Source organism: Azolla caroliniana, unplaced genomic scaffold (genome assembly GCF_043228905.1).
Source record: "Azolla caroliniana isolate FFs.n. ecotype wild unplaced genomic scaffold, voAzoCaro1.0.p SCAF_20, whole genome shotgun sequence".
In the NCBI taxonomy this organism is placed as follows: Eukaryota; Viridiplantae; Streptophyta; class Polypodiopsida; order Salviniales; family Salviniaceae; genus Azolla; species Azolla caroliniana.
In genome coordinates, this window is record NW_028230455.1 from 4922212 (window position 1) to 4994300 (window position 72089).

The following is a 72089-nucleotide window of genomic DNA, read 5'->3' on the forward strand; positions in this document are numbered from 1 at the left end:
CGGCTTAGAAGCGGTCATGCCGGTCGAGTTTCAGGTACCAAGCTTACGGATCCAACTACGGGAACGGCTGAATGAAAAGAAGTCGGAGGAAATACGGCTAGCAGCACTATGCGAACTGGAGGAGCAACGGCTGGCCAGCATCCTACACATGGAACTGGAGCAACGACGATGGAAAGCGTTCGTTGACCGTCACCGGAAAGGTAATGAGAAGATGTTCGAAATCGGAAAGCCGGTGCTAGTATTCCAAACGAGGATGGGCAAGATGCCGGGTAAACTCCGGTTCAGATGGACAGGCCCGTATTGGCTGACACGGGAATACAACGGGTCCTATCAGATAGGGACACTTGCCGGGGAAGTACTAGGCAAGTGGGTGAATGGATTTCGACTAAAGCCCTATAAAGGACCGATGCCAAAGAACCCGTTTATGCAGCTCACCGGCACTATACCAGGAACCTGTCCGGGATCGGTACGGATCAATCCGGAAGAAAAAGACGACGGGGAACCCGTAGTAGAGACGAAGGAAGACACGGCAACCCGTAAGGAAAACGGTCAGGGTCAGAAGGGACCTACGGATGTGTAAGGTCACACACCGTCATTAAAAATTTTAAATAAAAAAAAAAATCATTAAAAATCGAGGTATGAACGGGTGTGAAAGCGAGGCGCGAAAAGGTACGTAGTGGGCATTTAAGAGACGCCACGCTACTTAATACTAAATTGGTACACGACGTGTGCATGCTCGAAAAAGGCGCCAAAACGCACCCTATTCGGGATCCGTCCGGATCTGGAACGGCATACCGTTTCCAGTCCGTCCGTCCACACTATGCTCATTTACAACCATATCTAATTAATTCCTTCACTCCGTATTTTGGACTCCTTGCCGGCCGGTAACAGTCTATTATACCAACACAGATGATTTCAATATCCGGTGTGTGAGAGATGAGTCTACGGAAGTTCGACGGATCGAACTTCAACTTCTGGAAGGAGTAGATGCAAGACTATCTAATAGTCAAAGGGAAAATTGACCCCATTGAGAATGAAGACCCTCCAGAAGGATACAAGTCGCTTGAATGGGAAAAGCTCGAAAGAATCGTCCGAGCCACCATTCAGATGTGCCTATCGGAGTCATGTACTTCACACTACAATCATGTTTGACTGCCTTCCAACTATGGAAGACACTTTCAAACACTTACGAAAAGAAGGTCAACGCTAACAAGATATACCTGATTCGGCACCTTTATAACTTTGGATGAAAGAGTCTGACTCGGTCCAGGCACACTTGAATGAGTACGAAAGCTTAAGCTCCCCAATCTCTGCCCAGGGTACAATTATCGAGGATGAACTAAAATCAATGCTGCTCATGAGTAGTCTCCCTCCCTCGTGGGAAATTTTCGTTACAACCGTGTGCAATGCGTCGACAGTTGCCGTTAAGTACTCCTCAATCACGAGTGCAATTCTGATTGAAGCAACTCGGAGAAAAATGTTTGCTAACGACTCAGCCGACAACGCTTATGTAGTACAAGGTTTGACTAACTAATCGAAAAGCCATGGAATAAGTTCTTCACGACAACCGAATAATTAGCGAAGTCGGAGCAAGTCCCGGAATAATCGAGTCTGCAACTACTACAAGAAACCCAGACACATCAAAGCTGATTGTCCTGCATTCAAGGACAAAAACGATAAGGCTCAGCGAGCCGAGCAGAAGAGTGGCCGACACGAGGAGATCAACTACATGAGCAGAAGTATTGACAAACGACCCAAATATACTATCAATTGAGAACCCAGTTGAATTAGAAGTTTTGCTTACGCCTAAAGAATCGAGCATGTGGCTCTTAGATTCGGGTGTGTCCTTTCATGTCACTCCTCATCAATCATAATTTCGGCAATACACGGCCTAACATTCCGACTCTATTCGAGTAGGAAATTCGCAACACTGCGACATAATTGGAATCGGCTTGGTAGAGCTCAACCTTGAGGGTGTCTCTACATTAGTATTACGCAATGTCCGACATGTACCTGAGCTCTCAAGTCCACTGATCTCAGTCAGACAATTGGATGAAGACGACATCCATGTTGGGTTCTCACCAGGAGGGTGGACGCTCCATAGAGGGAACCTCCTGCTTGCTCGAGGACCGAAGATACACTCATTGTATCCTTTGCATGTCACACTTAGAGAGGGTGACCTGTTTTTGGTTGACATTCCCGTGTCATCACTCTGGCACGGAAGACTCGGACACCTCAGCAAGGCCGGCATCACGCACTTATCTAGAGACGGATACATCCCCAAACTCTCCTTCTCAGATCATCAGTTCTGCGAGCATTGCCAATACGGCAAGAGATAGTCGTAACACACCCTTCATTTACCCTGAGAGAATCGAGTCCGCTTGATTTGGTCCACTCGGATGTACGTGGTCCTATGCCACATCAATCCCTTGGCGGTGCTCTGTACTTCGTCAACTTCATTGACGACTCGATTAAGAAGGTGTGGGCTTATCTGATCAAAACCAAAGATCGTGTTTTCTCGATCTTTTCTGATTGGCTCGCCATGGTTGAGAATCAGTCCGGCCGAAAATTGAAACGCTTTCGGTCCGATAACGGGGGAGAGTTCAAATAAGAGGAATTCGTCAAATCTTTCCGACAACGCAGCATACGACGTGAATTTATGGCACCTCAGAGTTGGGAGCAGAATGGAATTGCGGAGCGAATGAATTGGACAATTCAAGAACGGATAGTTTCCATGCTCCAACACTTCGGACTATCAGATGGATTCTGGGTAGAGGCCCCACTTACAGCAGTACACATAATCAATATGTCGCCGAGTAGGCCTCTAGAACTTCGGATACCTCAGGAATTATGGATTGGCAGTAAGCCGAATTACGACAAGCAGAGGATTTTCGAATGTGAGGCGTATGACCTCGCCCCGAAAGATGATCGCCGCAAACTTGCATCACGGTCTAGGAAATGTATTTTTCTTGGTTATGGAACAGATGGTGAAATGAGATACCGACTTTGGGACCCCGAACACAGACAGATTGTCCGAAGTTCGGACGTCTAGTTCAATGAGTCGGCCATGCATCAATCGGTCGAAAAGCCGATCGAAGTCCGAAGGGCAATCTTTTCCGATGTGCCAACCCTTCATGAAGTAGCACACAACACACGGTCAACCTCACGGGTAGTTGAACCTTCAAACACCGACTCGGAGAATTTCGACTCAGCATAGCCGAACAATTCGGCTTTGGACCATTCGACCACGACACCCAATGCGACTAGTCCAGTCATACCTCGAAGATCCGAGAGACTGTCGCAACCCCCGGAGAGATACTCTCCCAGCATCTTCTTTACGGACGTCGGAGAACCGACGTCATACGAAGAAGCATCGGCATCAGTCGATTCGGCCACCTAGCATCTGGCAATGGAGTCCAAAATGAACTCCATTCATGCAAACAAGACATGGGACCTGGTCGAATTACCAAAAAATCGACGTGCTCTTCCGTGTAAGTGGGTCTATCGAATTAAGGAGACGTCTGATTCAGCCAACCCAAAATTCAAAGCTAGATTAGTAGCAAAGGGTTTTCGACAGGAACACAGTGTCGATTTTGACGAAATATTTTCGCCAGAGGTGAAGATGACAACCCTTCGATTCATGCTCGACGTAGTAGGAGCCGAAAATTTGGAGCTGATTCAGCTAGATGTCAAAATGGCTTTCCTCCATGGTGATCTTGAGGAGGAAATTTATATGGAGTAGCCAAAAGGTTTCGTGGCGTCCGGCCAAGAACATCTAGTTTGCCAACTCAGGAAGAATCTTTACGGCCTGAAACAGGCGCCACGACAGTGGTACAAGAAGTTCGACGACTTCATCCAATAGATTGGCTTCTCAAAGAGCGATGAGGACCATTGTCTCTTCACGAAGACAACTCGAGATGGATCACCCATCTTCCTCATCATCTACGTGGACGACATGCTAAGCTCTGGATGCCATGCAGGAGAACTCGCCGAAATTGTTCGGCAACTACGATTGAAGTTTGCCATGAAGGATTTCCGTCCAGCATGACGCATTCTTGGTATGAAGATCAGTCGGAATCGTAATCAACGACAATTGTTTCTATCCCAATCCGACTACATTGGACGTGTCCTAGAATGCTTCAACATGCGCTCGACAAAATATGCCTCTACCCCGCTCCCTATTAGTACTCGACTATCTCGACGAGACTACCCAACATCCGGTTCGAAGGGGGAAATTATGAAGTCGGTATCGTATGCACCGGCAATTGGCTCCCTAATGTATGTGATGGTCGCGACACGGCCTGATATCGCTCACACCGTTGGAGTCATCAGCATATTTATGCATAATCCCGGCCGATCACACTGGAATGCAGTCAAGCATGTGTTTAGATATCTCGTGGGCACAAAAGACCTTGGTATTCTGTTCGGCCCGAACGACATCTCAAGCATAGTCGGATACACCGACTCGAACTTTGCAAGTTGCATAGACAATCATAAATCGACAACCGGATATTGTTTTAAACTTGGCAATGGAGTGATCTCGTGGAAGTCGAAACTTCAGGAGTGCACCGCCACATCAACGACCGAAGCTAAATACATAGTCGCGTCCGATGCGGCAAAAGAGGCCTTATGGCTCGGTCGGCTGGCCTGCTGTTATGTACACATAACGTTGGAGAGGGTAGGTCACCAATATTTACATTAGTGAAGGGTATGTTCACTAATGTTAAAAAGGGGACTAATGATTGGATAGAAGGAATGATTGGTGCATGCACTATCATGATTTGGACAACCAATGAATTGAGAGCCTTTTAGAAAGGCACATCTATTCAAGGGGCCTTGGAAAAGGTATAAATATGAGGCTTAGCTACCCTCATAATGACATTACGTCAGAAGGCTGCCGTCTTAGACACTAGTGGTGCGGGCTAGGCTTTCGTCTCGACGATCATGTTTATCTCTTCCAAGGTATTAGTCATCCTAATATCTAGCAATATGCGACGTCGGTGGTAGGTTGGCTATGTCTAGATCATAGCTCGGGGGTGGTCAGGTGGAACGGGTTCTTCTATCCATTCTATTTTCCTTCTTTTACTTTAGTTTGGTCTATTGATTAGTAATAGACTCTTAACACATGCACATTTCGACAAGCCGAAATCGGCTCGGTTCCAATTGTTTACTGTGACAGTCAGGGTGTTGTTGCTCTATCGAAAAATCCGGTTCATCACAACGCCTCCAAGCATATCGACGTTCGATATCATTTTGTTCGGGACTGCGTCATTACAGGGAAAACCGTTCTAGAGAAAATATCAACAACCGATAATGTCGCAGACGCATTAGCCAAGTGTCTTTCGGTGAATCGATTTCGATCCCTTAGGCAACACATGTGCGTAATGAAGAATCAGTTCGATTAAATCGGACATCAGACTTCGGCTGTTTGGAACTTTGTATCAATTTGTATTATATACTCATTTCGATTACCGATTTCAGATGTATACACCCATTACGGGGGAGTGTTGAATACGGGTTTCTAATGGACGTATTCACATTGTCTCCTTTTGAACACACTAGACTTAAGCTATTTACGTAAATAGTGAGAAGGGCAATTGCCCTAAGTTAGTCAGTATATAACCTGACTTTGTAACCCAGTTACGGGTTGGTTGGTCATTTTGTAAAAAGTTGTAGTAAACTTCATTGAACTCTGACTCTCTCTCTTGCAAATTAGTTCTCTTTTACTTTCTGTCTTTGCTGCCATCAAAGCTATGATCTTGCATCCATTTACGATTTTATCCTAGAAGAGTGTTGATCTTGTTCCGCATTAGAAGACGGCATTCCCAACACCTCGTATTCGGGGCCATCAACCAGTTGGACAGAAGGCGGTGGTGGTACGACACGATTAGGAATTAAAGAGGTGCAACAAGGTTCCAAAAGAAAGCTATGAAAGACTAGGTGAAGCCGCATTTGTGCAAGAAGGTTAAGACGAAATGTTGCATCATTAATCCGCACTATGATGACAAAAGGATCTAAGCGTTCATAATCAAGCTTAGCACACGGGCGGGTAGTCTTGATGTGACGACGAAACAACCATACTCGGTCACCAACCTTAAAAAGGAGACTTAAGAAGATGTTGATCGGCATTGGTCTCATGGTGTGCTTGCGCTTTTTGAAGATGTGAAGATAACTCAAACTGGATTTGTTGTAGTCGGTGGAGGTAATGTGCTGCACTAGGGTTTCGTGACACCTCAGGGAGATCCAGGATACACCATCGAGGGTGGTTGCCAGTGTAGGCAAAGAAAGGTGTAACTTTGGTAGAAGAGTGTACCGTGTTGTTGTATGCAAACTCAGCAAGATGTAAAATATTGCTCCAATCATCTTGTTGATAACTTATGAAGCATCGAAGATACTGCTCGAGTGTTTGATTTGTGCGCTCTGTTTGTCCGTTAGTTTGTGGATGATAAGTTGAAGAGAGTTTGCAAAAGATTTTGAGGCCTGTCCATAGATAAATTGAGGACCTCGATTGCTAATAATATCATTTGGGAGACCATGATGGCAAAATACCTCACGCATAATGAGATCTATAGTTTCTTCACTACTAATGGTCTTTACACACGGTACAAAATGTGCCATCTTTGTGAACCGATCCACTACTGTTAAAATACTATCAAAGCCTTTGGAAGGTGGAAGATCCGTAATGAAATCCATAGAAATAGACTACCATGGCTTGCTTTGGCACGACGGCAAGTGTCACATGTGCAAACGTAATCTTTGACAAATTTTTGCATGTGAGGCCACCAAAACGAACGTTTCACCAGCTCAATGGTCTTGGCAATAGCAAAATGTCCAGCCATGGGGGCATCATGACAATGTTCTAACACTTGAAGTTGGGGTGATCCGTTAGGGACGTAAAGGAGATTCTTGTAGAAGAGTAAGCCATCTTGCCACTTGAAGTCCTAATAATGTTGAGATGACCATTGCAATGTGGAGCAAGATGGACGGCTTGAACCAATGTGGGCTAAGACATCCTTGGCCAAATCATCAAAGTGAAGTTGTTGCTGAATAGTGTCAAGAAGGCTAGAATCAAGTGGCATGGCATAAATTGTTGTTGCATGTAGCTTTGATGGACCGAGGAGAATCTGCTTTTGATTGTCAAAGGCCAGATCTCCATGTCGAAGAGCTAGATACGAACGTCGAGACAAAGCATCTGCTTTCCCTTGTTTTCTGGGGCGAAAAATGATCTTGAAATCGAAATGCATTAGAAATTGGGCCCACCGAGCTTGTCGTCTATTTAATACTCGAGCTGCTTGAAAATATGTGAGATTTTGTGATCACTATAAATGATAATCTGATGAGGCGATCCTTCTAGAAAATGACACCATTGCTCGAATGAGTCAACCACAGCTAGTAACTCCTTGTCATGCACCTCAAAATTTATCTCCGAAACAGTAAATTTTCTTGAGTGAAACGCGATTGGATGAGTCTGCCCGTCCTTGCCTGGTTGTGATAGGATACTCCCCAATGCGAAGTTTGACGCATCCACTTCAATAGTAAATGGCTTTTCGAGATCAATATGCGCTAGGATAGGTGCTGATGTGAATGCCTCTTTCAGTTGAGTAAAAGCCTTGTCCGCTTTGATACTCCGAAAAAATGCTTGATTTTTCTTGGTGAGTTGGGTGAGGGGCAACACAATGCTTGAATAATTACATATGAATTTGCGATAGAAGTTCGCAAATCCAAGGAAACACTAGACGTCCCGAACTGAGCATGGGGGTTTCCATTCCAATATTGTTTGAACTTTTGCCGGATCCATGAAAATACCCTTGGATGAAATAGTGTATACCAAAAATTCGACTTGTTTGCAATCAAAACTGCATTTCTCAAGTTTGGCATAAAGACCATAGTTTCTTAGGCGTTCACGTACTTTCCGTACATGTATATCATGCGCCTCCTGTGTTTTAGAGTAAATCAACAAATCACCTAGGTAGATGATGAGAAAGATATCCAAGAAATTGACAGGAACTACACACTCCGATAAACAGCGCTCAGCCACAACCGAGCTTAGAATCAAAACACAGAAAACGGGAAATGAAAGCACGACGCAATGGAGAGAAGAGTACACAGGATGTTTATGTGGAAAACCCAAACTAGGGAAAAAACCATAGCAGCCCACAGGCTGCAAACTATCACTATGTTAGAATGTACAACGGTAAAGCACCGATGCAACGACCTCGAGCTGGTTATCTTCGCCACAGGCAGCGGTTACAACAGAGGCAACGACCTCTTTCTCTCTCTCTCTCTCTCTCTCTCTCTCTCTCTCTCTGTACACTGTTGCGCGCTCTAATCTCACACCAACAAGAATGACAACAACAACTATAAAGTTTGCCCTAAGTCATATTTATACTAATATGACTTTTTGGCTATTTACAAATATAGCCCCGATGGACTCTCAGAAACATATTTACGAATATGTCCCTTCATCCGGTGAGCACTTCTCACCGGGCCTTCACCATCCGGCTCTTGCCGGGTACTCCTCATCCGGTTCTCACTGGGTCTTTCGTAGCTGGGTATTCCTCGTCATCCGGCACTTGCCGGGTACACCACATCCGGTTCTCACCGGGTCTTCCGTAGCCCGATACTCGTCATCCGGCGCTTGCCGGGTACACCACATCCGGTTCTCACTTCCCCATCCGAAGGGACTTATTTCCTAACAAACTCCCCCTTCACTCCGGCATGGGATGTCTTACTAGTCCGACCCGCTTCCGGCATGCGTCCAGCTTGTCGGGTATTAGTACTTTGGTCAGCATATCTGACCCGTTCTTGGAAATGTGCATCTTCGTCAGCTCGAACTCCTGGTCATCTACTCTTTCCCGGATCCAGTGATACCTTCGTTGGATATGCTTCGTCCGGGAATGGTAGGCCGCATTCTTAGCAAGGTGGATGGCACTTTGACTGTCGCAATAGAGCCGGTATTCATCTTGCCGGATACCGAGCTCCCCGATGAAGTCCTTCATCCATAATATTTCCTTGCCGACTTCCACAGCCGCCATGTACTCCGCCTCCGTGGTTGACAATGCAACCGTCTTCTGCAGCCTCGACTGCCACGAAACAGCTCCCCCTGCATATGTCATTACATACCCGGATGTAGACCAGCTTGTATCCACATCAGTCGACATGTCTGAATCAGTAAAACCTTCAAGTTGAGGTTTTCCGGAGCCGAATCGGAGACACATGTTCGAAGTTCCCTTCAAGTACCGGAGTATCCAATTGACCGCGTTCCAGTGCTCTTTGCCGGGATTGCTCATAAACAGGCTCACCACTCTGACTGCGTATCCTATATCCGGTCGAGTACACACCATTGCGTACATTAAGCTCCCGACAGCAGAGGCATATGGAACCTTCATCATATCAGCCTTCTCTGCTTTCGTCTTCGGGCTTTGCTTACTGGATAATCTGCAGTTTGCTGGGAGTGTCGATCCGACTGGTTTCTCTTCCAACATGTTGAACCGCTGAAGCACCTTTGTCACGTACTTCTTCTGTGATAGCCACAATTGCTTCATTGGCCGGTTCCGGATGATATGCATCCCCAGCATCTGTCTTGCCGGACCCAAGTCTTTCATTGAGAAGGTCCGGTTGAGGGCCTTCTTCAGCATCCGTATTTTGGCTTGGTCTCGTCCGACGATCAACATGTCGTCCACGTACAGGAGGAGTATCAGGAAGTCGCCTCCTTCGAACTTCTTCACAAACACACAGTGATCGGCCTGCATCTTGTGGTACCCTTGATCGGTCATGAAGGAGTCGAACTTCCGGTACCATTGCCGGGGAGCCTGCTTCAGTCCGTACAGGCTCTTCATCAATCGGCAAACTAGGCACTCCTTCCCTTTCTCCACGAATCCTTCCGGTTGCTGCATGTAGATCTCCTCTTCGAGGTCACCGTGAAGGAATATCGTCTTCACATCCAGTTGCTCTACCTCGAGGTCCATGCTTGCCGCTATACTCAGCACCGTCCGGATGGAGGTCATCTTTACTACCGGGGCAAATATCTCGTCGAAGTCCACGCCCTTCTTCTGCTGGAACCCCTTCACCATAATCTTGGCTTTGTATCTCGGGGGGTTTCCAACATCTCCCAGTTTCAACTTGTACACCCACTTATTTCAGAGTGCTCGCTTTCCATTCAGCAACTCCACCAATTCGTACGTATGGTTCTCATGCAGGGAATCCATCTCATCCTGCATGGCACTTGACCATTTGCGGCTGTGGGTGTCACTTTTAGCTTCCTCGAAGCTTTCTGGCTCCCCCTCATCGGTCAACAGCACATGCTCTGCATCCGGAAATCTCCGGGGGGGCCTTCTCTCTCTCAGAGGATATCTCCGTCTTTGGGCTTCAGTAACCGGTTCCTCCATTTGCTCTTCATCCGAATCCGATTCGGGGTCTTGGCCAGTTCCGGTTTCAGCTTCCTCTACTTCTTCTTCTGCCGGTTCGGTATCCTCACCATAACCGGCTGGTTCCTCGAGTGCTAACCGGTCTCTTGCCAGTTGGGTCTGCGCATCGTAGAATCGATCCTTACCGGTCGACTCGGAGTTCGTTACCTTCTTCTCCAACTCCCAGTCGGCGAGCGTCTTGTCCTCCATGAATATAATATCTCGACTCCAGAATACCTTCTTGTCGACTGGGTCCCACACTCGGTAGCTGAACTCATCGTCGCCGTAACCGAGGAATATGCATGGCCGGGTCTTTGGATCTACCTCTCCTCTCCGGTCCTTGGCAACATGCAAGTATGCAAGACACCCGAATACCTTCAGATGCCGGTAAGATACTTCCTTACCGGTCCATACTCTCTGTGGCGTGTCTCCGTCCAAGGGTAATGAGGGTGATCTGTTTATCACATATGTCGCCGTCAACAGTGCCTCAACCCAAAACTTCTTGGGTAGTTTTGCATGCGCCAGCATACTCCGAACCCTCTCCATTATGGTCCGGTTCATCCTCTCGGCCAGCCCGTTTAGTTCCGGCGTCTTCGGCACGGTAAATTCGAGCCGGATTCCCTTCAAGCGACAGTACTCCTCGAACTGCCCCCGGTATTCACCTCCGTTATCTGCTCGAACCGCCTTCAGCTTCCGACCGGTTTCTCTTTCCACTCTCGCATGGAGCTCTTTGAAGACGGATAACACCTGATCCTTCGTCTTCAACGGTGTGGCCCACAGCTTCCGGTTGTGGTCATCTATGAACGTCACGAAGTACTGCGATCCGGCATGTGACTTCGTGTCCACTTGACACACATCAGTATGCACCAACTCCAATGGTGCATTTCGTCTCATCGGTGGCCTCAATCGGAAGGAGGTCCGGTTTTGTTTACCGGCCAGACAATCAGTGCACTTCTCCAAGTGCATGTTCTTCACTGGAATGAGGTTGTCGTCTACAAGCCTCTTCATCCCCTTCTCGATCATGTGACACAACCTCTTGTGCCACAGCTCACCGGTAGTGTCGGATGCCACGTTCACTTCTTCCGAACATAACCGGGCATTCATCAGGTACAACGTGTTTACCTTCTGGGCCCGAGCCACAATCAAGCTCCCTTTGCTGAACTTCATAACACCGTTCCGGATGCTACCCATGTAGCCTTCATCATCTACCCAACCGGCTGATATCAGGTTCAGACGAACCTCCACAACGTGTCAGACATCCTTTAGCAGCAGCTTGCATCCGGTTGGTGTTGCCAGCCACACGTCTCCTATGCCGACAATTCGGCATGTACCTTCATTCCCCATCCGGACACAACCGTGATCACCGGCTGAGTAGGATGACAAGCATTTCCGATCCGAGGTAAGGTGCAACGACGCTCCGGAGTCGACCACCCAGGTCATCTCGTCGCCGACAAGGTTTAACTCACTCTCCTCGGTGATGAGCATCAACTCTTCTTCACTTGCCATGATTGTCGCCGTTCCCTTCGGGTCCGTTCCCCTCCGATCTTTACCGTTCCGGTCCAGTGTCCGCTTCGAATCGGTACTGTTACCGGCCGGCAAAGGAGTCCAGAGTGTGAAATGGGGAGTTATTTAATTAGTAGGAATGGTTGTAAGTAAGCTATGAGTGTGGACGGACGGACCGGAATCGGTATGCCGTTCCGGATCCGGACCGATCCCGAATAGGTGCGGATGGCACTGTTTTGTAATACAGACCGAAAACCTATTTAAAGGCCCGGATACAATGTAATGAACAGCGGTTAATTAATAAAGCTTAGTGTTGTTATCTCTCTGTGTTAATTGTCGTTCTGCATTCATGGTTATATCTTACGCGTGTGATTATTAAAGACGATCATGCTAAGTAACCTAATTAAGTCGGATTAATCGTTGAGTTTAATCCTGTTGCCGTAACACCTCTTTGGTGAAGTGTCTTCCGTAGACACCCTGTGTTAGGCCATTGTCCGGCCCTAAGAGTTAACACAGTTTTTGGCGACCACAATTCCTGTTTTTGCATCGAACGACGGCACGGATGGATGACTAGATCAATGCACGACCTGGTTACAGATCGAACTCAACGCCTTGCCGAAAGGCAAAGGAGACGTGAGGCTTTCCAGCAAGCGGCGCAAGAAATTAGAGCAGATCGCTCGTTTTCCAATGTAATCCGGAGAGTAGCGGAGGACTCCCTCTGGTTACAGCAAACATCGCACCCGGACGACGGTAGCAGCCTAAGCAGCCTCCGGGAAACCGAATCCCTTCTCCAGGCGTTGGCAAACGGAGAAGGCGAAGCAGAAACCTTTTCAGCGTATGAATCGGACTCCGAAGGGGAATACAGCGTGCACACGAACTACCGTAGCAGCAACGAAACCCCAGGCGGACCGGAGGACGAAGGATCAGATACCTTACCGACACCAGAACCGGAAGTGCTAACGCTGGAACCCCCGGAACCAGCAGAGGAAGAGCGACCTCCGACACCGGAAGTCGAAGAGGAGAGGCCTCCATCACCAAATGAAGAGGAAAGACCACCGACGCCGAAGAAAATCCCGGAACGAGCACCAACACTGCCAGCCCGCGCACCGATACCGGACGACGACATGCCGTTCCAGTACTCCAAGTATAGAGATGATCCGGACGCGGAAGCTCATGTGCATGCCTTTGAACAGACATGGGAAGCCAACCATGTGTCCCATCGATTGACCCCGGATGAAGAGGAACACTCTAAGATAGCGGAATTTGGCGTCACATTGGAGGGACCGGCAGCAAGATGGCGCTGGACACAAGACCCATCTACCATCAACACCTTTGCAGATTTAAAAGCTAAATTCTTGCATTTTTTCCAAAAGGAGGTGGACCAGACCGTAATGGTAGGCTTATTTTATACCATCCGACAGGAGGCAGGGGAGAGCATTCCCTAGTTTGTCATCCGGTTTCAACGGATGCATAGTCAGCTTGCCCGCGCACCCCCGGAGGAGGAATTACGGACTATATTCCTAAACGCGCTCCGGGAACCCCTACGCACGGTTTGCACGGTAATTGACTTCCGCACCAGTACCATCGACCAGGTCATTGACCGGGTGAGAGAGATGGAAAAGACAAGCTCCTAGCTCACACTAGGAGCACTCCAACGGGCGTTACCGTCCGATGAAGACCTCCGGTTTCGGCAAGCAATACAGTGCACACCTGCTTGAATTCCGGACACTCGGCTCTAGAATGCACTATGAGGACGCAATGTGTAATCTGTCAATCCAAGGGCCATACGACGGATAGGTGCGAGTATAATCTATTGAACCGGCAAGCACCGCCCATCCGACAAATTGAGCCACACAGCAGCTAGGATGAAGAAGAGGAACGTTGGCGGCGAATGGACCGCGACCGACCGGAACAAGATGTCCGGTATGGCGATCAACGGGAGAATGATGTCCGGTATGGTGATCGGCGGGATAACTATGACTGGCATGATCGGTACTGGGATTACAATAGACGATACGAAAATTACGACCAGGAGCACTCCCCCGAGTATCGTCAGCAACGGGAGGAATACGGCAGATATAACGGGCAACCTCATCAAGAGTACCGCAATAAGAAGAGCTATAACAAAAAACGACATTTCAAAAAAGGCGGCTACCCACGAGATCCGGAACAAGGAGCTTCAAGCAACCAACCGGCCCAAAACCCCGCGCGTACCACAGGACCTGCCTCGGGTACAACAGACAATGCCGAATCTAGCAATACCCGGAAAGCCTACTGCTACTACTGCCGACAGGAAGGCCATTATAGTAATCAATGCCCGGTGAAGAGCTATGAAAAACGACCGGAGGTAAATATGGTAGTTCCTGAGGTGGCAGATCTGCAGCAGGTGACCACAAGGTCGAAGGGCATGGCCAAGGAATGGAAGACGCAGGAGACCATCTGGAAGCAAGCGACAGAATGGGTGAAGAAAGCAAACAAGCAGAATGTCACAGACTTACAGCGGCAAAAGGAGAACACTGTAGGGCTTGCCAGCGGTAGTCACTCCGAGAACGAGACATGGCAGGCGTTGCAAGAATGCTAGATTACGCTGCCACTAGGAAGACTCCTACAACTCGTGCCAAGATTCACGGAAGGACTGAAGACGGCCATGACGGCAGGAGAATCATCACCGGCACCGGTACTCTTCTCGAATCCGGAGGAGGGACCAACGGTGGTGGACACCAACAATCCGGTAATCACTGCCATTGTAAAAGGGAAAGAACTCCCCGGCACAGTTATAGATGGAGGCTCTAGGGTGAATGTAATAAGCCTCCGGACGTGTGATGCCCTAGGAATCCACGAGTGGGAGCCGTGTCCGTTCTGGTTGCGGATGGCCGATACAAGCTCAGTGCAGCCGACAGGATTAATACGGAAATTAGAAGTCACCGTGGGCGGTCATACATTTCACATCTCGGCAGTAGTGCTACAATTACAGGCACAAGGCGCATACCCGCTATTGTTGGGGCGGTCGTGGTTGAAAACGACACATATCAAACAGAATTGGAGGAAAAATATAATTACCTTCCGGCGAGGAAAAGCCAAGGTACGGGTACCAACATAGCCAAGGACGAGCACTGGCAAGGAATGTACACCGTTGTATGCAGAGTGCGTCAACATGCTAGAAGGGTTAGTTGACGAAGAAGAAGCTCACTACTTGCAGGAAAACCCGAAGATCATACCCCTCTTCGAAATTGACATTGCCGAAGCAGTAGCACCATACTTACCGCAACCGGAAGAGGCTGAAGCTGAACCGGATAAAGACGCAATCCGGGAGTTACGGCAAGCGCAGGAAGCGTTGGAACGGGAAATGGCCGTTTCACAGCGCGTAAAAGCGTCGCAACTGGAAGAGGTGAACCTAGGGACCACGGACGAAGCAAATCCGGTGCACATCGCCAAGGAGATGAAGTCCGAGGACAAAACGGCGATGATCACACTTCTCACGGAATTTCACTATGTGTTCACCTGGTCATACGAAGACATGCGAGGACTCGACCCTCAGTTATACCAGCATCAGGTTCACTTGAGCAAGGACGCAAAACCAGTGGCACAAAGACGGTACCGGATGAATCCCAATTATGCCGCCAAAGTCAAGGAGGAAATCGACAAACTGCTAAGAGTTGGCTTTATCCGTCCGGTAAAGAAAGCGACATGGCTAAGCCCGATCGTAGTCGTACCGAAGAAGAACGGAAAAATTCGAGTTTGTGTGGACTACCGGAAACTCAATGCAGCTACGGTAACGGATGCGTTTCCACTTCCGTTCACAGATGGAGTGTTGGATGCCGTCGCCGGCCATGAGTTCTATAGCTTCCTAGACGGATTCAACGGGTATAATCAGATCTGGTGCACCCCGATGACCAAGAGGAAACGGCTTTCGTCACCGAATGGGGGGTGTTTGTGGCCGTGGTGATGATGTTCGGACTCAAAACGGCACTGGCAACATTTCAACGAATCATCATGGAAATCTTTGGTGAATATATTCCGGCTTTTATGCAGGTTTTCCTTGACGATTTCGTCGTCTATAGCCGGGAGGAGGACCATTTTCATCACCTCCGTCTTTGTCTAGAAAAATGTAGAACGTACCGGCTAAGCTTGAATCCGGCAAAGTGTGTATTTGGCGTGTCCAGTGGAACTTTATTAGGACATATTGTGAGCCAGGAAGGTATTGCAGTCGACCCGGACAAAGTGAAAGCCATATTAGAAGCACCGGCGCCGGCAACGGCAAAGGCATTAAGCCGGTTCTTTGGCCAGATCCAGTGGCACAGCCGGATGCTCCGATACTTGGCCGACCTGGCTACACCGTTGCATGCCGCCGTACATCGGACACCATTTCAGTGGACCGACACCGAGGATAGGGCGTATAGGGCCCTCAAGGTACTATTGTCGCAAGCACCGGTAGTGCAGCCTCCGGATTGGAGTAAAGAATTTCATGTGTTCGTGGACGCCTTCAACATCGCAATCGGAAGCATACTGATGTAGCTTACGGAGCCGAAGTGGTACCGGCCAGTGTGTTGAGAGAAAAGCTCAACATCGGCCGGATCGGCTGAAGAAGCCGAGGACCGGATCGGTTGGGACCGATCGGTTAGGCTGAGTGCGTAAACCGGGAGGCCGTTAGGAAAGATATTCCGTGAGGAATATGTTTGGGAGTTAGTGTAGGAGCTCTTGATGAGCATTGAAGTACCGTCAGTACTTCGGTCAGTCCTTCGAGGACTTGTATAAAAGTGTTCATTGAACACACATATGTATAGAGTGGTGAATAGAGTGTTGAATATAGTTCTCGCGTTTTTTCTCTCTCTCACTCTCTCTGTCTTTCCCGCGTATACTGCGTAAGCTCAAGCTCTCCATTAAACCTGAGCGTTCTTCCTTCTGTTCGGTCTTCATACTTGCTTCCGCACGTTACTTTTTACATGGTATCAGAGCGCGAGGGTTGAGAACCTCTCTGCAGCCGACACAGCTTGACGAAGAAGAACAAGAAGAACGATGGATAGAGGCATTGCGAGCTCACTTCCAATAGAGAAGCTCGACAGAACCAACTACACGTCTTGGTCCTACAAGATGCACCAGTACATGCTCGGGCACGGCTACTGGAGTTATGTCGAAGGAGCTAATGACGCGGCACCCGAATCGACACACAGAGACTTCCCGTCGTGGGAGCAATCGGCAAGCAGGGTATTATACTGCTTCGCGTCGTGTGTGGGCGAACAGCTATTGAGCTATGTTCGGGATGCAAAGACGCCGAAGGGTGCGTGGGAAAATCTAAAGAAGATTTTCGCCGCGAGCACCACAGCCAGGAAGCTTCAGCTCCGACAGGAGTTGAGCAACCTACGACAACGCGACTTGTCGGTGGCCGACTATACCTCAAAGATCAAGGATATCTGCAACTCCCTCGTCTCCATAGAGGTGAACATCGAGGAGAGCGAGATAGTCCAGATCTGTCTCGAAGGTTTGGTGTTGAAGTTCGGAGCATTCCGAACGGCTGTGTGTACCCGGGAGAATACGTCGTCCTTTTTCGACCTACAGTCAATACTCCTGGTAGAGGAGAACCACGCGGGTGCGTCTACAAGCACGCACACTGACAGCAGAATGTTGTACACGGAGGGAGATAGGCCCCGTGGACGTGGAGGACGAGGCGAGTCGGTGCGCAATACAGGCGGCCGACGAGATCAACGAAGAAGGCACCGAAGTGATGCCAACAACAACTCCGGACCCTCCGGAAACAGGGGGAGTTGAAGCGATGAGAACCGGCAAGGGAAGGCCATCGCAGAGTGCTGGTACTGTGGCAAGAAAGGCCACAAGGAAAGTGAGTGCTGGAAGAAGCGCGCCGATTCGGAGAGAACCGATTCCGGAAACGGCTCCGGACATACCGACAAGGGAAATCGGCAGCGATCGCACTACGCCGAAGACTCCGAGAGAGCCGGAGAAGGGTCTGCCTTCGTGACGAGACACGAAGCAAACTCAATGAAATGAACCACCCCGAGATCGGACGAGGTGTGGTACGTAGACTCCGGCGCGTCAAACCACATGATGAGCCATAAGGAGTGGTTCTCGTACCTTGAAAAACCGATACAACCTAGAGTAGTCGCAACTGGAGACGACACTCCGCATCCGATCGCGAATGTCGGAGAAGTTCCCCTTAGCCATGTCAAGCAGAAAGGGAAACTCATGAACGTGCTACACGTTCCGACAATCACGAAGAACTTGGTCTCGGTCGGACAGATCGTCGACCAAGGGATGGAGGTTCGGTTTACACACCTCGGGTGCTTCATTGAGGAAGAAGGCCGTGTGATTGCGCAAGGGCGCAGAGACGGGAGAATGTTCATCCTCGATTCCACTGACGGCGGCACCGCAATGTTCGCGAAGGGACGAAAAACCGAGTCGGACATCGACTGGTGGCACAAGAGGATAGGCCACGTCAACTACCAACGGCTTCAAGATCTGCAATCGAAACAGGTAGTTTTCGGATTGCCCAAATTTAGTGGCCGAAAGGCACAAATTTGTGAAGCCTTCCAGCTCGGGAAGCAACACCGACTTCCTTTCCCCAACGAGCGAAACCGGAGCCGGAACAAGCTTGACCTTATACACTCCGATGTATGGGGGCCGGCACAAAACGTTAGTCTTGGCGGGAGCCGATATTTCGTCTCCTTCATCAACGACCACACGCGGTACACGTGGATCTACCTCATTGAGAGGAAGAGCGAAGTCTTCGACTATTTCCGTGACCTCAAAGGGTTCGTGGAAACGGAAACGGGACGAAAGATCAAGTGCTTACGGTCAGATGGCGGAAAAGAGTACTTTTCCGGTCAATTCAACGGTTCTCTACAACAAATGGGAATTCGGCGCGAATTCAGTTGTAGATACACGCCGGAGCAGAACGGCGTGGCCGAGAGGAAGAATCGGTCAGTTGTGGAAGTGGCACAAGCAATGCTAGAGGAGAAGAGCTTGCCCAAATTCTACTGGGCCGAGGCGGTAAGGACCACGGTATACATCCAGAACCGGATCGGAGACAAAGTGTCGGCGCACGAGCTATATTTCGGAACGAAGCCGAACTTGCGACACTTGAGGGTGTTCGGTAGCATTACGTATGTGCATGTACCGAAGGAGAAAAGGAGGAAGCTGGACGCAAAGGCCGAGAAATGCATCTTGGTCAGTTACTCGGACGAGCAGAAGGGTTATAAGTGCTATAACCCTCGCACCAAACAAGCGCGTGTTAGCCGTGACGTTGTGGTTGACGAGTCCGCGTCCTGGTACCATCCCCCGACTCCGAACCCAGACTCCAATCCAAGCTCTAACGATGAGGTCAGCGAGGCCGAGATGCCTCCGGCTGAGCCCGAAATCGAGACCCACGAAGAGAGTCTAATTTCACTCCGTTTAAGTGGACCGATTGGACGACTGAGTTGGTATGACCAGTCCGATGAAGAGCCGGCGAGCAGTGGAGACTCGGCCGTGCATTCCCCGCACAGGAAGCCGAGGAGACGGCTTACGCGCAAAGAGAAAGGGAAGAAGAAGGTGTCGGATTCCGGCACGGATAGGAACGAGTCAGACTGACGCGAGTCCGACTCTGAGGGAACCGGTGACGGGACTTTAAAGGTGAAGTCCGCGTCGACCGAAAAGGCCTCGACATCGGCTGATGTGAGATTACGCCGATCTACCCGCCAGAAGAACCCTGTTTTGCGGTTCGGGTACAACGAGTACATGGCGCATCATTATGCGTACATGACCCGTATAGCGGAAGTGCGTGAGCCGGAGAGCTACGCAGAAGCGGCGAAGGACGCGAATTGGCGTGCCGCGATGGAGTAAGAGATGCACGCATTGGCAGAGAACGAGACCTGGGACCTGGTTGACGCACCAAGAGGGGTAAAACCGATTGGGTGTAGGTGGGTGTACAAGGTCAAGTACAACATCGATGGCTCGGTCAACCGGTACAAGGCTCGGCTAGCGGCAAAGGGCTACGCACAGAAACACGGCATCGACTACGATGAAACGTTTGCGCCGGTCGCGAAAATGACGATCGTCCGTGTTTTGCTCGCAATAGCCGCAGCAAAGGGGTGGCACCTACATCAAATGGATGTAAAGAATGTGTTCCTATAAGGTGACCTTGAGGAACAGGTGTACATGGTACAGCCTCCCGGATTTCACTCTGGAACGAACTCCTCGGCAGTATGCTGACTGAAGAAGTCCCTTTACGGACTGAAGCAAGCCCCGCGTGCCTGGAACGTGAAGATCACGCAACAACTGTGTCGGATGGGCTTCGTCACGTCAAAATCGGACTCTTCCCTGTTCATCCGGAAAGGTCGACTCAGACCGGTTAGTATTTTACTATATGTTGATGACTTGGTCATCACCGGCGCCGACCTATGTGAAATCGACCGCGTGAAGCTCCAGCTTGTGGCATCGTTTGACATGAAGGATCTGGGGGACCTTCATTACTTCCTCGGGATCGAAGTGATCCGTACCCCCGAAGGCGTATTGATCAGCCAACGTCATTACGTGTTGAGTATGCTCTTCAAATTCGGGATGGCCGACTGTAAGTCCGTCTCGACTCCTCTGGACAGAACCGTCAAGCTTCGTCCCGATACGGGAAAGGTATGCGACCCGACGAGGTTCCGACAAATTGTCGGAATCCTTACATACTTGACCATCACCCGACCCGACCTCAGTTATCCAGTCGGAGTGATCAGTCAGTTCATGGCGCGACCTACCGAGGAGCCCCTTCAGTGTGCGCAACGCATACTTCGGTATGTCAACGGCACTAAGGACCGGGGACTGCTATATCGGACCGATGCAGCCGCACAGCTAGTCGGCTACACCGATGCTGATTGGGCTGGCAACGCCGCCGATCGCCGATCCACATCCGGATACGCGTTCTCCCTCGGGAGTGCCGCGATCGCGTGGAGCAGTAAGAAGCAGCCGACAGTTGCACTGTCGAGCACCGAAGCTGATTACCGAGGAGCGGCTGTCGCGACATGCGAAGCCATATGGTTGAAGCGGCTACTTAAGGACCTGCAAGAGGAGGTGTCAGATCCGACGACGATCTACTGCGACAACCTCAACAGCATCCAGCTCGCGAAAAACCCCGTTTTCCATGCACGGAACAAGCACATTGAGGTGCACTACCATTTCGTCCGTAAGCGTGTCCTTTCCAGTGAAGTCGAACTTCAGTACATTCCGACAGATCGGCAGACTGCCGACATCTTCACCAAGCCTCTTGGTCTGGACAAGTTGCGGCAATTCTCAGGTGCGCTCGGATTGCATCACCTCGACGTGCCAAGCTTGAGGGGGAGAACAGTCCCGAACGACCAAGCAAGACAGCAGGAAAGGAGCGGAGACCGTGACACCACTGAGTCGGTTGACTCGGTTGACTCGGTTGTCAAGTTCGACATCGGATCAGCTGAAGAAGCCGAGGGCGGACCCGCAAAAAAGTTCAAAAGAGGACAGAAGGGGAGCAACCGAAGGAGAGAGCCGAAGCCAACCACGCATGGGGAAGATGATGCCACCGAGGTCAAGAAGACCGAAGACGAGTTGGAGACAGCCAACTCGGACGAGAGCGAAAACCGATCGGAGGTAGCCGAGTCGGTTCGAATGTTTGATTCAGACACGCTGAATCAACCGAGGCCCAAGCGGAAGAAAAGGCAGCAGGAGAAGCGTCAACACCGCAATAGCAGAAGAGCTTATAAGGGCAGCATGAGCAGACAAGCCGACGGGAAGGGTCGAAGCGCGCGGAGTCGAACAGGTCGAGGAGCGCGAGCGAGGCGTGAAGCTAGGAGGAACCGGAGCTATGAGCCCGAGGATCCCGAAGAGCCTTGAGTTGAGCTTGAGGGGGAGTGTTGAGAGACAAGCTCAACATTGGCCGCATCGGCTGAAGAAGCCGAGGACCGGATCGGTTGGGACCGATCGGTTAGGCCGAGTGCGTAAACCGGGAGGCCGTTAGGAAAGATATTCCGTGAGGAATATGTTTGGGAGTTAGTGTAGGAGCTCTTAATGAGCATTGAAGTACCGTCAGTACTTTGGTCAGTCCTTCGAGGACTTGTATAAAAGTGTTCATTGAACACACATATGTATAGAGTGTTGAATATAGTTCTTGTGTTTTCTCTCTCTCACTCTCTCTGTCTCTCCCGTGTATACTGCGTGAGCTCAAGCTCTCCATTAAACCTGAGTTTTCTTCCTTCTATTCGGTCTTCATACTTGCTTCCGCATGTTACTTTTTACACAATGTACTATGCCAGCCGAATGCTATCCCAAGCAGAACGGAACTACTCTACCACGGAACGGGAAGCTCTAGGGATGATCTACAGTGTGACAAAGTTTCGGCATTATTTATTGGGAAGAAGTTTTCCTTCCATGTAGATCATTTGGCACTCCTTTACCTGGTGTCCAAAGCGTCACTCACCGGCAAATTGGCCCAGTGGACCTAACTGTTACAGGAATTCGAGTTTGAAATATTCCACCGACCCGGTATACAGCATGCCGTGGCGGATTACTTAAGCCAATTAGAGTCCGGAGAGACGGGTGATGGAGTAGCGGATGAGTTTCCAAATGCGGAGCTGTTGCGAGTCACTACGAAAATGGCAGCAGATGAGACGGTGGCACAGGAAGACAAGTGGCTCACAAACATGCACCAGTTTCTGAGCACAGGACTGCCTCCGGAAGAGATGAACCGGGATGAACGAAAACGCCTAGCGGTGCAAAGCTGACATTTCTGCTTACTACAAGACACACTTTACCACAAGGGCGCGGACGGCATATGGAGACGGGTTGTGCGCAGCGATGAAAAGGACCTGATACTGAGGGAAGCCCACTGCGGAGTTGCCGGAGGTCACTATGCCGGAGATGCGACGGCCAGGAAAATATGGCAAAGTGGCCTATGGTGGCCAATGACATTAAGAGATGCGGTACGGTATGCAAAAGAATGTGACCTATGCTAGCGAATGGGCCAGCCAACGAAGCAGGCTCGTATGCCACACCAGCCGGTACTACCACTCGAGCCATTCCAGAAGTGGGGGCTGGACTTTGTTGGACCGTTCAAACCACCAGCAATGAGAACGGGTAATCGGGTCATCATCGTCGCGACGGATTACTGCACGAAATGGGTGGAGGCCAAAGCCTTAAGAGACAACACCGTTGTGTCAACGGCGAAATATCTATACAAGTACATCTGGTGCCATTACGGATGCCCAATCGAATTAATAAGCGACCAAGGGGGGTACTTTCTCGGCCAAGTAGTGGAAAGCCTGACGACATTCTATGCCGTTGTCCATAAACGGAGCACACCATACTATCCACAAGCAAACGGGTTAGCGGAATCGACGAACAAAACACTCCAGAATATCCTCCAGAAGATCGTCAACGAAAACCGAACGGATTGGGATACCAAGCTACATAGCGCGCTTTGGGCATACCGGACGGCATACAAAACGAGCATCCGAACAACACCGTTCCGGTTAGTGTTCGGACTAGAGGCGGTAATGCCGGTGGAATTCCAAGTACCCAACTTACGGATCCAGCTACGGGAACGGCTAAACGAGAAGGAATCGGAGGCAATACGGTTAACAGCGTTGTGTGAACTCGAGGAACAACGACTAGCAAGCATCCTGCACTTAGAATTGGAACAACGGCGACGGAAAGCATTTGTCGACCGGCACAGGAAAGGAAACGAAAAAATGTTCGCAATCGGCAAACCGGTGTTAGTATTTCAGACCCGGATGGGCAAGGTGCCGGGTAAACTACGGTTTAGATGGACCGGACCGTATTGGCTGACACGTGAGTATAATGGGTCCTACTAGTTAGGGACACTTGCGGCGAAGTGCTAGGCAAATGGGTCAACGGATTCCGATTGAAGCCATATAGAGGACCGATGCCTAAGAACCCATTTGAGCAAAGGACCGACACCGATGAGGGAAATGGCAACCACCAAGACAGCAGAGACGGCGAGCCGGTAACTGGGGAGAATGAGGCCGGTAAGGGTCCGATAGGACCAACGGACAAGTAACGTCACACTAACAGTAAAAAAAAAGAAGAAAAAAAACGAAGTAATCATGCAAAAGCGAGGAATGAATGGACGAAAGAGCGAGGAGCGAAAAGGTACGTAGTGGGCATTTAAAGCGCCACGACAGGACATAATGCTATTTTAGTACACAACGTGCACACTCGAAAAAGGCGCCAGAATGCACAGAGAAAAACCATTGCGCGTGGAGACCCTTTACTTTCGCGAACCCAGGAGCACAGAAGCACCAAGGCGCTGCAAGATCATCAGACGAGAACCTACGCACAGAGAACCCCCGCCTTCTGAACTCTCTCTCTCTCTCAATCTCACTCTCATCACCATCCAACCTCGCCACCGCAATCCGACCTCGACACAGACATGGACCCACAAACGCTGTCGGAAGCCACCAAGACATGACTAAAGCAACACGGGCTCGAGGGCTTCTTGATGATGATGGAAGTACCGCCACACAAAGAAGCCGACAAGGTGATCAAAGAAATCGACACAGAGGTCATAACGGCGGAGGCGATTCGAGCGTTAACAGGCCTTCCGGAGGGAGGCATACTCACAATTGACAATCCGACCCCGGAGCAACTCATCAGGTATTTTGGTGAGTACTCCCTAGCCAGCAAGGGCTACCGGACACAGGGCAGCGGAGATATGTTGTTCCACGAGATTGCTCGTGTGCTCCACGAATACGGCCATGTGTACCCTAGACCCCCTGTCATGCCGTAGAACCGGGCAGGGATGATCATCGCCACCTATGAAGGGATCAAGGTGGATTGGCCGGTATTGATCGCAGACGGGTTGTGTGCGGCGATCGAGATCGTCAGAGGCAAAGAAGACAAAGAAGGCCGAGACGAACGGAGGATATGGCACGCCGTAACGCAGTGGCTCACCTTGCTTGTGCCACTCGTCCAGCCCATCCAGCCCAAGAAGCGAGGAAGAGTGGCGGACGGCACCCCAAAGACGGCTTCTAAAAGACAACAGTTGTTGGCCTCCAAGGCTACTAAGGGGAAGGCGGCGGACGCAGAACAGGCGGGAAAGGAGAGCGTCAGCCGGAAGCGACCAACGGATGCGCAGGAGGAACCACCGGCACGGCCCGTAAAGGTTACACTCCGCCGACCGGTGAATAGAGAAGCGGACCCCTTGGCGGCAAAACTCAATGCCGGGACTCAGGAAGAGGAAATAGAGGAGGAGCCTACGGAGCACCTCCATCGACGGTCGTCGGCAAGGACCGTTGAGGCAGCCGGGAAACGTTCGGACCCTCAAACGGAGGGAACACTGGATCCCCATACTGAGACTCCCACGCCAAGGGAAGAACCAGAACCGGTGCGCATGGCACCGGAATCAAAAGCCCCGGCACCACCGGCAACACCGGCAAGTCCCATCCCGCCAGAGTTGAAAAGGTCAATGCAGCCTCCCTCGGCCAACCAAGAAGAAGCGCAAGGGGAACGAGGACAGCAGGGTGGTCCACGGGCAGAAACGGAATTGCAACTCGGCGCAATCAGGCGGGATCACCCATCTACAAGTGAGCCCATCCGTCAAACCTCTTGGCAAACGCAACAAGGCACCAGTGGATAGGCGAACAGATTGTCGAAGCAGTGGGGTATATTGAGGCAGAAGAAAGAGCGCAAAGCGAACGGTCCAGAATCCGGTGCCTTGAAAAAAACTTGGATCAGGTCACGACAGAGATGGCCAAAATGGCCTTAACGGCAACACAGATCCAATCACCGGTGACTCCGGTAAGTGTACAGAATAAAGAAACAGATCGACCTGTACATACCAATAAGACCCCGGCAACGGAAACTGTTCTAGCGAGAGATGCAGCACAAGCCCAGGAGCTTGCGGAATTGAGAGATGAACTTGCCGCACAAGAAGCGCTAAGGAGCCGTGAACGGGAATTGAAGACAGCGGCCGAAGCCAAATTAAAGAAGACCGCTAAGAACCTCCGCCGGGCAGAGGAGAGCCTCCGAAAAGGCCATCAAGCGTACGACCGGCTAAGGGAGGAAAAAGACAAAGTGTTGCAAGAAAAGGACAAGTTGCGGAAGATGGCGGAAACGGAAATTGAACGGCTAAAGGAAGAGCTCCGCTAGTAGAAGGACCACGAGGACCGGGCCCGTCGACAGATCAACGCACGGCTCAAGCAAAAGACGGATGATTTTGAGCACCTGCACCGGGACTACAAACGGCTGGAAACGGAGCATAAGGAACGGATGGCCGAGCTCCAGCAGGAAGTTGATCGGGCCACGATGGCGATCGCCAACGAACGTGCGGAAAATACAAGACGGTTGGACGAGGCGGAGAAGGTCCGGATGGAGCTCCAGAGGCAGCAGCAGGAAGAAAAGGAGAGAGCGTCAACGGTATTGCAGAAATTACAAAGCACATATCAAAGGCAATTGATGCATTATAAGGAGCAGGCGGAAGACAACGTCAAAATCATCAAGCAACTGAAGGAGGAACGGCAAGCGGCGGAAATCAAATCGCAATTGGGAACGGGCCGGATTCAGTGCATCCTCCGGGCATGGCTGAATCAGACAAAACGTTTGATTGACGAAAGCTCCGTAAGATGGTGGACAAAGTGGGCACAAAACGCGGCGGAACTCCAATTGCTACGGGCAGACGTGGCAAACCGGCGGAAGGAAGGAGATGATTGTTATACGTTGACTTCTGAGGACTTCACCGCCATACGGGATGAGCTGGCCGACGACTTCAAAGTCCTGGCGGATGAACAGCTGGCGCAGGTCCGGCAACTCGTAGCTCAACTAGACGATGATAGGCTGGACGCTCAAATCCAGTTTGAAAGCTACGAGCGGTCCCAGGTTCAGGAAGAAAAAGCACGGGAAGCGGCAACGGTTAACCTTAGTGATGAGGAACCGTCGCCGGCCGAGGACCAGCCCGGAACCAGTCAACCGAAGACCACTACGACGGAGGGAGCAACGACGGAGACGCTGGTATCAGAGCAACAAACGGAGGAGCAGCCGCAACAGCCACCAACGGACCCGTCGCAGCAGACATCAATAGAGCAGCAACAACAACAACAACAACCAATTCCAGATGAACCATTGGACACTCTCGAACAAAGCATTCAAGATATTTTGGACGAAGAATAGCAAGGGTCGGTTGTGGATTCGACGTACAAGGTACTGTCCCACGGGCGTGCCATGTGTTACCGGCCGGCAAAGGAGTCCAGAGTGTGAAACGGGGAGTTATTTAATTAGTAGGAATGGTTGTAAGTAAGCTATGAGTGTGGACGGACGGACCGGAATCAGTATGCCGTTCCGGATCCGGACCGATCCCGAACAGGTGCGGATGGCACCGTTTTGTAATACAGACCGAAAACCTATTTAAAGGCCCGGATACAATGTAATGAACAACGGTTAATTAATAAAGCTTAGTGTTGTTATCTCTCTGTGTTAATTGCCGTTCTGCATTCATGGTTATATCTTACGCGTGTGATTATTAAAGACGATCATGCTAAGTAACCTAATTAAGTCGGATTAATCATTGAGTTTAATCCTGTTGCCGTAACACCCCTTTGGTGAAGTGTCTTCCGTAGACACCCTGTGTTAGGCCATTGTCCGGCCCTAAGAGTTAACAGGTACCGTCGGTTTCCTTGTCTTTTCGGAAATGCCGACAGTTCTTCTGGAAGTGTCCCAGCTTGCCGCGATAGAAGCAAGTAGGCCTCCCCCTTGACTTTGATCATGTCCCCTACTTTTCCTGGTTCTGGGGGCTGCGGTTCCTGTGTCGGAGCTCGTATCCTTATCTTTCCGACGCGCCTCCTCATCTAGCAAGCTCGACTTCACTCTTGCTAGGGATAACCGTTTCTCTTCCGGCCCGGCGTTGCCCAAAGTGACAACCAATGTCTCCCAGCTATCCGGGAGGGAACCGAGCAGGAGTAGCGCTAGTACCTCATCGGCGAGAGGTACTTCCAATGATGTTGCCTGGTGTATCAGCCCCTGGAAGGCATTCATGTTCTCCGCCATGCTGGAGCCATCTTGGTACCGAAGTCTTACTAGCTTCCGGAATACCGAAACCTGGTTAACAACATTTTTGTTCTAAAACATAATGCCGATCTTCTCCCAGAGCTCATGAGCCTTGCTCTCTTCATTGAAGTTGTTGTATAGGCTCATGTCGATGAAGCATCGTATGTACGTCGTTGTCTTCATGTGCATCACCTCCCATATCGTGGCGTCGATTTTGTCCGGTCTCTTGTCCCCGAACTGAACCAACAACCAAAGATCTTTAACCATAAGCATGTCCCTCATCTTCGACTTCCACACCGAATAGTTGGAGCCGATGAGCTTGAACATACCTCCCAACGAATCGTCCATTTTCTGTGTCGTTTTGCTCTGATACCACTTTGACAGGAACTACACGCTCCGATAAACAGCGCTCGGCCACAACCGAGCTTAGAATCAAAACACAGAAAACGGGAAATGAAAGCACGACGCAATGGAGAGAAGAGTACACATGATGTTTACGTGGAAAACCCAAACTAGGGAGAAAACCACGACAGCCCACAGGGCTGCAAACTATCACTATGTTAGAATGTACAATGGTAAAGCACCGAGGCAACGACCTCGAGCTAGTTATCTTTGCCACAGGCGGCGGTTACAACAGAGGCAGCGACCTCTTTCTCTCTCTCTCTCTCTGTACACTGTTGCACACTCTAATCTCACACCAACAAGAATGACAATAACGACTATAAATTTTGCCCTAAGTCATATTTATACTAATATGACTTTTCGGCTATTTACAAATATAGCCTCGATGGACTCTCAGAAACATATTTACGAATATGTCCCTTCATCCAGTGAGCACTTCTCACCGGGCCTTCACCATCCGGCTCTTGCCGGGTACTCCTCATCCGGTTCTCACCGAGTCTTCCGTAGTTGGGTATTCCTCGTCATCTGGCGCTTGCCGGGTACACCACATCCGGTTCTCACCGGGTCCTCCGTAGCCGGGTACTCGTCATCCGGTGCTTGCCGGGTACACCACATCCGGTTCTCACTTCCCCATCCGGAGGGACTTGTTTCCTAACAGAAATCGGAAAATGTCATTTGCCATATGTTGAAATACGGCGGGTGCATTTGTGAGCCCGAAAGGCATGACTGTATACTCAAAAAGACCATACCGAGTACGAAATGCAATTTTCCACTCATCTCCCGGACAAATTGGAACAAGATTATATGCACGCCTTAGATCAATTTTGGTAAAATGCTTTGCCCCACCAATGTGTTCTAAGAGATTGGAGATTAAAGGTAGAGCATACTTATTCATTATGGTGACTTTATTTAAGCCTCGATAGTCCATGACCAAATGAAGAGAGTCTTCTTTTTTCTTCACAAAAAAGATAGGAGCACCAGTTGGAGACTTTGAATGTCGAATAAACCCATGTGCAAGATTTTCCTCGATGTATTCTCGAAGAACCTCAAGGTCAATGGGTGATCAATTATAAATCGGACCCCAAAGTGGCTCTTTTCTTGGTTGGAGATCAATAGAACAATCGTACAGCCGATGCTTTGGAAAAACACTAGCTTTGACTTTGTCGAAAACATCAGCATAGTCTTGATATTTTTTGGGAATTTTGATGTCTGAATTCCCTTGAGTGGCACTAGAAGGTGTCACTGATATTGCAAATAAGAAAAGGTCCTCCTTGCCTCCCACTTGGTGCAATTGTTGCAATGTGATGGTGATGAAATGGAGATGGTGCATTGGTAGAACTATATTCTTCAAGAGAATAATCTTGAGTTCGATCCTTGGCAATAATATTTTCTGCTGAAGGGCACCAAATTTCTCGCTTCCTCCAATCGATTCTAGGGTTATGTAGCTTGAACCATGGCAAACCGAGGACAATTGGATGCTCAGGACTACGAATTATGTTAAAGGAAAATACACATCCTAAATCACCTAAGTGTATGAGTATTGGCTCAGACTCTTCAAATATCTTCCTGGAAGCTATAGGACGTCCATCAATCACTACTACGGAAACTGGACAAGGAAGTGTATGCAAGGATATAAGGAACACGAGAAGAAAGGAACGAAATGCTAAGAGAAGAATGGGTGTATTAAAATAGAGAAAGAAAGGGAATGGATACAACATATGTAATGAGAGCTAAAGACTGGTGTTGATTCGAATTGATTTGAGAATACATGTATGCCCTTATTTATAGGTTCCTATAGAATAGCTTAGAGATTTCTGTAATGTTCTAGACCTAGAATGTTCTAGGACATTTTAGAACATTCTAGAATGATCTAGAGTTTTTACAATAATCAATCTAATACAAAAAGTAGCTTTTATCCTCTCATATGACAATAAGTTATCTTAATGGTTGAGGTTTTCAATTATGGATTACATGGTTCGAGGTTCAAGTCCGGATGACGCCATAATGGTCATGTGTTCATGACAGCTACATTTTCTTCTTCCACGTAGCTCCAGTATCCATGCCCCAGCAGTTACTAGTGCATTTTATATGACTAGGATGGATAGTTGCTCTAGTCGAGCTTTTTTGTAGGAAGCGAGCTCCCCATGCTTCTGTCCATATCTTTCTTCTCTCTTTTGTTGTTTACCGGTGATTAGGGTTTGTCCGTTTCAAGCAATTGTCGGCAGCAGAGGTTCTCAACCCTCGCGCTCTAATACCATGAAAAGAATTGCATGCAGAAGCTTGTAGACAAACTGACTCAGCCAGATAACAACAATAAATAGAAGTTAAGGTTTAATGGAAGCTTGAGAATACAAAGTACACTGGAGAGACAGAGAGAGCAGAACGATCAAAACTCAATTTAAAATAATAACACTCTGTACTTACAATGTGCTTAGTGAGCACTTTTATACAAGTCCATAAAAGACGGACATGTACTTTAATGCTCATACGAGCGACTAGCACTGACTCCAAGAAATATGCCTACATACTAGGCTAGGACCATAGGCCTCTAACGGCCTATCGGTTGCAATCCGATCTGTCTCTCCGATCTGGCTCTTGGTTCCAGATACCGATCCGGATACCTATCTGGTTCTCTGTTCCGGATATTGATACCGATCCGGCTCTGGCTTATTCAGCCGATCCAGATCTAGTTGAGCTTGTCCGCTCAACAAAAGAGAAGACTGAGGAGTGCTCCGCGGCGATCTGGAGACAATGGGCTACGCAGGCGGTTGAACTTCAACTTCTTCAAGTGGATGCCGAGAACCACAAGAAGACTGGAGAGAACTTCTACAAGATGGATGAAGCTAGTATTATCACCATCCAGGAGGACTTGTCCGACAATTTTTATGCCATGGCCAATGCATAAATGGACGCGATTCGAAGGCTGCTTGAAGGATTCGAGGATGACCAACTACAAAACACATTGGAGTTGGAAGGCTATGAATGGGAGAGACGACAACAGGAAGCGGAGAAAAAGGCCGTCCAGATAAATATTAGTGATGAAGAGCTGTAGTCAGAGCCAAGGACCTCCACATAGAAGCAGTCGGATCAACAGTTGGTGCGTGAGACGGAGACAACGCCGGTGACACGGAGGACGAAACAGACATAAAAAACGGAGCCAGAGCCAGAGCCAAATGAGAAGCTACCGGAACAAGAGCAGCGGCAATAGCATGACGGAAATGGAGGAGGAACCACTCGAACCCCTGGACTAGAGCATATTGGTCATACTTGATGAAGAGGGATGGAGCTAACCCGTGGGTTCGATATGCAAGGCATTGTCCCATGGGCATGCCATGTGTTGGTCATAGGAGTATGATCCGGAGGAGAAGTGTGGACAGGGAAGAGTCGGATGAATAATGTAAATTTATTAGTTAGTAATTTTATAGGAACGGATCCGGATCTGCACCGATTAGTAGCTGCTAGCCAGTAAGGCACCATTTTGTAACCTGTACTGGATGCCTATAAAAGCATCTGGATGGATGTATAAATTTGACGGAAGTAATACAAGCTTAAGTGTGTTCTTGTTAATCTTATTGTCTTTTGTGTACTACCATCTGCGTTGTAATTATTAATCATACGTGTGTAATTACGGATCGGATATGTATTAAGCGATCCGGAGGGCAATCGGGTAGCAACAAGAGTGTTGCATATAACTTGTTGGATGAATACCAGATAATCATCCATATCCCTACCACCCTTTGGATACGTGTTCCGAATAGGACACCCTGTGTTTGCGGCTAATCCGGGCCCAGGATAAACACAAGACATAACTCACCCTCATCATTATTATGGATCTTACTTGCTATGATTACAGTATTGGGCTCATCCAATTGCTTCATAAATATATTGGCTAGTTCTTGATTAATAATGAGGTATTTCATTAATAAATACATATTAATCAATCATTAATGAAGAGCAAACTCTAGGCTATGACTACGAATTTTCTTTTCTAAATGTCTAGTGAAGTTGCAAATATATTGGCATGAACATAGCTACGTGGGCATTGTGCCGTCGAAGGAGTTGCCTTTATGTTGTCTATTCTTAAAACACCGCAAGAGTGTTTACCTTCCTTCCTATTGTGGTTTGGACAATGAAAGGTTTTTTTGTGTGCCTCATGCTTAGGTCATTCATGGCAGGGACAACAACGATTCTTAGTGTTGTCACTTGTGTTGTTTGAATACATACATGCACTACTACTACTACTACTACTACTACTACTACTACTACTACTACTACTACTACTACTACTACTACTACTACTACAGTTCGTGCGGATATATAGATGGCCCCGAACACGAGTCCGACAAAACAAAGACTTATATGTAATTGATTGACATAATGGAGAAGAAGAGGACATAGGAAGGCGATTGTGTGTGGTTAGTTTTGGTTTTGCTGGGCTCGATCCAGATCCAAACAAAACAAAACACATACACATTCACTCTCCTCTAAAGAAAGAGGAAGAGGAAGAGGAAGAAAGAGAGAGACATATCATTTCATTCCGTCTTACACTCTCTTTGTTTTTTCGCTGACATGAGACATATCATCGCAACCCAAGAGAGAGAGAGACAGAAGAAGGAGGGAGGATGATGATGATGAACTACCACTACTAATCTTTCTCTTTTTATGCTTTTCATACCAAAATAAACAGAATCCCAGACACACACGCACACGCACACACACAGAGGGACCAGGAGGAGAGAAAAGAGAGAGAGAGAGAGAGAGAGAGAGAGAGAGTTGACGATGGGTTCTTCTTCCGTGCCGACTGTCTCTCCTCTTGCTAAGTATAAACTTGTCTTCCTGGGAGATCAATCGGTCGGTAAGACTAGCATCATCACCAGATTCATGTACGACAAGTTTGACAACACTTACCAAGTATCTATTCCTTGTTCATTTCTCTCTGTCGATCTGTTCTGTTTTGCTCTTTCATCGTTGTTCATAGAGTATATCAATTAATATTTGATGGATCTCTATCTTAATCCATCAGGCTTCTGTGATTGGTTACTACATTGCATTCTGCTTAACGTTTAGGTTTTACTTTCTCTTTCTTTAGGGACTCTTGATTGATCAGTAGATTGCCTTCTGTGTAAGTCCCAGCTTTTTTATTTTCTTACTATAGATTGCTGTCTGCTTAATTGACTAGATTTTGTTTTTCGTCTGCTTTTTCCTTTCTTGGTTGATCAGTACATTGCATTGTATTTCGTACGTTAGGGTTTCTTCATTGATTATCAAATTGTACACGGTTCAATAATTTATTCATTCATTTCTGTACAGTCGAAATTATGCAGAATTTGGTCTCGCATCTATCTATATGTGGAAATGAGAATCTTTACACATCCAATGTTTATTCATTCATTGATTTCTGTATAGTCGAAATTGTGCAGAATTTGGTCTGTCATCTATCTATAGGTGGAAATGAGAAACATTACACTACTACTAATGCCATTATGTATGTCCTCCTTTTTGTCCCATTTCAGTTGCTTCTTCTCTTGGTTGTAATGTACTGGAAAAGAAGTATCCCTTCTATTTTTGCTTGCGAACTAAGGTTAAATCTAGCTAATGATGAACTGAAACTATTGTTGTGGACGACAGTTGCTTATGCTGTTGGTTTTTATGTACTGAAAATTAGTATTCCTTTTATTTTTGCATGTGAATCAAGGTTAAATCTCGTTAGTGATGAACTGGAATGATTATTCTGGACTTCAGTTGGTTATTTTCTACAAAAAAATGGGGATCCTTTTGATTCTTCTTTTGAATTGGAGCTGTTGTTCTGCCAAGAAATATTTGATGGTTTGGCACATTCCTACATTTGATTCTGTGAAAAATGTTTCATCGAAAAAGTCTGGACAGTTATAATTTTGTAGCTCAAATCACATATTCTATTCGCTTACTGATGTCAAATCTAATGAATGATGAAGTGGAACTACCATACTGGAATCCCCAAAACAGAAAAAAATCTGATTGTTTGGCATTTACCTCAATTCTGTGGAAATGTTCAGTTGAATAATTTTTGGAACATTTGTATCCAAGAATGATATCTGTAGCTTGAATGGCAATCCTGTTTACTAAACAAAAATGAACTGCCGGGTTGGCAATGAGCATACTCGTATCTTGATTTTGTTACAAAAGTTGGTTAAACCCTCTGATTGAAGAATGATTCTTGTAGCGTGAATGACACGTGTGTTTTCTAAGCCAGCTCAAATCTAACAAGTTGTGAAGTCCAAACATTATTTGAGAACCCACTCCCCCGCAACAAAGATCTGATGATTTGGCATATACCTGCCTTGAGTCTGTGAAAATTCAAAATGATAAAAAAGGATTTGCTAGGTCTAGAATGATAGGTTTGAGATTTTTTTTTGGTTTGACATTTGGTGTTTTCCAAGCAAAGTCAGATCTGTTTACAAATGAAGGGAACTGTGGAGCTACTATTCTAGATCAAGAAAGTTGATGGTTTGGCATACATCTACCTCCATTGTGTAGAAAAGATCAGTCAAAAGGGATTTGGCAGTTCCAAAGGCTTGACTTCAATAAAGGTTTTTAGGTTCAATGACACTGGTGTTTGCTAGCACGACCCAATCCAGCTATTGATCTGTCAAACAAACATTAAACATTTCCAAATCCTCAGATTTCAGAATGATTTTTGTAGCTTGAAAGTTGGATGGCATTTATGTTTGCCAGTTAAGATAGAGTCTAGCCAAGACTTGGCCATTCCAAATCCTTGTATTCAAATATAATTTTGTAACTTGAGGGACACTTTTGTTTGCTAAGCACGCCATTTCCATCCAAGCTATGAATTGGAATTACTGCTGTGGAGCCTCTCACAAGAGAGATTGCATGTGTTTGCTGTATACCTACCTTAATTACGTGAGTCAAAAAGTGCTTGACTGTTCCAAACCTCAGATACACGGCCAAACTTTTTGTAGTGTGAATATTGAGGGTTGATCTCTGAATCGAGATATTAACATAAATTTATATGTAATTGATGAAATTTAACGAGACAGGCTAGATGAATATAGATGCATATATTCTCTACAAGTCAGTTTAGATGCTGCTATATCTTTTTCTATTATGGGACGATGCTGAATGATTTCCTATTATGGGATGATGCTGAATCATATCTTATTGGGTCCAACCCTTGGCTAATAGTAGCAATAGGTATGCATATCACTTCTTTGAAGATATCATGACAGGAAGGATCTAGATATCATATGCAGCTGATTACATGCAGTTAAGTCAAATGCTTTATCTAATATAACACGATAATGTATTGATGAGGAATTTGGACCAAGCATTCATTTTTTAGATCCAGAAGACAAAGGAAGATTTGGTTAGCATAATGGTTGCTATTATTGATTTAAGATAGTCTAGGGTTTAATACGCTTATGAGGCAAATAATACACAATTGTGTGTGTATCTAGATTCATATACCAATAGTACATGTACAAGCAAATACACGACATTCATCGAATTGGTAGTCCATCAAATGTATATAAGCATTTAAGGTTGGTGTGGATTATGCAATAATGCAACAACTGACTTGTATGATGCGCTAGATTGTATGACTTGTATTTTACTGTTGAGGGATGTTAATAAGATATGGAATACTTCAGATCGATAACATCAAATAATTCATTATCAGAAAACAGACACTTGAAAACTTGTGTAAGTTGTAAATGTCCAAACTTATGGCAACATGGAAGTCTCAATGTACGAACTTTTTATAATGCATTTAGAGTCAATAGACACTTGAAAACTTGTGTAAGTTGTAAATCGACAAACTTACAACGCGAAAGTCTCAATGCATGAAGTTTGTAACACACTTTGCTTGATTTTTGGGTGAATATGATATGATATTTAGCATTATAGAAGGCATCATACTTGAACCATGTTTCCTTGGCATGTAGTGATTGTTACAAAATCATTAAGATTCTGTAAGAATTTTCATGGTGTGAGTTTTGAGCGGCATCATAGAGATATTTCATTGTTTATGTGGCATAAGGTATAGTGTTAGTCATTATATTATTCTTTTGCTATTAGTTCATTACTTGGTTGCAAATGATGATTGGAAATATAATTTATAATCTATAATAAGAGTGTAACTATTTAACTACTGCAGGCCACTATTGGTATTGACTTTCTTTCAAAGACAATGTATCTCGAAGATCGAACTGTTCGCTTGCAACTCTGGTGTGTTTTAACTTATTTTTGTTTTTTAGAAATGCTATGGTTCTTCAGAAGTTTCTTTTTGTTCAGTCCATAGACATGATTGACATATGCATGAATGATTCGAGGTTTGATGTGTAGGGATACGGCCGGACAAGAACGCTTTCGCAGCCTTATTCCTAGCTATATTCGAGATTCTTCTGTAGCTGTTATTGTTTATGATGTTGCCAGTAAGCTACATTTATTGACCACCTTATTAATTCCTTCCTTTAGAGTGATGTAATCATATTCCTGTTTTTCATTTCCAGATAGGCAATCATTTTTAAATACTGCCAGATGGGTTGAGGAGGTACGGACAGAGAGGGGAAGTGATGTCATAATTGTTCTAGTCGGAAACAAAACAGATTTGGTAGATAAGAGGTAACTTATAAATTCTCATTGCGAGAAAAATTCTAAATTCTTTCCTACTCCTATTTTTGTTCTTTGTTGTCATCATTCAAAAACCTACAGTTTAGGGGATTTACGAACATCCCAGTCAACATTGCGAGTTTTAGAAGAATTCAGATATAATCCTACATTTGTGTCACGTTCAGAACGGTGGGAGAAGAATATGAACCTCCCCAGTCAACCATAGCCTTTCATTGGATCATTTATTAGCATATATACTGGGCCCATGGAGCACCATGCATCTCAATGTGACATGTGGCATTGCAAATGCCTGTGTACATATCTGCACATTCAGCCTGTGACAATATCTTTAAAGGAGTAGATGATGCTAGTCATTTACCCCTATAAATATTTGAATTCTCAAGGTGAAACCTTCGTATTTCTCTATAAAATATAAGATTCTATTTTTTTATCGCACGTTTTCCTTCTCGATGTGGTAATGCTATTAGGTTGGGGTCTAACAAAGATGATATAGTTCAACATTCAGTAGATTGCTGAGCTGAACAAGATGCAGGTCAATCTTGGCATAGATTAGATTGATGATGAACAGACAATGTAGATATGCCATCTGGTCCTGGATCACCTTGTCCATCAGGAACATTGTTTTGCAGTCCTGGGAGAGGAATTATCATTAACCATCAATAGACTATTACATTCTTAGTGGTAGGAAGGCATCTATTAGAGTAACAAATCACAAGAAGTTGTGAAGTTTGGGAGGTGATGAGTGTGACTGAGTGCATAGTTGTGGATTTACATCATGTGTTTTACAAATTCCCAACCTGACTTGTTTGTTGATGTCTTCATTATCTCAACTTCTTCTTGAGTAACTTTAAATTACCAACTGCAGTGCATCTGTTAGAATGGTGTTATCTCAATGTGATATTGATAGAAAAAATACATGTGCATGCAGGCAAGTCTCCATAGAAGAGGGTGACGCAAAATCTAGAGAATTTGGAGTCATGTTCATTGAAACCAGTGCAAAGGCAGGGTTTAACATCAAGGTATGCATCTGCACCTTACGTAAATGTGCATGTCATCATTTGGTCTTTTATTTGGTATGAGTCTTTCTCCATCTTGGTATACTGTTAACCCTTCTAAAAATGGCATGCAATCACATGATCTATTTTGGTATCAATCATTCTCTTTTTTCTTACACTTGTATGTAGGCGTTGTTTCGTAAAATAGCTGCAGCTTTACCTGGGATGGAATCCCTCTCAACGAAACAAGAAGATATGGTGGATGTGAATCTCAAGTCTACAGCTGCTCACCTAAAGTCTGATAGCAAGCAAGGTGGATGTTCTTGCTAGGTCTGTCCACATTAATTCATGAATACACACTACTGAGAAGTTATGTGATGTCTCTCTGCCTATCTGTGAATGTCAGAATTCCATATTTAATTTTGGCTTCCATTAGAATAGTGTGAATCGGCGATCTTAAGACTCCGGTGGTCCTACTGATTAAATATGCACATCGGAAGTCATTGCATGTATTTCTGTTCTTTTTTCTTCTTTTTATGAAGTTGGAATAGCATGTTGAGCTATATTTACTTGGATTTTGGAAATTAAAACTGCGATTATTTGTTATACATCTTTAAAAAAAGAACCATTCCTTCCTAATTGCGTTTCCCTCACGTTATTAGCTTACATTGAAAAGATTGGATTATGGTAGCGTGCGATTTGTTCTGAAATGTGCACACTATGCAGCAGCTGTTTGGGTTTTCTGATGCAGATTTTCACATTACCTTGTTAACTGGATATGAAAATCAAGATTTATTTCAAGTTATTGATAATTTGGACGAAGAGGAATATTTTAATATAAACAACCACATGGGAAATTGGATGGTATTGAAAAACAAATTTCTTTCATCCAATTGTGTCCAAGATATGCAAATTTGGCCTGCAAAATGCATGTTAATGAAAATTTGGATGTGCATGTCAAGGAAAATAACGTCAGCAATGTGAAAGCTCATGAAGGTGGGCCGTGGATCACATTGATGTGTACACACTAACACATTCAAAATAGAAACTTGGGCCAAGCTAAATATTGAGTAGAATAAGAGAATATGTTGCCTTATCAACATGCCTTTAATTAGCTCGTCAATTGATGAATCTAATTCCTTTCCTTTTTCTCCTGTTGTAGTTGATTCTTGTGTTGGACTATTTTTGGCGACAATCTTCTTTGAGATTTCTGCGTCCTCCATTTGCAAGGAGTATAAGGCAAACTTTTAGGAGCTTGGCGTAGTTGGACAAAGGTCTAATTCTGCTTGTTTGATTCTCCAGAAGGATCGCTAGATATTTTGTAAATGATTTGCTTGTTGTTTGAACAAACAAATCCACCTTTTCAGATTAAAGAAGCTCTTGATCCATCACTTAGACCTTGTTGTACTTATTTTGAAATTCTCTCAGTAATTCTGATATGGAGATTTTGTCCCTCCTTTCTCGGTCCATTAGAGAAAGGTTTTCTTTGTGACTCTAGTATGGTTGGCAAGCATATATTCATCTAACAAGGGTTGACGAAATCCAGTTCAATCTACTTGGAATCTTTCTTGAAATTCCACAACCTTTACTAGAATATCTAGAGTTACCACTTTGTTGAATTGTGCCACAACATGTAGCCTAGTTGCACCTTTCTTGTTACTCCCCTTTGAAGAAACACACGGTCCGTTACTAAATCCCGAGTAACCAAATCAAGGTCTTGTAGTAGGAAGGAGGGGAAAGGTTTCGGGTTGTCTCGTCGACATTGTAGTTAGTCGGATTCGGGAAGCGGGGTAACTTTACACAAAGATTAAGTTGGTATCTCACACCGAGGATACCCCAATTGTTTTCCTTGGACGACACTCGGGAATACAGACCAATCACTATAGGCCCAAAAGGAACGCAAGGTATGGTATTCTGTAGAATCGGCTACAACCAATGTGTGCATATGATTTCACAGTAATAATCGATACACCATAGAGAACTTAAAGATCAAGATACAAAGTTCCCCACAAAGAATTATATTACTTATATAGAACTATCACAATAAAAATTGATCGAGTGTCGGTTATGACTTTCTACGCTCTCAGAGACACTCACCTCTTTGTATGACCTCTCGTTCTATCAATACAACCCACCAACCCTCTCTATGACACAACCCCTTATACAAGAATCCATGCTTCCTATTTATAAGAAGCATGATCGATTAAAAGAACGTGAAATAAAACGTTACTAATCATTAATTTTCATATGTTCCAGTTCTGCCACATTGTTTGTCTTTTCCCGATTTCGGTTGACTTGTGCTTAGCCTTCTGTCCCATTTCACACCTTTGGTTGTCCTACCTGACCAACACCTAACACGCTTGTGGGATAGTGCCTTGCACATGGAACCTACAAAAAAATTTCGCAAAAATCGAATTACAAAAATCAATTACTTATTCCTCATAAAAAATATGCAAGATGGCGCGGCTTTTGAGCTGAGTCATCTGAATCATTGTTGTCCTCGGTTGTTCGTTGTTTATTAGTTGCTCTTCCTCGGTTGGTTGTTGGCCGCGTGCTTCTGTTGATTCTTGTTTGGGTTGGGGCCTTTGCTCTGTTTGGCTTCCTTCTCAGCTTGGTTGTCGGCTCGCTCCTCCTCGACTTCAACTTGTGCTTTGTGCATCAATTCCTCCTCTTGTTCTTCCTTGGCTTCACGGTTTCTTCTGCTCCTCTTTGGTTCTTGGGCTTGGGCTTGGCCTGGATTTTGTCCTTTTCATCGCACCTAACTTGAACCTTTTTCGTTTGGGGGTTATAACACTTACAACCCTTATGCTCGTCCGAGTAGCTGACCAAGATACATTTCTCGGCTTTGGCATCAAGCGTCCTTCGCTTCTCCTTTGGCACATGCACATATGCTATGTTGTCGAACACCCTCAAGTGTGCCAGATTCAGCTTCTTCCCAAAGGAGAGCTTGTGTAGTTCTACATGGCTGAGGCGGTCAAGCCAGCTGTTTACCTACAGAATCGAACATCTACACATGCAGGATTGGGCACGCTCTTCTCTTCTAGCATTGCCCTAGATGCTTCCTCAATTGACCAGTTCTTCCTTTTGGCTACACCATTCTACTCCGGCGTATATCTGCAGGAGAATTCACGGCGAATTCCCTCCTTTTGCAGATTGCTTGAGAACTGGTCTAAAAAGTACTCTTTCCCGCCATCGGACCTTAGGCACTTGATTTTTTTGGTAGTCTCCCATTCGACCAGGCTTCTCACCTTCTAAAAATAAGAGAAGACTTCGCTTTTCTTATCGATCAAGCACGCCCAAGTGTGCCAAGTGTAGTCATCGATCAAATTGAGCTGTTTCGGCTTTGATTACGCTCATTGGGGAATGGAAGCTAGTGTTGCTTTCCTAACTGGCAAGCTTTGTAGACTTGGCCCTTTCGGACACTAAATGTGGGCAAGTTGAAAACGATGTTCTTCGTCTGCATTTCTTGAAGCCGCGGGAAGTTGACATGGCCGATCAACTTGTGCCACATGTTGATGTCTAACTTGACCTTTTGCCCTTTGTTAAAGTTAATGTGTAGAAGCTTTGACAAAACCGGTTACACCGGATAGCAACAGAGAATAAACACTGGTTTAATGGAAGCTTAGAATACACAGTTCATGGGAGAGACAGAGAGAGTAGAATAGAATGAACTCAATTCAAAATAATAACGCTCTGTACATACAATGTGCTCAGTGAGCACTTTTATACAAGTCCTTAAAAAGGATTGATAGAAGTCCTGACAAGTACTTCAATGCTCATACGAGCGACTAACACTGACTCCTAAAAATATACCTACATACTAGGCTAGATTCGTAGGCCTCTAATGGTTTGGCCTACTAGTTACAATCTGATCCAGCTCTTGGTTTCGGATACCATCCGGATGTTAACTGTTTCTGGGGGAAACACCTTCGATGAGCCCACAGGCTATCGGTATCAAGGGGTCGTGTTACGTGGAAGCCTCTCTTGCACCGAGAAGACGTTATGGGAACGAGGAGCGTACACGGGCTACAATCCGTTATACATAGATGTAGCTCGGTTTACGAGTACGGGGAGACTACACATATGAAGGAACGGTAAGAGCGAGACTTATATTAAATGAGTAAGCTCACAATGATTACAGTACACGGTTCTTGGCCGGAACAGTTTGTGTAGAGCTCCGTGCTACGATATTAATCTTGCTAAATAATCTAGATATCCCCCCCCTTTGAGGTATGCAGATCTCGGTTTATATAGTTCTCTTCTTTAGACAGAGCCGAGCCATCGGTTGATTGTGAGGGCTAAAAACTCGACTTATTCTAGTTCTACCTATTTCCGCACCTACTTTTCTACCTACCGACGAGTTTACATATTATTTATTTATATTTCTGGCCTATGGACAACACCTGGCATGCCCGTGGGACAGGACTTTGTCCGTCGGACCCACGATTCACAATGTGGAGGGATAACCACAGATTTTGCAAAAACAAAAAAGTTTACAAAAGTTGCCCGTTTATACAAGGGCTTATGGGTTTGGTCTGGCTACTCGGAAGGTGGGGTTGGTGATGGGGGTTTTGCTGCCAAGTTGGGGATGGTTGTGTCTTCGCGTGTGTCACTCTCTGTTGGTTCCGATTCAGGTAGGGTCGTGGTCGTAGTTTGTGGCTCGGTTGTGATGTGGGGATCTGTAGGGGCGGATTCCTCCTGTCTAGCTTCCGTGGTGGGTGGCTCGGGTTCGTGCTCATCGGTCGTGGGAGCTCTGTTAGTCAGGGTAGCTAGGCGTTCCTCCTCGTAAGCTTCGGCTTCTAAACGGAACATCATTTGATCGTCGTTGAATTCCTCTAGAAGTTGCTCGATGGCCGCGGTGTGGGATGCTGCTAAGATATGATATTCCTCAATCAAGTCTTCACGGAGGGTCTGGATGCTACTGTCATCCATCTTGTAAAACCCTTGACGCTCCTTCCTTTGGTTCTCGGCGTCTGTGCGTAATATGTGTAGTTCAGCAGCTTGGGCTGACCATTCCTGCCGTACACGGTCGAGCGTTTCCTCGATCTTCTTGGTGAATTGCTGGCAATACTTGTTGATTAGGATCTTTATTTTAGTATCGTCCATGCCGATGCTAGCTCGGTGAACTTCCACTTCCTCCCTTGCGTCCTTGGCGTCTTCTTGGCATTTGCGGATGAGGAGCGCCATAGTAGCTTGGTTATCTTTTGCTTTTGCGGTTATGAGCACGATTGTCTGCTCGTAACGTTTGGTGAGCTGAGCTACAGTTTCGTCCATTTCCTGTCTCCAAGCGTCCTGTTGTCGTTCCCTAGCGGCGATGTCCTCTGTTTGCAACTGGTGATAAGCATCAAAAATTTTCTCCCTTTGCTCTTCAGAGATCCTCCACTTTTGCATGTGTTCGTTTGCCAATTCTTGTAATGCCCTTTGTTGATGGCGTAATTCCTGGTTGTCTACGAATAGCTCGCGTTCCCGTTGGCTATTCCTCTCTGTTTCTTTGAGGAATCGTTCTTTGGCCTCGGTGATAGAGACCTGAAGGTTCATCACCTCTCTTTCTTGTCCTTTGAGTGCGGCCGAGCTTTCAGCAAGCAGTCGCTTGAGGTCAACTTCATGGCCCGTGGCTTGTTCCCGTAGTTGGCCAATAATGTTATTGTGGTTTTGTTCTGCTAACTCAGCCAGAGTGATCTGGGCCTTAAGCTCCTCCTGGTAGTCACGGAGGGGAGGCCATGTCTGGGTTGCAGCTTGTTGGTTCCGGGGAGTGGGTTCCCTGTCCATCTGTGTAGATCTTTCCATGACGACAGGTGGTGGTGGCGTTTGTGTGGAAGCGTGGCTGGTTTGGGGGTGCGGGCTTTTATCTGCCAGTGACGATGTCTCGCTTGTCTGTACCGAATCCGTCATTGTGCTTGTAACGACCGTGGCTACCCTGGGGTGAGTTGTGTCATCGTTGTGTGCTTCGGTAACATTAGCACTTAGGCTCGGGTTCAGCGGAGGGGCTGGTAGGACATCGTTACTCGGGGCAAGGAGGGTTAAGGGTGGTTGTTCTTGATGTTGCTGCTCTAATGACGCCAGTTTCTGCTCGGCGGCTTGCCATAGCTCGGTGGCCCGTTTGGCCTGCTGATGTGTTGTTTCGATACGTCGGGCCATGTCCTTGGCTGCCCGAGTTGTGTGGTGCAGATTTTGATATGCCTCAACTAAGGTCGTGTTCAGATCTGGTAACTCCATGAGGAGAGAAGCATTCTGTGCTTGCTTCTTCTGCCCTATCTTTTGTAAGTCTCGATCCTCGTGCTGTTAGATTTCTCCCATTAGGGCGCTTTGGATCATCTTGGTTTCTGCATGCTCCTCAGCCATACGAGTGTCGGCAGCTACTTGGGCACGCGCGAGGAAATCCATTAACTCATATGTTGTGCCTAGTCGAAGTAGTGCACTGAACTCGTATGCCTCTATGAGGAGGTCTTTGTAACCGAGGACTTCCTCCTCTGATATCTGCGTTGTTTGTCCATGCTCGATCCTACCTACTTAGAGCCATGACTCTACGGGTACCATGGCCGTGGAGGTCGGGCTAGCCTCCTTTGCTTTCTGATGTTGGGTCCCCTCCGGTTCCGTGGTCGACTGGCGATTGATGCGTCGTCTTGTTTTCGGTTGATCCTATGAGTCTGGGGCCTGTGGTGTTGGCTCCTCGGCTTGTTTCCTCTTTTGTTGTCGTATGCCCAAGGGTTGCTGGTTTGTGGGGCGTGGGCTCGGTTGTGGAAAAGGCATCAACGTCCTTGGTGTCTTTTGTCGTATGGTGACATCCTCAGTGACGGGCTCCTCGGCCTCGTCCCATTCAACACGGGTCACTGGTAATGCCCGTTGCTTCTGTGTTTTTTGTGGGGGTGGTGCCGAGGTGGGAGTAGGATTCCGAACGGCCGAGGGAGGTGAAGAAGGCGGGATCTTCCCATTCTTCCTAGGTTAACGCCAAAATTTTCTCCCGTTGTTTCCATGGTGGTGGTGGAGAGGTAAGGATGCGATGAGGGGAAAACAGAGGTGGGTAGAGGACTGTGAGGTAATGATTCATCACAGATAACAATCGCTTACCGATTTGAAAAGATTCTAGCGCTGCACAGACTCCTTCACTAGTGATGATTCCCCAATCGATTTTGTCGCCTTCGTACGTTTTGATGATGATGGTAGCTTTATTCTGTGGCATACTCGTGGGATTTGTATGCACAAAGGTGTATTCCATCAAAATCCGGGCGATCTCCCCAAAAGCCTTGTTTGGTCCTCCGTAACTGCGGTAGGCTTTTCCCGACATCGAATACATCCCAAAATATTCCTTGAGGGTCAAGTGGGGAGGAATTTCGACCTCATGGTCTCCACCTCACGCAAGGTCCAGAGCAGCGCGAATCATGTTGTCGGTTACTGTGTCAGGGTGGATTCTGCGTGCTATTGCTTGGGCGTTAGGGTGCGCTAGGGCATCGATGACTCGTACGTACCCGCCCAGTCCTCGTTGTTGTAGCCAATAACGGGTTTCCTGTGATGCTACGAGAGGCATGGTGGACTCGAAGGTTTGCTGACAGGGGCGTGGGGGGAAGCGATAAGACGAGGGCGATACACAGAGATGGAAGAAGATGGTTGGGGAGGACACCGTTGTTCTGTGCAGGGGCTACAAGGGCGAGAGGAGGCCTGTTTGTAGGAGCGATGAGAACGCAAGAGAGCTTGGGAGCTTGAAGGTGGTGAAGGCAAGAACGCTTATGTGTGAGTGCGCGCATTGTGTGTGGGGTAGTTTCTTTTATGTGACTGCCTAGGGTTTTGTGCAAGGAGGAGATCCTTTAGATTCTTGGTTGTGGCTACCATAATAAGGTCTTATGGCCATGCATCACAAGAGTGCTATGTTTGGTGTGCATGTTCCTTAACTATTCTACTTTAAGGTGAAGGTGACTAGTTGGTGTGCCTAAGAAAATGTTGTTATTTGGGGTGATTTGTTAGGTAGTTTAGGTAAGGCTAATTTAAATGCTAAAACTCTTCCTACTATATACATTTGGTGGGTAGGTCATTGTTTTACCAATGGGGACACGTGGCCTCCTTCGTGGCGTCGTCCGTTAACTGGTCCATGCCGTGGGACTCGGCAAAGGGATTATATGGGGTATCTCCGAGGTAAGCTCGAAGTCGGAATCCATTTATCCAGCTTTTGACGATGTCTCCGGCAAGTGTGCTGAGTTGGAATGTGCCATTAAACTTGTCAATTATCCAGAAGGGGCTTGTCCATCGAAATCGTAATTTCCCCAGCATAGCACCAAGTCATGTTTGGAAGACCAGTACCGGTGTCGCGAAGTTTCGCGAGTACGTGTAGATCCTAGGCGGGACCACAGGGGTCTTGGACTAGGGAGAAGAGGAGAAAGGTTAAGACAACGAATGGAAGATTAGCTCAAGAGGAGAAGAGAACGAATACGAAATTATGATAGAAGAAGAAGAAGAAGATGCAATCAAGATACTCAACAAGAAGTTCTATTAAGAAATGAATGATTACAATAATCGTGGCCGCATAGGCCGCACCCCCCCCCCCCCCCCCCCACGATATATGAAAACGTAAGCGAATTAGTAGGAAGAATAAGAAATAAGAAAACCCTAAGCGAACTCTAACCCTAAAACGAAATGGGAAGAAGGAGGACCCTAGACTAAGTGGTATACCTCACTCACACTCAAAATTAGGCAACCCCTTCAAATGTGACCCCTCACTCCCCTTTATAGATGTAAGGGGTGAGGCCCAATACAAGATGAGTGGTCAAATTCCCCCTTCTCCTTTTCAAAGGAGAATATTTTATCTCAATCTTGAGACTGTCAACCATAACTCTCACTCACCTAGCCGTCCTATTCAATGCCCATCACTCCTACACTCTTGTTCCTTATGTATCTCTCCCTAGTCTACAAGTGCACATCACATTTACTCTCCACAAATTCCGTGGTGCCCCTTTGGCACCTTACATTATTACCCTTCCCTTACATTTTGGCTATCTTATTCTTATTACACAAATATACAAGTGCATGTGCACATGTTGCACACCACCGATTTGCCCTTTCTATCCCGGTTTCACACCGTGGCCGGAAATCTTCACGACACCGGTTTGCCGATGGTAAGTGTTTTCTCCGTACCTTTCCGGTGATGATAAACGAAGGCTTTGCATTGCCGTTGGCATTGTTCCAATTGAGCCATGCTGGCCACTTGATGTTCGTCAAGTTCGAGGAGTTGTTCGAGCCGATATTGCTCTGATTGGGCCTCGAGTAGCCTTTACCTGAACTCGGAGACTCAGAACTTGGAACTTGAAAAGAATGGCGTGCGGAAGCAATATAGGAAAACCGAACAACAGAAAACGCAGGTTTAATGGAAAGCTTAGGTTTTCACAGTACGCACAGGAGAGACAAAGAGAGAGTAACACAAGAACTCAAATTCAAAAATAATACTCAATCTGTACATAGGATGTGCTCAGTGAGCACTTTTATACAAGCCCTGACAACGGCTGACACAAGTACTGACAGTACTTGACTGCTCATAAATGAGCCTCGACACTTACTCCCAAAACTATTCCTTACGAGGAATATCTTTCTAATGGCCTTTCGGTCTACGCACCGGTCTGCGTACCGGTTTTATGCACCCAATCTACGCACTGGTTACGCATCGTATTACACACAAATGTTGAGCTTGTCTCTCAACACTCTCCCTCAAGCTCAACTTGAGGTTCCGCCTGCTCTGTCGGACCTACGCTCCGGCTTCTCCTAGCTCCACGCCTCGCTCGCGCTCCTCGGCCTATTCGACTCCGAGCGCTTCGACCCTTCTGGTCGGCTTGTCTGCTCCCACGGCCCTTCACAGGTCCCTTGCTGTCGCGGTGTTGGCGCTTCTCCTGCTGCCTTCTTTCCCGCTTGGCCCTCAATTGATTCAGTGTATCTGAATCAAACATCCGAACTGACTCGGCTACCTCCGATCGGTTTTCGCTCTCATCCGAGTTGGCTATCTCCAACTCGTCTCTGGTCTTCTCGCCCTTGACGGCATCACCTCCCCCATGCCTGGTTGACTTTGGCTCTTTCTTTCGGCTACTCCCCTTGTGTCCGCTTTCGGACTCTTCCGCGGATCCGCTCTCGGCTCCTTCAGCCAATCCGAGGTCTTTTCCGCTCCTTTCCTACTCCCTTTCATGGTCATCTGGGACATTTCTCCCCCTCAAGTTCAGCACGTCCAAATGACGCAACCGAAGCGCACCCGAAAATTGCCGCAACTTGTCTAGACCAAGAGGCTTCGTGAAGATGTCGGCGATCTGCCGATCCGTCGGAACATATTGAAATTCGACTTCACTAGAAAGGACACGCTCACGGACAAAATGGTAGTGCACTTCAATGTGCTTGGTCCGTGCGTGGAAGACGGGGTTCTTCACGAGTTGGATGCTGCTGAGGTTGTCGCAGTAGATCTTCGTTGGATCGGACACCTCCACCTGCAGATCCTTAAGTAGCCGCTTCAACCATATGGCTTCGCATGTTGCGACAGCCGCTCCTCTATACTCGGCTTCGGTGCTTAACACTGCAACTATCGGTTGTTTCTTGCAACTCCACGCTATCGCGGCACTCCCAAGAGAGAACGCATGTCAAGACGTGGATCGGCGATCGGCGACATTGCCGGCCCAGTCGGCATCAGTGTAGCCGACCAACTGCGGGGCTGTATCGGTCCGATATAGCAGTCCGCGGTCCTTAGTGCCGCTTACGTACTGCAGTACGCGTTGCGCACACTGAATGTGCTCCTCGGTAGGTCGCGCCATGAACTGACTGATCACCCCGACCGGATAACTGAGATCGGGTCGGGTGATTGTCAAGTAGATAAGGCTTCCGACAACTTGTCGGAACCTTGTTGGATCGCAAACCTTGCCGGAATTGGGGCGAAGCTTGACAGTTCTATCCAGAGGAATCGAGACGGACTTACAGTCTGCCATCCCGAATTTGAAGAGCATATTCAGCGCGTAATGACATTGGCTGATTAGTATGCCTTCGGGGGTGCGGATCACTTCGATCCCAAGGAAGTAATGAAAGTCCCCCAGATCCTTCATGTCGAATAATGCCGGAAGTTGGAGCTTCACGCGGTTGTTCTCACCTAGGTCGGCGCCGATGATGACCAAGTCATCAACATAGAGTAAAATACTGACCAGCCCGAGTCGACCTTTCCGAATGAACAACGAGGAGTTCGATTTTGACGTCGCAAAGCCCATCCGACGCAGTCGATGCGTGATTTTCGCATTCCAGGCACGCGGGGCTTGCTTCAGTCTGTAAAGGGACTTCTTCAATCGGCATACTGCCAACGTGTTCGGTCCGGAGTGAAATCCAGGGGGTTGTACCATGTACAGTTGGTCCTCAAGCTCACCTTGCAGGAATGCATTCTTTACATCCATCTGATGGAGGTGCCACCCTTTGGCCGCGGCTACTGCGAACAAAACACGGACGGTCGTCATCTTTGCGACCGGCGTGAACGTCTCATCGTAGTCGATGCCGTGTTTCTGCGCGTAGCCTTTTGCCACTAACCGGGCCTTGTATCGGTTAACTGAGCCGTCGGTGTTGTACTTGACCTTGTACACCCACCTACATCTGATCGGCTTCACACCCTTCAGTGCGTCAACCAGGTCCCAGGTCTCGTTTTCCGCCAATGCGTGCATCTCTTCCTCCATCGCGGCGCGCCAATTCGCGTCCTTTGCCGCTTCTGCGTAGCTCCCCGGCTCACGCACTTCCGCTACACGGGTCATGTACGCATAGTGATGCACCATGCACTCGTTGTATCCAAACCGCACAACTGGGTTCTTTTGGCGGGTAAATCGGCGTAATTGGTTATTAGCTGATGTCGAGGTCTTCTCGGCCGACGTGGACTTCGTTCCTGAAGGCCCGTCACCGCTTCCCTTGGAGTCGGACACGCGTCCGATTGACTCGTTCCTATCCGTGCCGGAATGCGACACCTTCTTCTTCCCTTTCTCTTCGCGCGTAAGCCGTCTCCTCAGCTTCCTACGCGGGGAATGCACGGCCGAGTCTCTACTACTCGCCGTCTCTTCATCGAACTGGTCGTACTGACTCAATCGTCCATTCGATCCACTTAACCGAACCGAAATCAGACTCTCTTCGGGGGTCCCAATTTCAAGCTCAACCAGAGGAACCTCGGCCTCGCTGTCCTCATCGTCAGAACTCAGATTGGAGGTGAGGTCCAGAGTCGGAGGCAAGTACCAGGACGCGGACTCATCAAACACAACGTCGCGGCTCACGCGCGGGCGGTTGTTTGGTACGCGGGTTATAGCACTTATAATCCTTCTGCTCGTCCGAATAGCCGACCAAGATACACTTCTCGGCTTTTGCGTCCAACTTCCTCCTTTTCTCCTTCGGCACATGTACATATGCAATGCTACCGAAAACTCGTAAGTATCGCAAGTTCGGCTTTGTTCCAAAGTATAGCTCGTACGCCGACACTTTTTCTCCGATCCGGTTTTGGATGTATACTGCAGTTCTTACCACCTCGGCCCAATAGAACTTGGGCAACCTCTTCTCCTCCAGCATTGCGCGTGCAACTTCCACAACTGACCAATTTTTTCTCTCGGCCATGCCATTTTGCTCCGGCATGTATCTACAACTGAATTCGCGCTGAATTCCCATCTGTTGTAGATAACTGTTGAATTGACCGGAAAAGTATTCTTTTCCGCCAACCGACCGCAGGCACTTGATCTTTCTTCCTGTTTCCATTTCCACGAACCCTTTGAGGTCTCGGAAACAGTCGAAGACTTCGCTTTTCCTCTCAATGAGGTAGATCCACGTGTGCCGCGCGTGTAGTCGTCGATGAAGGAGACAAAATATCGGCTCCCGCCAAGACTAACGTTTTGTGCCGGCCCCCACACATCAGAGTGTATCAAGTCTAGCTTGTTCCGGCTCCGATTACGCTCGTTTGGGAAAGGAAGTCGGTGTTGCTTCCCAAGCTGGCAGGCTTCACAAATTTGTGCCTTCCGGCCACTAAATTTGGGCAATCCAAACACCACTTGTTTCGATTGCAGGTCTTGAAGCCGCTGGTAGTTGACGTAGCCTATCCGTTTGTGCCATAAGTCGATATCCGACTTGACTTTTTGTCCCTTCGCGAACATTGCGGTGCCACCGTCAGTAGATTCGAGGATAAACATCCTCCCATCTCTGCGCCCTTGCGCAATAATATGGCCTTCTTCCTCAATGAAGCACCCAAGATGCGTAAACCGAACCTGCATCCCCTGGTCGACGATCTGCCCGACCGACACCAGATTCTTCGTGATGGTCGGGACGTGTAACACGTTCGTAAGTTTCCATTTCTGCCCGACATGGCTCAAGGGAACATCACCGACATTCGCGATCAGATGGGGAGTATCGTCTCCAGTTGCGACTATTCCTGGTTGCGTCGGTTTCTCAAGGTATGAGAACCACTCCTTTTGGCACGTCATGTGGTTTGACGCGCCGGAGTCGACATACCACACCTCGTCTGATTTCGGGGCAGACTGTTTCATTGGGTTTGCTTCGTTTCGTGTCTCATCACGAAGACTGACCCTTTTCCGGCTTTTCCGGATCCTTCGACGTAGTGCGATCGTTGCCGATTTCCTTTGTCGGTATGTCCGGAACCAGACCTCTTCGACTCGGCGCACTTCTTCCAGCACTCGCTCTCCCTGTGGCCTTTCTTGCCACAGTACCAGCATTCCGTGGCAGATTTCCCTTTCTGGTTCTCGTCGCCTCGACTCCCCCTGTTTCCAGAGGGTTCGGAATTGCTGTCGGTATCACTTCGGTGCTTTCTTCCTTGATCCCGTCGGCTGCCTCCATTGCGTACCGACTCGCCTCATCCGCTAGGACCACGGGGTCTTTCTCCCTCCGTGTACAACATCTTGTTGTCGGTTTGCATGCTCGTCGACACACCCGCGTGGTTCTCCTCTACCAGGAGCATCGATTGTAAGTCGAAAAAGGACGGCGTATTCTCCCGGGTACACACTGTAGTTCGGAACGCCCCGAACTTTGACGCCAAACCCTAGAGACAGACCTGGACCATCTCCCTTTCGTCGATGTTCACATCGATGGAGGCTAAGGAGTCGCATATTTCCTTAATCCTCGAGGTATAGTTAGCCACCGACAAATCGCGTTGTTGTAGGTTGCTCAACTCCTGTCGAAGCTGAAGCTTCCTGGCTGTGGTGCTCGCGACGAAAATCTTCTTTAGATTTTCCCATGCACCCTTCGGCATTTTTGCATCCCGAACGTAGCTTAGCAATTGTTCACCCACACAAGACGCGAAGCAATATAGCACTTTGCTCGCCAATTGTTTCCACGCCGGGAAGTCTTTGTGTGTCGAATCGGGTGCTGTGTCATTTGCTCCATCGACATAGCTCCAGTAACCGTGTCCAAGCAGGTACTGGTGCATCTTGTAGGACCAAGATGCGTAGTTGGTTCTGTCGAGCTTCTCCGTTGGAAGCGAGCTAGCCATTCCTCTATCCATCGGTTTTCTTGTTCTTCTTCGTTGGTTTTTCCTTCAAGCAAAGTCAGTTGCAGAGGTTCTCAACCCTCACGCTCTGATACCATGAAAAGAATGGCGTGCTGAAGCAATATAGGAAAACCGAACAACAGAAAACGCAGGTTTAATGGAAAGCTTAGGTTTTCATAGTACGCACAGGAGAGACAGAGAGAGAGTAACACAAGAACTTAAATTCGAAAATAATACTCAATCTGTACATAAGATGTGCTCAGTGAGCACTTTTATACAAGCCCTGACAACGGCTGACAGTACTTGACTGCTCATAAACGAGCCTCGACACTTACTCCCAAAACTATTCCTTACGAGGAATATCTTTCTAACGGCCTTTCGGTCTACGCACCGATACGGCCTTTCTACGCACCGGTCTGCGTACCGGTTTTATGCACCCAGTCTACGCACTGGTTACGCATCATATTACGCACAAATGTTGAGCTTGTCTCTCAACAGAAGTCGATCGGCATGACTGCTCTGATTGGGCCTCTAGTAGCGTTTACCTGAACTCGGAGACTCGGAACTTGGAACTCGGGGACACGTGGCCTCCTTCGTGGCGTCATCCGTGAACTGGTCCATGTCGTGGGACTCGGCAAAGGGATTATATGGGGTATCTCCGAGGTAAGGTCGAAGTCGGAATCCATTTATCCAGCATTTGACGATGTCTCCGGCAAGTGTGACGAGTTGGAATGTGTCGTTAAACTCGTCAATTATCTAGAAGGGGCCTGTCCATTGGAATCGTAATTTCCCCGGCATAGCACCAGTGCCGGTGCTGCGGCAAGAGCCTCCTTCATCTTTCGGACTGACTCCGCATGCTCGTCTCGCCACTCGAATTTTCGCCCCTTCTTCAGCAACCCGCATAGCAGCTCGGCAACGTGGGCGTAATGCGGGATCCATATGTGGTAGAACGCGCATGCTCCCAAGAACCTCCGTACCTCTGTGACCGAGTTACAATCAGGCTTCATAGCAGACATGGCTTCCACCTTGGCCGAAGATGGTTTCCGGCCATACGGTCCGCATAGATGTCCGACGACCATGATCTCTGATTGCCCGAAGGCCGATTTCTCCCCGGAGAAGGTGAGCCTCGCGTCCTCTAGCCTCTGCAGCACCCTCTCGCAGTCGTCAACGTGTGTCGCCACGAATTTCCGGCATCTGTCCGGTCCGATCGTTTCGTCCTTGTCTTCCACCGGACATCCCTTGATCGGGATATCGTCCAAGAACGGCATGGTGATGTCCGGGATACAATCCCTCAGCACGTTGTTCATCGCATTCACCATGTGGGCCACCGAGTTCGTCCCTCCTTGTGGCAGGGTACACATCCACACTAGGCCGAGAGGAGTCCGCATCGTCGTAATGTCTCTGCTCTCTATGGCTAGTTGGAACTGATCGTACCCCGAGTACAGATCACCGACCGAGTAGATCGACCTTCTGGCGAAGGCCTCCGCGAACTCGTCTATCGTTGGACCGATTCCTGCGTTCCGAATGGTCACTCTATTGACCGGTTGCAGGTCTTGAATGAAGCGCAACGTCCCGTTCTTCTTTGGTACGGTAAACCACCGGTTCGAGTACGGGGCACTCGACGGTTCGAGGATGCCCATATCAATTTTCTGCCTTAACAGCTCCATCAGCTTCGGGATGTGAGCTCTCGGTATCAAAATTGGCTTGAGATTCCACGGCACATGCGGTACCGTGAATATCACCATCGGTTTCACGACTGTCGGGTCTACGCACCCGATCTCTTCCGGTGAGAATGCGAAGGCTTTCCCGTGCCTTCCGAGCATTCTCCGAAACCGGTCTTCTTCCGCCGGCAGTAGGAACCCGCCCCCACCGATTTTGAGCTCCCGTAGCGTTCTGTCGGTGAAGGCGTGCCCTATGCAGGCCGGATCTCGTAAACTAGGGTCCGACACGACCCCCTTGATTCGCAACTCGCTGCCCTCCGGTAAGGGTGCCGCGACTGGCCTCACCTTCCGGTCCACCGTCTTGTACTTCGTGTTAACCCGGGCTGTCCGATCCGATTCGAGCCCTCGACTGAAGTCCGCGATGACTTCGTACATCTCTTCTGAACAAACCGATATCGTCCGGTCCTCTTTAAGGCCCTCTTCGACCACCTCTCGCAGTATTCCCAAGGTATCGTCGAAGGAGACCGCCTCCACGGCTCCGTTGATTTCCTCGCTGGGCCCGAGAACTCCGTACGCCCGAAGTCTCTCTTCCGCCCTTGTCTTTTCTCGGCCTACGACGCTGACTATCGTACACCCTCCGTTGTCGGAGAAACAAAACTTCCTACTTATGGTACAAGGTTTCTTTGGCTTCGCTTCTATCGTACATTTGTGGGGTTTTCCCGGAGTGTCTGGACTGTCGCGGCCCCACGCCTTGGCAGCCATCTCTAAAAATCCTCTCGGTTCTCGCCACCGAGGGACTCGCGGTTTCACTCGTGGTTCGGTCGTACTGTCAGGAACTGGACCGAATGTCGCCCGTCCTGAGTTTTGACCCTTGCGTAAGCCGACCCGTTGTCCAACACCTTGGTCTCCATTCGCGCTGCCGTAATGTACGGTTCTCCTAGTATGATCGGGTGCGAGGACGTTTCCTGCACAAAGAAGTGCTGGTCTATCTCGACGTCGCCGATCTTGACTCGCACGTTTGGGCAGGCCCCGTGTAGTTCCTCGGTGGCGCGCGTCGCCGCCCGTATCTTCCACCCATGCTTAGTGTTGATCGGCCATTTCCCCTTCTTGTACAAGTCCATGGACATCAGGTTTATTTCCGAACCGTGGTCCACCAGCGCCACCACCGGTTCCTGAACATCTCCAATCTTCACCGGGGTTTCCGTGGTCACTCGGGCCCAGTGTGGCCTCGAATAGTGGCTCTCCGCCCACTCGTCTTCCAGCGCCATGTCCTCTATGTGCGCCGTCCGCACCTCCACCGGCCTTTCCGGTTCTGCCTCCGTCGATAGCCTCTTCCTCTTCACCAAGTCCACGATGGAGTTGTGGAACTCCTTCTTGGCGATTTTGAGCACCTCCCGCAACGACAGTTCCACCTTGTTGTCGAGGATTCGTTCTTCCAGGACCTTTCGTAAGTCCGTGGTTCTTTCGATCTCCGTGCCCAAACGGTATCCGCCCTTCTTGTGGTTATCCCGGGCACTGGACTCACCAGCCTCGTTCCGTTTCGGCCCGAATCGGGTTTCGTATCTTTGTGAGGGTCCGGCCCCTCTGGTTTTACCTACTCGTTTGTCTTCGACCAGAGCCTCGTAGTTCTGGCAAGCTGCTTCGACGAAACTCGTCTTTTCTTCGACCGGGTCACTCCACCCGGTTACCTCCTGGACCCGCTTCTCCGCGCAGTCCGCCTTGTCTCTCTTTAGTCGGGCACCGGCGAGGCCTTCCAGCACCATCGGCCAGAACTCGGGTTTGCTCTCCTTCCGGGCCTCGCTGCCTCCGACCCGAATACCGGTTGACGCTGAGTAGTGGACGGTCTCCGCGTGCCGGGCCGCTGCCTCTTCCATCAGCCTTTTCATTCCTCCTCGCCCATCATTTCGGTTCAGGGCCCTCCTGGTATCGCTGGCGTGCACCCGACCTTCCCACAGGTACACTACCCGGCTTCTCAAAGCCTCCATAAAGTCCCCGCAGTCTTTTCGGATGTGGCCGACCTCGTCGTTGTTGGCCGGTCAGAAGAGCAAGGACAAGTGGGAAGGCGGATCGGATAATAGGAAGTAATAGTAGAATTATTATTCGGAGGGACGGATTCGGTACAGTTGTACCGATCCGGATCCGAACCGATTCGGATGTCGGTTGCCTAAGCGCACCGATTGTAACCTTGCCGGATGCCTATAAAAGGATCCGATGATTTGTAAAGTGTTCGACGGAAGTAATACAATAGTAATTGTCGTGTATTTATCTGTATCTCGTATTGTTTGCCGTCCGTGCTTAATTGTAATCATCTTATGCGTGTAACCTAGCATCCAATCCTTACCACCCCTTTGGAGAAGTGTCGGGTAGACACCTGTGTTGAGGCTAGTCCGGCCAGACAGACAACACTATTTTGGCGACCACGATTCCTGCAAAGTGCAGAGGACAACCGGGGGATGGATGTCTAGACCAAATGACGACCACATCACCGAACGAGGGAGACGATACACCGAACGCGAGCAACGACGGGAAGCCCTGCAGCAAGCCGTCGACGAGATCCGGCGGGATCGATCATTCTCCAAAACTCTTCGGAGAGTCGCAGAAGAAGCACTACAGTTCCGGGTTCTGCAAATCCCCGACGAAGGCAGTAGCATAACAAGCCTGCAAGAGGCGGAAACGATACTGCAGACGCTCGCCGCGGGCGACGGGGACTCGGAAGCATTCGCAACACTTGAGGCGGAGTCGGAAAGCGACGGAAGCGTTGCATCCCGGTATAAAAGCAGCCACGACACACCAAACGACCGGGAGGACGAGGGGTCGGAAGACTCAGTAACACCGGCGCCAGAGGAAGAAATAACCCTGGAATTCGGTGACCGGCAACCGCCGAGGAAGGCTGACCGGATACCGACAACAACCGCGAGGGAACCGAAGGAGCGGATACCGACAACACCCGTGGAGGAACCAACGGACCGGACACCGGCAACACCCGCGGAGGAACCAAAGGTTCGCACACCAACGCCAACAGCGGATAGGGAACAGGAGAGTCAGTTGGACGACACGATGTCGTACCCATACCCAAAGTACCGGGATGAGGCCGACGCGGAGGCACATGTGTACGCATTCCTCCAAACATGGGAAGCCAACCATATCTCCCAAAGACTGACGGAGCCCGAAGCCGAACGATCCAAAATCGCCGAATTCGGCATAACCTTAGAAGGACCGGCGGCCCAATGGCACGCAAAGCACTTACCAGGCACCTTTGCCACATTCGATGCCTTGAAGGCCAGATTCCTCAGGTTTTTTCACAGACAATTTGAGCAAAGGGAATTGGTCGGGCAGTTCTACACCACCCGGCAAGAAGAAAACGAGACTATGCCACAATTCATCATTCGGTTCCAGACCCTGCACAGCCAACTGACAAGAGCACCACCCGAAGACGAAGCCAAAGCAGTCTTTTTGGCCGCGCTGAAAGAGCCACTTCGAACAATGTGCGGAGTCCTTGATTTCCAAACCAGCACAATGGACCAAGTTATTGATCGGGTTTTAGAAATGGACAAGACTAGCCCCTTCTTGTCGATGGGGATGTTACACCGGGCACTCCCAAAAGAGGAAGACCTGAGGTTCCGACAGGCCTTACAATGTACAACATGCCTAAATTCGGGGCACTCAACAGTAGACTGCACCCTGCGGACACAATGTGTGATCTGCAACTCTCGAGCCCATACAACGGACCGATGCGAATACAACCTGTTAAATCGGCAGGCAGCACCGGTTCGACACATAGAACCGCGCAATCAGAACCCGGACGAGGATCGATTCCGGAGAGACGACCGCTACCAACGCGAACGCGGTAACAGATACGCTGATAGAAGACGCGACAACTATGACCGAGAGGAGAGACGCAGAGATAGCTACCCCCGGGACCGGTATGACAGAGACGAATCCCCGGAAGACGACAGACGCGGAGAAGAGAGGCGACAAGGATACGCTGATAGAAGACGCGACAACTATGACCGAGAGGAGAGACGCAAAGAAAGCTACCCCCGGGACCGGTACGACCGAGACGGAGCCCCGGAATACGACCGACGCGGAGAAGAAAGGCGACAAGGGAACCGAAATTTCCGACGGAATCAAAAGCGTGGATTTTTCCGAAGAGAGGAACGTCGGGAGGCAGCAAGGAATGACAACCCGGTATCCGTACCGGATAACCGAAAAACCGAAGACGACCGCCGGAGCATACCCACCCTCCAAACCGGGGACAAAGGAGAAACGAGCAACAGTCACAAGGTGTACTGTTATTACTGCCGCAAGGAAGGCCACTATAGTAACCAATGCCCAAGCAAAAGCTATGACAAGCAGCCGGAAGTCAACATGGTTACAGCCGAAATAACAGAAGTACAGCAGGTCACAACCCGGTCAAAGGGAAAGACCGCCGAGTGGGAGGACCAGGAGGCAATCAGAAAACAAGCGACACAATGGATCAAGGAGGCCAATGAACAGAATGCGGCAAAAGTAAGAGACCAAAATATGCCACAAGACGAAGAAATCATACAGCCAGGCGAGAACCCGACGTGGCAAGCGCTACAGGACTGTCAAATCGTGTTGTCGTTAGCACGACTACTACAGTTAGTGCCACGATTTACGGCAGACCTACAGGCATCCGTCAGCAAACCGAAGCCGACGCCAGCACCGGCATTCTTCTCCAACCCGGAGGAAGGACCAGCGGTGGTCGATACAAGTAGCCCGGCAATCACGACAATCGTGAAAGGAAAGGAAATTGCTGGAACGATTATTGACGGAGGCTCTAGGGTAAATGTCATCAGCCAACAGACATGCAACGACCTGGGCATTCGGGAATGGGAACCATGCCCCTTCTGGTTACGCATGGCGGATACTAGCTCAGTCCGACCGACCGGGCTTATCCGGGATTTGGAAATCACGATCGGAGGCCACGTATTCCGGATATCGGCCGTGGTGCTGCAGCTGAATGTACAAGGCGCGTACCCCCTACTGCTAGGACGACCATGGCTGCGAACGGCGCATATCAAGCAGAACTGGCAAAAGAACATGATCACATTCCGGCGAGGGAAAACAAAGGTACGAGTAACGACGCAACCATGGGTGATCACCAGTAAGGAAGCAACTCCATTGTATGCGGAAAGCATTAACATGTTGGAGGGATTACCGGACGAGGAAGTCAAGCGGTACCTAGAGGAACACCCACGAATCGTCCCACTATTTGAGGTGGATATTACGGCGGCAGTAGAACCGTACATTACGACGTCGGAAGAACCGGACCAAGCGGCGATCCGGGAACTACGACAAGCGCAGGAATCCCTAGAGAGGGAAATGACGATATCCCAGAGGGTAAAAGCATCCCAACTCGAGGAGGTGGACCTCGGCACAGCAGACAAGCCCCGACCAGTAAATGTTGCAAAGGAATTGCCGAAGGAAGAAAAGAAGGCAATGGTAGCATTGTTAACAGACTTCAAGGATGTGTTCGCGTGGTCGTACGAAGACATGCGAGGGCTGGACCCCCAGCTCTATCAGCACCAAATTCACCTAAGTACGGACGCGAAACCGATTGCTCAACGCAGGTACCGGATGAATCCGAATTATGCGGCAAAGGTGAAGGAGGAAATTGATAAGCTCCTCCGGGTCAGATTTATCCGACCGGTCAAGCAGGCAACCTGGCTAAGTCCGATAGTGGTGGTCCCGAAAAAGAACGGAAAAATCCGGGTATGCGTGGACTACCGAAAACTAAATGCCGCGACAGTGACCGATGCGTTTCCACTACCATTTACGGACGGGGTGTTAGATGCGGTAGCCGGGCACGAAGTTTACAGCTTCCTGGATGGATTTAGCGGCTACAACCAAATACGAATGAACCCGGCTGACCAAGAGAAGACAGCGTTCGTGACGGAATGGGGAGTGTTCGTCGCGGTAGTGATGATGTTCGGACTAAAGACGGCTCCAGCGACCTTTCAAAGGATAATAATGGAAATTTTCGGGGAATATATCCCCGGTTTTATGCAGGTCTTCCTTGACGATTTCGCGGTCTACAGCCGGCACGGAGAGCATCTCGATCACCTCCGGCTGTGCTTGGAGAAGTGCCGCGAGTACCGATTGAGCCTGAATCCGGCCAAGTGCGTCTTTGGAGTGGCAAGCGGCAACTTGCTAGGGCACGTGGTGAGTAAGGAAGGAATCGCGGTAGATCCGGATAAAGTCAAGGCGATTCTCGATGCACCAGCACCAAGTAACGCAAAGGCTTTAAGCCGGTTCCTGGGCCAAATAAGGTGGCATAGCCGGATGATACGGCACCTCGCGGACTTCGCTACACCGTTACATACCGCCGTACATAGGGTACCCTTCCTATGGGCAGAGACGGAGGAGGAAGCCTACAAAGCGTTGAAGGTCATGCTGTCGCAAGCTCCGGTGGTGCAACCGCCGGATTGGAGTAAAAGCTTTCACGTCTTCGTCGACGCGTCGGACGTAGCAATCGGCAGCGTTCTGATGCAACTCACAGAGCCGAAATGGTACCGACCGGTGTACTACGCAAGCCGGAAACTCTCAAAAGCCGAACGGAATTACTCTACGACGGAACGCGAGGCATTGGGAATGGTGTATAGTGTCACAAAGTACAGGCACTATCTGCTCGGAAGGAAGTTTTCCTTCCATGTCGACCATTCGGCACTACTCTACTTGGTCTCGAAGGCATCCCTGACGGGAAAAATTGCACGGTGGACACTACTACTACAGGAATTTGAATTCGACATTTTCCACCGACCCGGGGCATAGCATGCGGTAGCGGACTATCTAAGCAGACTTGAATCCGGAGAAGCAGGGGACGGCGTCCAGGATGAGTTTCCCGACGCCGAATTGTTCCGGATCACGACGAAACCGGCAACGGATACAACGGTAGCCGACGAAGACACATGGCTAACTGAGATGCACCAGTTCCTGAGCACCGGAGTTCCCCCGGACAACATGGACCGCGATGAAAGGAAAAGGGTAGCAGTAAGAAGTAGACATTTCTGCTTGGTTGGAGACACCCTCTATCACAAGGGGGCAGATGGCATCTGGAGGCGAGCAGTGCGGAGCGATGAGAAGGATCTAATCCTCAAGGAAGCCCCGGACAACATGGACCGCGATGAAAGGAAAAGGGTAGCAGTAAGAAGTAGACATTTCTGCTTGGTTGGAGACACCCTCTATCACAAGGGGGCAGATGGCATCTGGAGGCGAGCAGTGCGGAGCGATGAGAAGGATCTAATCCTCAGGGAAGCCCACTGTGGAATTGCCGGCGGGCATTATGCCAGCGACACAACCGCTCGGAAAATATGGCAGAGCGGACTGTGGTGGCCGACCACCCTAAAAGATGCCGTGAAGTATAGCAGAGAATGCGATTTGTGTCAACGACTGGGCCAACCCACAGAGCAGGCCCGGATGCCACACCACCCGGTCTTGCCCTTAGAACCGTTTCAAAAGTGGGGGTTGGACTTTGTCGGTCCCTTCAAACCACCGGCAATGCGAACCGGAAATCGGTATGTCATAGTGGCGACCGACTATTGCACCAAATGGGTAGAAGCAAAGGCCTTACGGGACAACACGGCCGCTTCCACGGCAAAGTTTCTGTACGAATGCATATGGTGCCGGTATGGATGCCCGATCGAGCTTATAAGTGACCAAGGAGGACATTTTCTTGGGCAGGTAGTAGAAAGCCTGACGTCATTTTACGCGGTGGTACATAAAAAGAGTACACCCTACTACCCTCAAGCCAATGGACTAGTGGAATCAACGAACAAAACTCTGCAGAACATCCTACGAAAAATCGTCAACGAGAACCGGACCGACTGGGATACGAAATTGCAAAGCGCGCTATGGGCGTACCGAACAACGTACAAAACCAGCATCCGGACAACCCCGTTCCGACTAGCATTCGGGTTAGAAGCGGTCATGCCGGTAGAGTTCCAGATCCCCAGCTTACGGATTCAGATAAAGGAGCGCTTAAGTGAGAACGAGTCCGAACGAATCCGACTGGCAACGCTGTTGGAATTAGAGGAAAACCGAATAGCCAGCTTACTACAACTCGAACTGGAGCAAAGGAGGAGAAAAGCCTTCGTGGACCGACACCGGCGTGGCAATGAAAAGGAGTTCGAAGTCGGGAAACCGGTGCTACTATTCCAGACAAGGATGGGGAACATGCCGGGAAAGTTGCGGTTTCGATGGACCGGACCGTTCTGGATCACCAAGGAGTACAATGGGTCGTATCAGCTCTGCACGTTGTCTGGAGATGTCATCGGCAAGTGGGCAAATGGATTTCGGCTAAAGCCGTATAAAGGAAATATGCCAGCCAACCCGTTCAAGTGAAACCCGGAAATCCGGCAAGAGGAAGAACCGACACCGACAGACGCTGCTGAAGACATTCGGACCGAGGAAGAACCGACACCGATACTGACGATGACCATCCCGGAAAACCGACACGAACCGACCCGAACAAAGCGGGGGGGACCAGCAAATGACGTGGTCCAAGCAAAAAAAAAAGAAAAAAAAAAAAAAAAAAAAAAGACGTGGGCAGAATTGACGCGAATCATCGTAATGATGGGGAGATCACAAGAGGTGGGAGCGCCACCATGCAACGAAGAGGCGCCATGCATTAAAGAAAGACGTGTGCGCACTTGCTATTTAAAGCAGAGAACGTGGGCACTCACACGCGGCAAACAAGAAAGGACATACTAATTATGGCGGGAGAGGAACATGCGGGGGAAACGAAAAAGGACGGCTCGAGGCACAACCCACTATATAAGACACAGGCCTGCGAAGGGCTCACGTTTTACGAATTTTCCTACATACAGGCGCAGAAGCACAGAAGAGCGACCCGACGCACAGAGCACACACAGCGCGATCCCGAACACCAGGCAGCAGACGAAGAATTCGAAGCAATGGTACTGTCGGAAGAGGCACGCCAATGGATGAGGGAGAACGGGTTAAAAGGCTTGCTGCGGATCGCCGACGCTCCACCACACGCAGAACCAGAGCAGGCGGCAGCATCGATCGATATATCAGAAGTCACGGAAGGAGCGGTGCAGGCACTCACGGGGATCAAAGCAGGAGGACTGCAAACAATCGAAAACCCTTCCAGTGAAATCCTGTTCGAATATTTCAGGGAATACTCTATCACCAGCAAGGCGTACCGAACGCAGGGCGGAGAGAACCTGCTGTTCGGAGAAGTAGCCCGCGCTATGATGGAATACGGATTCGTGAATCCCCGTCCCCCAGCCATAGCCAAGTATCGGGCAGCATTCTTGATAGCAGCGTACGAGGGCTTACAAATAGACTGGCTCCATTTCATAACCGAAGGATTGAAGGAGGCCATCAAAAATCTGGTGGAAGGAAAAAGGCCATGGGCCGGGATAGCACAATGGCTAACGGTGTTAGTCCCACCGGTACTCCCCATCACACAAAAGAAAAGAGGTCGGCAGGAGACGACGCCGAAACAGGTCACAAAGCGCCGACAGATCTTGGAGAAACACACCCCCGGATGGACCCCGCAAGAAGCAGAACAGCAGGGGGAAGGACCATCCCGACAGCAACAGGAACCGGCCACAAAGGCAAAACCGGCAGGTAAAGGCAAAGGGAAAGCGGCTGAGGAGGAACCGGTAGCGCACAAACCAATCCATATAACGCTGCGACGGCCGGAACCGGAACCAGAGATCTCTAGACAAAAGGTCCGTCTGGTACCCACACCGGAGGAGGAAACTGAAACTGAAGACTCATCCGAACCCCTGGTAAGACTCCCAGCAAGACAAGGTCGGGAGAAACGGGCGAAAGGACCGGCTCCACCAGTGGACAGAACTCAGCAGAGGGCGCAAGGACCATCTCCAGTAGCCGAGGCGGAAATAGCACCGGAACCTGTACCCAGGGAAGCAGCACCGACACCGGTTGGGCCGGACTTCAAAAAACCGGTCATCCCAGAGAAGAAGAAGGAACGAGCGCCGGAGCCAGAGCCAGAGAAGAGGCCGGAAAATCAGCCTGGCTTAAGTGAGAAAGGCCACCCCGAAATCGGAAGAACAAAGCCACAATGGCTGAGATGGCTTTCGGAGCAGTTATCGGGAGTAGCGGACCAGTTAGAGAAAGAAGAAACGTGTCGGCAACAGCTGACGCATACAACAACGCAGGAGTTGGTCGCGCTCCGAACACAGATCGAGGAAATGCAAGGGGAGCTGTTGCAGGCAAGGGAAGGAATCCAACAAGCACAAGCTGTCACCGAGCCGGTCGGGACAACAAGGAAGCAACCAGAACCGGAACCGGAACCGGTAGCCTTGCAAACCGGCCCTGAGACCGAAAAAATAATAGAAACCTTACGAGAGGAGTTACAAGCTCAGGAGGCATTAAGGGAAAGAGAAAGGGAGCAGCGGAAAGCGGTGGAGGATGACAGACGAAAAATGGAAGAAGGCCTCCGGAAAGGTCGAGCCGCTAATGACCGACTGCAAGAAGAAAAAGAGAAGTTGCAGAAGGAGAAGGACCGACTACGTCGACATGCCGAACAAGAGATAGAACGACTGCAGGAAGAACTCCGACAACAGAAGGACCGGGACGATCGGTTAAGAGCTCAGACAACCCGACGCCTGAAGTAGAAGACGGAGGACTTCGACCGTCTCTACAGAGATCACAAGCAGGCCGAGTCGGACAACAAAAAACGAGCAGCAGACTACGACCGGCAAATAGAGAAGCTGAAAGAGCAGGTCAAAGAGACCCGATTAGACCTGGCTAAGGCGATGGATGAGGTCAGTGCCAACAAGGAAGCATTGTCGGCGGAAATAGCCCAAGCAACGGAGAGAAGGAAGGAATTAGAGGCGCTAAGGCGGGAAAAGCTGGACCTGACCAAGATCAGGAATGAAGAAAAGGAAAAATCGACCTTCACGATCAGCAAACTGCAGAGTACCTATGAAAAGCAGAAAGCAGATTAAGAGGCCCAGGCTCAGATAATGGCCGACATTATAAAACGGGCAAGGAAGGAAAAGCAGGAAGCTTATGCGCATGCTAAGGCAGGAGTTGACCGGATCAAGCTCATCATGTCAGGATGGAGTACCCGAGCTCAGGCAAGTATCAACGAAAGTACGGAAAAGCTATGGAAGGAGTGGTCACAACAGGCAGCCGAGCTGCAGACACTCCGAGCGGATGCTGAGAATCGGAAGAAGACCGGCGACAGGTTCTACAAGATGGATGAAGAAAGTATCGTCGCCATTCGGGAGGAATTGTCGGAGGATTTCTACACTTTAGCAGAAGAACACCTCAAAGAAATCCGAGGGTTGGTAGAGAGGTTGGATGACGGGCAGCTCGCAACTCAGTTGGAGTTGGAGAGATACGAGCAGGACCGGGTACGACAGGAAGCTAAGGGAAGAACGACGCCAACCACTATTGGTGAGGGAACGCGACCAGATGAAGAGGAACCAACCGACACCGAACAACCCTGACAAGGAATAGGCATATCAAGTCGACCAGTCGAGACCGGAGAAAGCGACACCGGTAACAGAACAGAGCCAGGAACGGAGGGAGAACAGGAAGAACCCGGACGAAGCGGTGAGGAAGCACCGGCACCACGGAATCAAGCAGAGCCGGAGCAGAAAATTTTTACGGAACAGCCTACCCAACAGGAGGTCGGAGACCAGGCAGGCAAGGAACAGGAACAGGAGGAAGAAGCACCACTTGACACTATCGAGCAAAGTGTGCTCGATATTTTGGAGGAAGACTGAGGCCGGGTGTGGATTCGAAGTGCAAGGCACTTTCCCACGGGCGTGCCATGTGTTGGCCGGTCAGAAGAGCAAGGACAAGTGGGAAGGCGGATCGGATAATAGGAAGTAATAGTAGAATTATTATTCGGAGGGACGGATTCGGTACAGTTGTACCGATCCGGATCCGAACCGATTCGGATGTCGGTTGCCTAAGCGCACCGATTGTAACCTTGTCGGATGCCTATAAAAGGATCCGATGATTTGTAAAGTGTTCGACGGAAGTAATACAATAGTAATTGTCGTGTATTTATCTGTATCTCGTATTGTTTGCCGTCCGTGCTTAATTGTAATCATCTTATGCGTGTAACCTAGCATCCAATCCTTACCACCCCTTTGGAGAAGTGTCGGGTAGACACCTGTGTTGAGGCTAGTCCGGCCAGACAGACAACAGTCGCACCACATGCACCTATTTCCTGCCGGTGGCCAACGGTCACGAGCCTAATCGCCGCCTTCCCTCCGAGCCTGGGCGATCTGGAGATCCTTTACCGCTCGTGTCAACTCCTCCAAAGCTGCTCCCCCGGACGAGCCTCTGACCACGCCGGTCGAAGCCGAACCGGTCTCGAGCCACTCCCGGGTCTCTTCCCTTCGCGCCTGCGGTATCGGTTCGAGCTTCCTTGCTGCGACAGGTCCCGCCCCGGTCGCCTCTGTATCAGCCCACTCCCACCGTTTGTCAAAACGGCCGCAGACTCTTTTTACCGCGGCCCAGTCGGCCGTCAACCCGTCTTCGGTTTCCAGTAAGGAGCCCACATGCCCCCGATCTCGTGCGTCAACCGATTTGACAAACAGTAGGACAAGACTTGTGTCCACAACGGTCCGATCGAGCGCCGAAAGGCGTGCAAAGCGTTCCTCAAACTCCCGGAGGAGTACCGACGCATTTCTTCCTTTGTTAGGGGACTCCACCCACTCCATGAAGCCCCGCTTCGAAAGTCGAAGCGCGTCATCCAGCCCGTATTTCTCCAAGAGCCGTCCTTCGAACTCCTCCCAGGTCCGGCTCTCTACCCGGACTTGGAGCACCTCTGCATGGATGCCCGACATCGCCACTCGAGGGAATCCGGCAAGACGCCTCTCTTCCGGAATATCCCTCATCAACATCTCCGCCCGGTAGGACGCCAAATAACTCGTGGCATCCTTTCCACTGAACCGGCCGATCATACCGACGATCGCCTCAATAGCCCTGTCAAGGGCTCCGGTGCCCTCACGCGCGCTCACTATCCGGTCCACGGCCGAAGCCATGGCCTCTGCAAGATCTGACCCCCTCATCTTCTGCTCCTCTACCGCCTGTTTCACGTCGGGTTCACCAAATATGTCGCGTTGTTACGCGCGTGCGTGGAGAAACGAGGCGGGACCACCGGGGTCTCGAACCGAAGAGCAGGTGATAGGAGGGGAAAGAGAAAGAGAGAGACGACCGGTTACGTATGAGCAAAGAAACACAGGGGCACGGCCCGTCAGCGCAGAAAAACACGAATGGACACAAAGACAAAGAGACACGAATGTTTGTATATTAACAGATGACACCAAAAACAACAGAGCACGCGAGCGGTTACAACCGAACAGGCCGGCGAACAGATGCCGATGCATGTTCGTCTGCGCACGAAAGGGGATAGGATGGAGGTGCTGCCGGAAGCACACGGGCGTTCCTCGAAGCAGCGCGAGCCTCCCGAAAACCTGCAGAGAAGAGCTACAGAGAACAGACAGAGGAGAAGCGTTCGGTTACGGTCCGACAACACTTCGTCCTCCTCAATGCGCGATTCCTTTTCTCCCTGCGTCTCCCTCTCCTTTATAGCTTCAAGAAGGGAGTCGTCTCCCTCCTTTACTTCCTACCTACCGAATCTAACTACCCGGATATGCCTTTGTACTTAATTCCCTATTATATACATTAAGGGCGCGCACACGTGAAGAGCCGGTTCACGCGCGCTATGCACCGATTGCGCCAAGGGACGGTTTTCTTCACGACAACGTCCCACAAGGAGTGGTTCTCATACCTTGAGAAACCGACACAACCAGGAGTAGTCGCAACTGGAGACGACACTCCGCATCTGATCGCGAATGTCGGTGAATTTCCCTTGAGCCATGTCGGGCAGAAATGGAAACTTATGAACGTGTTACACGTCCCGACCATCACGAAGAATCTGGTGTCGGTCGGGCAGATCGTCGACCAGGGGATGCAGGTTCGGTTTACGCATCTTGGGTGCTTCATTGAGGAAGAAGGCCGTATTATTGCGCAAGGGCGCAGAGATGGGAGGATGTTTATCCTCGACTCTACTGACGGTGGCACCGCAATGTTCGCGAAGGGACAAAAAGTGGAGTCGGATATCGACTTATGGCACAAACGGATAGGCCACGTCAACTACCAACGGCTTCAAGACCTGCAATCGAAACAAGTGGTGTTTGGATTCCCCAAATTTAGTGGCTGGAAGGCACAAATTTGTGAAGCCTGCCAGCTTGGGAAGCAACACCGACTTCCTTTCCCAAACGAGCGTAACCGGAGCCGGAACAAGCTAGACTTGATACACTTTGATGTGTGGGGGCCGGCACAAAACGTTAGTCTTGGCGGGAGCCGATATTTTGTCTCCTTCATCGACGACTACATGCGGCACACGTGGATCTACCTCATTGAGAGGAAAAGCGAAGTCTTCAACTATTTCCGAGACCTCAAAGGGTTCGTGGAAACGGAAACAAGAAGAAAGATCAAGTGCCTGCGGTCGGATGGTGGAAAAGAATACTTTTCGGGTCAATTCAACGGTTATATACAACAGATGGGAATTCAGCACAAATTCAGTTGTAGATACACGCCGGAGCAAAACGGCGTGGCCGAGAGAAAAAATCGGTCGGTTGTGGAAGATGCACGTGCAATGCTGGAGGAGAAGAGCTTGCCCAAGTTCTATTGGGCCGAGGCGGTAAGAACCGTGGTATACATCCAGAACCGGATCAGAGAAAAAGTGTCGGCGCACGAGCTATACTTTGGAACAAAGACGAACTTGCGACACTTACGAATTTCCGGTAGCATTGCGTATGTACATGTGCCGAAGGAGAAAAGGAGGAAGTTGGACGCAAAAGCCGAGAAGTGTATCTTGGTCGGCTATTCAAACGAGCAGAAGGGTTATAAGTGCTATAACCTGCGTACCAAACAACCGCACGTGAGCCGCGACATTGTGTTTGATGAGTCCGCGTCCTGGTACTTGCCTACTACGGACCTCACCTGCAATCCGAGTTCTAATGATGAGGACAGCGAGGCCGAGGTGCCTCCGGCTGAGCTTGAAATCGGGACCCCCGAAGAGAGTCCAATTTTGTTTCGGTTAAGTTGATCGAATGGACGACTGAGTCGGTACGACCAGTCCGATGAAGTGCCGACGAGTAGTGGAAACTCGGCCGTGCATTCCCCCCGTAGGAAGCTGAGGAGACGGCTTACGCGCGAAGAGAAAGGGAAGAAGAAGGTGTCGCATTCCGGCACGGATAGGAACGAGTCAGACCGATGCGAGTCCGATTCCGAGGAAAGCGGTGATGGGCCTTCAGGAACGAAGTCCGCGTTGGCCTAGAAGACCTCGACATCGGCTAATGACCGATTACGCCGATCTACCCGCCACAAGAACCCGATTGTGTGGTTCGGATACAACAAGTACATGGCGCATCACTATGCATACATGACCCGTGTAGCAGAAGTGCGTGAGCTAGAGAGCTACGCAGAAGCGGCGAAGGATGCGAATTGGCGCGCCGCGATGGAGGAAGAGATGCACGCATTGGCGAAAAACGAGACCTCGGACCTGGTTGACACATCGAAGGGTGTGAAGCCGATCGGATGTAGGTGGATGTACAAGGTCAAGTACAACACCAATGGCTCGGTCAACCGATACAAGGCCCGGTTAGTGGCAAAAGGCTACGCACAGAAACACGGCATCGACTACGATGAGACATTCGCGTCGGTCGCAAAGATGACGACCGTCCGTGTTTTGCTCACAGTAGCCGCGGCCAAGGGGTGGCACCTACATCAGATGGATGTAAAGAATGCATTCGTGCAAGGTGAGCTTGAGAACCAAGTGTACATGGTACAGCCCCCCGGATTTCACTGCGGACCGAACACGTCGGCAGTATGCCGATTGAAGAAGTCCCTTTATGGACTGAAGCAAGCCCCGCGTGCCTGGAATGCGAAAATCACGCATCGGCTGCGTCGGATGAGCTTTGCGACGTCAAAATCGGACTCCTTGTTGTTCATTCGGAAAGGTCGACTCGGGGCGTTCAGTATTTTAATCTATGTTGATGACTTGGTCATCATCGGCGCCGACCTAGGTGAGATCAACCACGTGAAGTTCCAGCTTGCGGCATCATTCGACATGAAGGATCTGGGGGACCTTCATTACTTCCTCGGGATCGAAGTGATCCGCACCCCCGAAGGCATACTAATCAGCCAAAGTCATTACATGTTGAATATGCTCTTCAAATTAGGGATGGCAGACTGTAAGTCCGTCTCGACTCCTTTGGATAGAACTGTCAAGCTTCGCCCCAATTCCGGCAAGGTTTGCGATCCGACAAGGTTCCGACAAGTTGTCGGAAGCCTTATCTACTTGACAATCACCCGACCCGATCTCAGTTATCCGGTCGGGGTGATCAGTCAGTTCATGGCGCGACCTACCAAGGAGCATCTTCAATGTGCGCAATGCGTACAACAATACGTAAGCGGCACTAAGGACCGGGGACTGCTATATCGGACCGATACAGCCCCGCAGTTGGTTGGCTACACCGATGCCGATTGGGACGGCAATGTCGCCGATCGCCGATCCACGTCCGGATATGCGTTCTCTCTTGGGAGTGCCGCGATAGCATGGAGTAGCAAGAAGCAGCCGACAGTTGCATTGTCAAGCACCGAAGCCGAGTATAGAGGAGCAGCTGTCGCAACATGCAAAGCCATATGGTTGAAGCGGCTACTTAAGAATCTGCAGGTGGAGGTGTCTGATCCAACGACGATCTACTGCGACAACCTCATCAGCATCCAACTCACGAAGAACCCTGTCTTCCACGCACGGACCAAGCACATTGAGGTGCACTACCATTTTGTCCGTGAGCGTGTCCTTTCTAGTGAAGTCGAACTTCAATATGTTCTGACGGATCGGCAGATCGCTGACATCTTCACCAAGCCTCTTGGTCTAGACAAGTTGCGGCAATTTTCGGGTGCGCTTGGGTTGCGTCACTTCGACGTGCCGAACTTGAGGGGGAGAAACGTCCCAGATGACCACAAAAAGGAGCAGGAAAGGAGCGGAAAAGACTTGAGATCGGCTGAAGAAGCTGAGAGCGGATCCCCGGAAGAGTCCGAAAGCGGACACAAGGGGAGTAGCCGAAAGAAAGAGCCAAAGCCAACCAGGCATGGGGGAGATGATGTCGTCAAGGGCGAGAAGACCGGAGACGAGTTGGAGACAGCCAACTCGGACGAGAGCGAAAACCGATCAGAGGTAGCCGAGTCGGTTCGGATGTTTGATTTAGATACACTCAATCAACTGAGGGCCAAGCGGAAAAGAAGGCAGCAGGAGAAGCGCCAACACCGCGACAGCAAGGGACCTATGAAGGGCCGTGGGAGCAGACAAGCCGACTAGAAGGGTCGAAGCGCGCGGAGTCGAACAGGCCAAGGAGCGCGAACGAGGCGTGGAGCTAGGAGAAGCCGGACCGTAGGTCCGGCAGAGCAGGCGGAACCTCAAGTTGAGCTTGAGGGGGAGTGTTGAGAGACAAGCTCAACATTTGTGCGTAATACGATGCGTAACCAATACGTAGACTGGGTGCATAAAACCGGTACACAGACCGGTGCGTAGAAAGGCCGTATTGGTGCGTAGACCGAAAGGCCGTTAGAAAGATATTCCTCGTAAGGAATAGTTTTGGGAGTAAGTGTCGAGGCTCATTTATGAGCAGTCAAGTACTGTCAATACTTGTGTCAGCCATTGTCAGGGCTTGTATAAAAGTGCTCACTGAGCACATCCTATGTACAGATTGAGTATTATTTTCGAATTGAAGTCTGTGTGTTACTCTCTCTCTGTCTCTCCTGTGCGTACTGTGAAAACCTAAGCTTTCCATTAAACCTACGTTTTCTGTTGTTCGGTTTTCCTATATTGCTTCCGCACGCCATTCTTTTCACACTTCTATGTGCTTTGTTCAAGCATGGAACACGCGGTTCTTGGCGAGTTGTATGCTGCTTATGTTGTCGCAGTAGATCAGGATCGGGGTCGGTACCTCAATCTGCAGGACTTGCAACCATCGCCGAA

At 49.2% G+C, this 72089-nt stretch overlaps 1 protein-coding gene across 2 annotated transcripts; it reads left to right on the forward strand.

The window, feature by feature from the left end:
• The first annotated feature begins 33035 nt into the window (after window positions 1–33035).
• LOC147850839 (ras-related protein RABH1e) lies at window positions 33036–38571 on the forward strand. Of its 2 annotated transcripts, XM_087335723.1 has the most exons (7): window positions 33089–33224; window positions 36254–36348; window positions 36466–36536; window positions 36654–36742; window positions 36821–36932; window positions 37870–37960; window positions 38126–38571. In XM_087335723.1, coding segments are annotated over exons 1-7 (600 nt in total). In that variant the 5' UTR covers window positions 33089–33223; the 3' UTR covers window positions 38267–38571. The 2 variants fall into 2 exon arrangements, with proteins under 2 accessions (XP_087191848.1, XP_087191849.1); XM_087335722.1 differs by lacking the exon at window positions 36254–36348 and having other exon boundaries at window positions 33036–33224.
• Window positions 38572–72089: the final 33518 nt, after the last annotated feature.

Excerpts from the sequence above, each read along its gene's own strand:
- LOC147850839 (XM_087335722.1), top strand. The coding sequence starts at position 33,093 with ATGGGTTCTTCTTCCGTGCCGACTGTCTCTCCTCTTGCTAAGTATAAA. Across the intron at positions 33,225-36,465 it reads AGTTTGACAACACTTACCAA|GCCACTATTGGTATTGACTT; the intron begins GTATCTATTCCT and ends TAACTACTGCAG. Across the intron at positions 36,537-36,653 it reads ACTGTTCGCTTGCAACTCTG|GGATACGGCCGGACAAGAAC; the intron begins GTGTGTTTTAAC and ends TTTGATGTGTAG.